Source organism: Stenella coeruleoalba, assembly GCF_951394435.1.
Source record: "Stenella coeruleoalba genome assembly, chromosome: 19".
Classification (NCBI taxonomy): Eukaryota; Metazoa; Chordata; class Mammalia; order Artiodactyla; family Delphinidae; genus Stenella; species Stenella coeruleoalba.
In genome coordinates, this window is record NC_137165.1 from 11,123,186 (window position 1) to 11,184,133 (window position 60,948).

Sequence of the window (60,948 nt, forward strand, 5' to 3'; positions counted from 1 at the left end):
AGGAGGGAGGAGATGGGGTTAGAGGTGGCAAATGGTGATGATAATGAGTATCCTCCAAGACCCCTCTCTTCGAAACCCCTGCCCAGGGGCAGGGAGGTCACATCTCCAGCACCCAAGGCCAGAGGAGGAAGTTCTCCTGAGTGTGCTCCTCGGTGGACCAGGAACTAGCGGGGATGGGGAAGCCCGTCCCTTGTGCCCCTTCTGTCCATCCCCACTGCCACCCCCTTGGCCCACAGCCTTGACCCCTCCTTTAGACAGCTGTCTTCGCCTCCTGCCTCTTCTCCTGCAGTCCTCTCCCCATACTCCCAGAGAGATGGAACTGGCCCACTGATCAGATGGGGTCAGTCCTAGCTTAGAAAACTGAGGGGCTCTGCCTTGACTGTCAGAGACACCCCTAGTCCCTCTGCCTGGCCGTCGCCGTCCTCCACGGCTCAACTCTATTACCAGTTCTATTGCCCCTGTGCCCTTGCACGCCTGACCTCTCCCTCCTAAGCCAGACTCCAGCCCCTACCTTCTCAGGATTTCTTGAAGTCACCTCATCGAGGCTCTCCTCTCCCATCTCCACCCCACCCCCCAGATCCTACCCACCCCTCAGAGGCCACCTCCTCTTAGAAGCCTGCCTAGATTCTGTCCCTAGATGAGCTGGAGTAACCTCCTCCCTCTTGTAGAGGACCTATCACATTTTCCTCTTGTACTGCAGTGGTCTATACACGGGATTTCTCTTTCTCCTTGGATTCCTTGATATTGTTTACACTCCACACCTCATACAGGGACATGGTATATAAATTCTTGTTAATTAAATAAACCTTTTTTTGTAGTTGTTGCTTTGCCTGTGATGCTACTGGTGCAAGCTGAATTCTCTGGGCTTCATCTTCCCTGAGAAGTGACCTGGTCTGAAAGCCATCCTGTTGCATTTTGGGAAAAGGACCCAGGAGTGCGTGACAGCAGCAGGCCGGAGTCCCACAGGGCAGGCTGCCCCTCCCCTTCCAGGCAGCATCCTCTTCCCGTCTCTCCTCCAGGGCCAGAGCCCCGGAGGGAGGTGCATCGTCTTGGATGGAGCCAGAGTTCCCAAACCCAGTGACACACAGTCTACACCCCTCAAGTCCTCCATGGCCAGCTCTGCCCTCAAAGACCTCCTGTTGGCTCCTTGATCGTCCATGTCTCTCTGACCTCTCCCTCTCAGGCCAGGGGTCAGCACTCCTGTGCTGCAGCCCAGATCACATCACGTGGTTTGCTGTTCCGTTGGCAGATGGTTCCGTGAGTGAGTCTGGTTTTCTCCATTAGCTCCATAAGGCCAGGACCGGCCTGTCTCTGGTGTTCGTTACTTCCTCCTGAGTACTTGGGGTTGGGGGGGCGGTGTGTGGCTTAAAAATAGCTTTCCAGCTTTCAGGGACCACATTCGATTTTATTTTTGTTAATTATGGCCAGCTAAGAAGAAGAGGACAGAAGTGTGCGTGCTCTATAGAGGATGCATTTGGGACAAGGCCAAAGATGTCCTTTCCATGGAGCTGTAACAGAGGAGAGTGGGAAACATCTCCCGCAAGCCTGCCAGGCTCCCAAGAGCTGCACCACCCACTCAGGCCCCTGCTCGCAGGGAGCGCAGTGATTTAGCTTTGATGAAACTACATCCCATTAAATTAACGTCGTTAATTAGAATTTTACTGATTTCATAGTTTGCTGTTCTATAATTTGCCCATTTGTTTTGTTTTTATAGTCATACGAGAGCCATAAGCAGAAGGCTTGTACTCCTGCCTTCATGGTGGTACATATTTAAGTAACATGATAGAAATCGCTTGAGTCAACAAAAGTGCGGGAGGGTTCTTTGAAAATATTTTTATTTTAAAAGGGGATCCAGGGGACTTCCCTGGTGGCACAGTGGTTAAGAATCCGCCTGCCAGTGCAGGGGACACGGGTTGGAGCCCTGGCCCGGAAGGATCCCACATGCTACAGAGCAACTAAGCCCGCGAGCCGCAACTACTAGAGCCCGCGGGCCTGGAGTCAGTGCTCCGCAGCAATGACCAGCAAACCGCCGCAATGGGAAGCCCGCGCACCACAGCGAGGAGCGGCTCCTGCTCGCCGCAACTACGGACAGCCCGCGTGCAGCAACGAAGACCCAATGCAGCCAAAAATAAATAAATAAATAAATTTATTTTTAAAAAATAGGGGGATCCAAGCATTGCTTGGGTGTGAGAAATATTTTATTTGACATCTCTAGATTCCTCCCAAGCCCAGGTGATTTCTTCATGGGAAATCTGGGGCGGGGACGGATTTTCTCGGGAGGCAGCTCTGCCCCCACGTACAATTCAGAGATTACAAAGGAGCATGTAGTGGGTTGTAGGGGGCAGAGAATGTTGCTCTCTGAATTGTCCAACCAGAAATATCTGCGCCCCAGTTACAAATCTGAGAGAGAGAAACACTTTGAGGCGATCTTTATGTTCATCACTCTGGGAAAAGAAGAGATGTGAAATATCACAGGACAGACCCCTTCACGCAGAGAAGCCGCCCCTAAATGATTGATCCTGGAGGGTACCTGATGGTAACAAATGCAACCATGCCAAGAGATGGTTTTTTCTTTCTTTTACCCCCAGAAGATATTGAGACGCTGTGAATTTATTAAATCTCTTAAGCAAAGCAGCCAGTTCATAAGCAAATACCCCACATCACATTTATTGTGCACTCTGCTAGATTTTTCATATTCTAATTGGCATACAGGGCGGAGTGTAAAGCCGACAGGAAAATCACAGCAAATCATACACACTACTGTAAGCTGCGAGCCTAGAAAGTCAGGTAACCTTGAGCCACAATGCATACCCGATCATCTGTTTCCCACACCTCCCTCTGCAGCCTCATCTCTGGCTTCTCCCAGCTCACATCCTACATCCCAGCCCCAATCTCGAGCTCACTGTGAGCCTTCTGTGCTGCTGCCCTTTCTGCCCAGAACTTTCGCCACCTGCTGTGGACTGGGTGAATTAAGCTTGTCCTCTCGTGCCCAGCTGAGAAGTTGCTTCCTCCAGGAAGCCTTCCCTGACCCACGCCAAGACGGGAGTTAATAACACCCCTCCTCCATGCCCCACTGCACCCTGCATGTGCCCCTACTCAGCAGTCACCACACCACAGTGCCCTGTGGCCTGAATGTCCGTCTCCCCACTAGACTGTGGGCTCCCGGGGGCAGGGCCTCAGGCCCTTCATATCCCCAGGGCCTGGCAAAATGGCAGTACATGGAGGCATTCCATTTGGGGTTTTGAATGGGCGGACGGATGAGGTTTCAGAGGAAACCCACTATCACTAGAGAAAGAAAACAACAGGGACCCTATGGTGGCAGCTGTCCCCTTCCCTCCCCACCTCTTCTCCCCGATTCCCAACTGCAGGGTGCTCTCAGCTTCCTGCTGTGGGTTTTGGCTTCTCATTCCCTGAGCAAGTGGGACCTTCAGGCAACAGGCACTAAAGCAGGTTCCCTCTCCCGACCTGTCAGACCCCCTATCACAGGCCCCAGACCCTCCCCGTTGACCTAACGCAAGATCCAGAGCCTCCACCTCTACCCACGGGCTCTCGAGGGATCTGGATGGGGGGGGGTTGTGGGGTGCTCGGGAGGAGGACCTGGGGCCCAGGTCCACTGCCGAGTGCCACCGAGTCTGCAGAGGTGGCCTTCTTGGTTCCTTCTCTGATCACTACCCATTTACACCCCAGTGCCTCAGGAATGGGGCCTAAACATGGTTTTGTCTGCCCCAGCTCTGCCAAGACCCACCTGGAGAACCTGGCAGCCTCACGGACAGCTACCAGGACGGCCGGGCCTTCCTGTCCCCAGATTCCATATCACCCTCCCCACTCCAGCTGCCACCTCCTACATCTCGGAATCTTATCTGGTGAAGTAAGAAATTCTCCCATCCTTCCGCTACCAGGCCCTCTGAGGCTAGCTGAACCCCAAAGATAAATCCTTAAGGCTATCAGTCAGCAAAACCCACACTGCCCAAGGGGCAGGTGGAGGCCAGGTCAGGGCCTCACTGGCTAGCCTTCTCCTCCCCGTTGTTTTTCCATGAATGCCCAGCCTTGCCTCCCAGGTCCCAATCTGTGATAGTGTAGATAACCTTCAATTCAAACTAGAAAAGTTGGTTTTCCTCTGCCTCTAACATTCTGCTAGAAAATGAACTATAATTTGAAACACACAGTAAAATGTAATCTTTCCTTTTTAGCACTCAAGCGCCTTCATTTTCAAAGAAAGCCAACGGCTGGTGGTGGATTGGATTTTGTTTTTTGCCAATTATACATTTTGCCCCCAAAGCTGCGTAAAGTACAAAAAAGAAGTGAGGGCGTTCACACTCTGAAGATGAATCATCTTCAAAGCTGGCATCAGAACCCCCCATGTTCATAACCCCAGCCTTGAGACAAAGGCTCTAGTCGTTAACAAGAGTGTATACGAGAGGCTAAAGTTATTATGACCAGCGTTTGCAAATTCACTGCAGTAAAGAATGTCTTCTATTAATGACAACAGCTGTCGGTTTAATAACCCCAGAAAAGATCATTAAATTCCTTCACATTTCCCAGAAACAGATGGAAGAATTGCAGAAAGGTTCAAACATATGGGAAAACATATTGGATTGCAGGAGCTCCACAGATCGGCCAGAAACCCGATACTCTGATGGACTGTTCCGCACGCTATTGCCTGTAGGTACCCATTGGGAGCAGGTGTGCTCCATGCCTTGTGGGGGGCATGGAAACATGGTGAGGAGTGGTGTTGAAACAGGCGAGCCCTTGGTGTGCTAGGCTGGACTGGAAAGATGGCTGCCTGAGTGGGCAGGTTCTTGTGAAGGCTAAGAGGGTAGCTAGTGTCAGCGGCCCTCATCCCCACTTTGCTGCCTCAGTGATTGCTGGAAGTACCATCCATTCGTAGAGTATGACACACTCAGTCTCCCATGCATGCTCCCTCTGATCACTGCACACTTCCTCCAACACACACAGATGTATCTTGGTCAGCAACAGCCAGGCCAGTGCCTTTGCAGGTGAACTCCTGATACCTTGCATCAACAAACTTATTCTGCTGAGGGAACTGCCCACATCAGGGCCCATCAGCTTGATCTCAAGTCCATTCTCTGAGTTCAGGGTCAGGGGTACCTGTGCACCTTTTGTGTATCCAGGTGCAGGAGGGCATTTTAAGAGTTCTGAGTCTGGTGTTCAAATGACTCAGATCTGAATCTGTCTACTTTGAGAGAAGGAGAAGTAGCCATGTAGGAATTGTAGAGTTGTCAAAAAATTATCTACCAAAAAAAAGGCCACAGGACCTGGTGGTTTTATTGGTGAATTCTTTCAGACTTTCCAGGAAGCATTAATTCCCATGCTATATAAACTGCTCTCACCATGTAGACAAATATGGAAAAAAAAGTTATTCATTCTATGGAGGAAGCGCAGTCTTGGTAACACTTAACATAGCATAAAAAGAAAGAAAACTAAAGACTGAGCTTGCTTAGGAAGGTAGATATAAATTCCTATGGAAATAGTGGCAAGACAAATTTAAAATTATATTGGTGGGCACAGCAAAGGAAACCATAAACAAGACGAAAAGACAACCTTCAGAATGGGAGAAAATATTTGCAAATGAAGCAACTGACAAAGGATTAATCTCCAAAATATACAAACAGCTCATGCAGCTCAATATCAAAAAAAAACAAACAACCCAATCAAAACGTGGGTGGAAGACCTGAATAGACATTTCTCCAAAGAAGACATACAGATGGCCAACAAACACATGAAAAGATGCTCAACATCATTAATTATTAGAGAAATGCAAATCAAAACTACAATGAGGGCTTCCCTGGTGGCTCAGTGGTTAAGAATCCACCTGCCAATGCAGGGGACACGGGTTCGAGCCCTGGTCTGGGAAGATCCCACATGCCGCATTGCAACTAAGCCCATGTGCCAGAACTACTGAGCCTGCGCTCTAGAGCCTGCATGCTAGAACTACTGAAGCCCACGCACCTAGAGCCCATGCTCTGCCACAAGAGAAGGCATCGCAATGAGAAGCCCGTGCACCGCAACAAAGAGTAGCCCCCGATCGCCACAATTAGAGAAAGCCCGCATGCAGCAACAAAGACCCAATGCAGCCAAAAATAAATAAATAAAAATAAATAAATAAATTTATTTTTTTAAAAAAACTACAATGAGGTATCAACTCACACCCGTCAGAATGGCCATCATTAAAAAATCTACAAACGATAAATGTTGGAGAGGGTGTGGAGAAAAGGGAACCCTCTTGCACTGTTGGTGGGAATGTAAATTGATACAGCCACTATGGAGAACAGTATGGAGGTTCCTTAAAAAAACAAAAATAGAGCTATCATATAACACAGCAATCCCACTACTGGGCATATACCCAGAGAAAACCATACTTCAAAAAGACACATGCACCCCAATGTTCACTGCAGCACTATTTACAATAGCCAGAACACAGAAGCAACCTAAATGTCCATCAACAGAGGAATGGATAAAGAAGATGTGGTACATATATACAATGGAATATTACTCAGCCATTAAAAGGAATGAAACTGGGTCATTTGTAGAGACATGGATGGACATAGAGACTGTCATACAGAGTGAAGTTAAGTCAGAAAGGGAAAAACAAATATTGTATATTAACACATATATGTGGAATCTAGAAAAATGGTATAGATGATCTTATTTGCAAAACAGAAATAGAGACATAGAGAACAAACATATGGACACCAAGGGGGGAAGGGGGGTGGGATGAATTGGGAGATTGGGATTGATATATATACACTACTGACACTGTGTATAAAATAGATAACTAATGAGAACCCACTGTATAGCTCAGGGAACTCTACTCGGTGCTCTGGGGTGACCTAAATGGGAAGGAAATCCAAAAAAGAGGGGATATATGTATATGTATAGCTGATTCACTTTGCTGTACAGTAGAAACTAACACAACATTGTAAAGTAACTATATTCCAATAAAAATTAAGTATAAGAAATTATATTGATGGATACAGAGGGATTAACCAGGTTTACAAGGATAATTTGATGTTACAAAATTAATATAGAACACATATATAATATTGTTGGATGGAAATATTCAATATTGAAAAGATTTCTATTTCTAGTCTGTTCAGTGCTCCCAGGTGGTCTAGCAGTTAGGATTTGGTGCTCTCTATTTCTAGTCTATTTAATTTGTACTCGTCTCAAATTTATTTGTGTCATGGGTTGAATTGTGTCCTGCCTGAAAAGACATGATAAAGTCCTAACCTCAGAACCTCAGAATGTGACCTTATTTGGAAAAAGGGATGTTGAAGATATAATTAGTTAAGATGAGGTCATATTGGTCACTAATCCAATCAGACTAGTGTCCTTATAAGAAGACAGCCGTGTGAAGACAAGAGACACACAGGAAAGGTGCCACGTGACAACAGAAGCAGAGATCGGAGTCATGCGGCTACAAGCTAAGGAACAGCAAAGATTGCCAGCAAAACACCAGAAGCCAGGAAGAGGCAAAGAACGATTGACTGACAAGTTGTGGAGGGAGCACAGGCCTGCCGACACACGAATTTCAGCCTTCTGTCATCTAGAACGGTAGGACAATAAATTTCTGTGGTTTTAAGCCACCCAGTTCATGATACTTTGTTACAGCAGCCGCAGCAAACTCATCCAATTGGTTTAAGTCAGGAGTCAGCAAACTATAGCGTACAGGCCAAATCCCGCCCACAACCTGTTTCTCTACAGGCCTTGAATTGTGGTTTTTGTATTTCACATCTGTAAAAAGAAATTAATTTAAAAAAAATATAAAGAGGAAGAAGAGGAACTATAGATTATATGTGGCCCACAAAGCCTAAAATATTTAGTATTTGGTCCATTACAAACAAAAACAAAAAAAGTGTGCTAACTCCTGGTTTAATGCAACCCTAATAAAAAAAATTCCCAGTGCATAAGCAAGCTTATCTGAAAGAAGAAACCAGTGAAATTTTTAGCTAAGAAAACTTTGGTTGAGAAAGAGTATGGAGAGATTGCACTCTGAGATATTTAAGTATCTTAAGTATATAAATCTACAATAACTAAAATAGGGAACATACTGGCATAGAGATCAATGAAATAGGATATGTCAACCTTAAATGGGCCTAGTTGATAATAAGAAGAGATTAATACATGCTATGGGAAATATCAGAAGCTTATTTATAGGCATACATATAATTTTTAAATATTGGGGATAACTGGGACATGGGGGAAATTAATTATTAGATCATCACATCACACTATTCATCAAAATACATTCAAGACTAAGTTTTAAATTAAATATAAAACAACCTTTTCAAACTTCTGTACCTCAAAAGAACCATAAACAAAACTGAAAAGCAAATGATAAGCTGAGAAAAATATTTGACATAATTACGACAGAAAAAGGATTAAAAATCTTCATATATGAAGAAAGATCAATACGAAAAATACGAACACCCCGATAGAAAAACGGGAATCAGGCCCTCACAGTTCACAGAGGACATACAACTGGCTAAGGAACATATGAAAATAGTCCATTTTTCTGGTCATTAAAAAATGCACATTTTAAAATGAGATCCCACGTTTAATCTATCAAATTGGCAAAACTTAAAAGGGTGCAAATCCTCAGTGTTGGGTAGACTCCCACTAAGGACTTTTACACAGTAACAGTGGATGTATATTGTACCACCTTTCTGGGCTGCAATCTTGCAATCCAGCCTGTTTGCTGCAGCATATACTTCTTTAATGAGAATAAGGTCAGATGCAATTGGCAGAAAAAGTAAGGATGTGAATAGAAGCCAGAGGTTGCATTGGTTCATATGCAATTCTTCCCAGAAGGTTATGTTTTAAGCCCCCAAGAACCAGCAGCTGAACCCAAAGGCCGCTATCACAGCTGAGCTCAGGAAGCCTGAGTGGGGTGTAGTTCATGCCCACTCACCCGTGCTCTTCCTTGTGGCTGGGTCTGGCTTCCTGTTCTGCCTTGAAAGAGCTTATTACGTGGTGCTGCTGCGTCTTTATGCATTTTGTCCTTGTCCCCTTAATTTATCATCTCATCTCCCATCCATCCTTACACCCCTTTCCAGCCAGCAACTTTTCAAGGTAACACCATTGTTGCTCTATTTATTGGAAACTTAATTAATTTTTAAAGAACATTTTTATTAAGATTGTTATTTTTTGTTAGTGTTGCAGTTACAATGTAACATAAATTTTGAGTGATCTGCCTTAGCCATGGTTTTCCCAGAAGTCATGTCATTTTTAGGGCACGATTTTGCAGAACACAATATTTTCTGGCATTTGATGTCACCTATGTACAAATAAATATCACGTTATTGTACAACAGCCTGCATGATTATCAAAGGCCTCAAAAAAATTAACTGGCAACTCCACTTACAGCAATATATGCATAGGAAAAAAATCAGAGACACACATAAAAATTTATGCATAAGGAGGTCCCTCAAGGAATTATTTACAACACTGAAAACTTAGAAAACATTCAAATGCAGAATACTTGATTAATGGGCCATTCAAAATAATCTTTTCGAAGAATGCTTGGAGTGATAACAATTTTTCATAATAGAGCACGTGGGGAAAAAAGCAGTCTATAAAATAATGCTGCAGAGTATCATCTAATTTTATAACATAAATTTAAATTTTATAAGTTTTTAAATTATGTATTTATTATTTATATGTGGTAAATATATACAGCAAAGTATAAATAACAGTTGGGGGGTAAACATTAATTACCTCCTTGTACTTTTCTACATTTTCTATAATGAACATATATTACTTTTTTTTTTTTTGGCTATGCCGTGCGGCATGCAGGATGATAGTTCACTGACCAGGGATCGAACCAGCAGAAGCATGGAGTACCAACCACTGGACCACTAGGGAATTCCCCATATATTAGTTTTATTTTTAAAAAAAATGAACATGATTTTTAAGTAAATAAAAATTTAATGGATGTTTTAAGATAAAGGAAGGTAGCAAGGAAAGGACAGAGAGAAGGGGAGGGAAGGGGAAAGAGGAACGAGGGCGAAGAGAATGAGGCCACCCAAAATTTAAATCCTGGGTCCATCTTTGAAGAGACCCAGAGAATGATAGAAGGAGCCTCCTCCCCACGCCTACAAACATCCTCAGTTACTGCAGACTCCACGATCACTTTCCTGCGCCAGCAACACCTGATTCTTCAGCACAGCCCGCCTCCGTTGCCCCAGGCCACAGGCTGGACTCTCTGATCCCCAGACTTGGCTCTCTCACCAGGTTCCTGGACCTTCACGTCAAGCCCTAAACCCTTCAAAGCCTGTCTCAGCTCAGCTGCAGGCCCACAGCAGACTGTCCCCCCATCCACGTCATCCCCTAGAATTCCCTGGTGGCGCAGTGGTTGAGAGTCTGCCTGCCGATGCAGGGGACACGGGTTCGTGCCCCGGTCCGGGAAGATCCCACACGCCACGGAGCGGCTGGGCCCGTGAGCCATGGCCGCTGAGCCTGCGCGTCCGGAGCCTGTGCTCCGCAACGGGAGAGGCCACAACAGTGAGAGGCCCGCGTACCACAAAAAAAAAAAAAAAGGTGATCAGTGCCGGGCCCTGTATCAGTCAGTAGACGAGCAACCCCAAACTGTACTCCTGCTGCCCACACTGCCACACCGGAATGTGTGCTTTTCTGTGACCCCGGGCCCTGGCAGGGTGCTGGTACAGACCCCTAGAGAGACACAAAACTACTGGCAAGAGTCACCAGACCTGAAATTGCCCCGTGGCCTGAGGGATGGCTCAGTGGTCATTCAGGTGGACTGTGTTCCCCTGTGTCTGTCTGGGGAAAGGAGACTGGGTTCAGGAACACCCTGCTCCATACCCACACGCTGGTGCTACAGAGCCCCTCCCTCCCAGCCAAGGGGGAAAAGAAAAAGGGAAACGTGAAGTGACAAAGTCGATGGTGGTTTTAATCAGAAATTAACTTGAGTTGAGAACGAATAACCTGGTGGCTTGTTTCCAACAGCAGTACAGATCTGATTTCCCTGAAGCACCCTCCCAAGTGAAACGACCAAATGGGTGGAAAAAAAAATTTAATCTATTTAAATGCCTTACTGAGCTGGCACAAAAGTAAGAAATCTGCAAAGCCCTAAAACAAACGGAAATAAGAAGTCGGGAAAGAAAATGAGTGTTAAAATCAGCTTTCTCCCTGAGGGTTTCTGCTAAACCCCGGAGACTTTGAAGTTTTTCACTGAAGACCACAGGAGGTTGGAGGGGAGAGGAGATAAAACCCAACCACAGGCCAAGGCAGGAGTTCTGATTTGAAACCCCTACTTAAAGCTGAGATCCCAAAGGGCTTACACACTCAGAAAGTGAGTAAGAAATACAGCAGGATCTCCACAAAGAGACAGCCAGGAAACTCATCTATCTTGACCCTGGCACTGGTTGAGGGGGAGAACTTATTAACACAAGCTACCTCTTCCACAACTTTGAGATCCAAAATTGCACTACCTGTGAGGTCCCAGAAACCTCAAGTAGTGCTCCCAGGTACTGTAAAAGCAAATAGAAATTCTCTCCAGAGAAACTTAAACTCAAATGAGGACTCAAGAATCCTCACAAATAAATGTTGATGGACAGTGGAGGTCCCTTGCCTGGTGGAGCTCATGTTGTATCAGGGACCCCTGATATAGCTATTAAACCTACGTACAAACAGCTACGTAAAAAGAACTGCAGGGTGTAGTAAGTGCCAAGAAGGAACTAAATATCAGAGAGAAAAAGGTGGAGATCCAATTAGAGAAGGTGGTCTGGAAAGTCACATATAAACTCAAACTCTAAGAGAGAGACCCCACTGCCACCAGCACCCACAGAGCAAATTCATGGGAGTAACGTTGCCAAACTTTTTTTTAATTACAGAATGCCCAATGAGTTGAATTTCTGATAAACAATAAGCTGTTTTCTAGTATAAATATGCCCCATGCACTATTGGTGACACACTTTTTTTAAAAGAAATATTTGTTTCCTGTGTGAAATTCAAAGTTCATTGGGCATATTGTATTTTATCTGGCCATCCCATAGAGGAGATATCTGATTGATCCTGCTTCAGTCACATGCCCTCTCTTTGGACCAATCCCTGTGGGCAGAGTTGTACAGGAAGCACTGGGATTGACAGTCCCACCAGAACTGCATGGGATGCAGGAAGAGCAGTTCCCCAGTGAAGATAAAAGTCTTTGGCAGATTAAAAACAAGAGACACCTACTCCAGTAAAGGATGGTGGTAGCGGTGGTGGTGGCGTCACACATTTATCATGATTTTATTTGCTTCCCTCTTTTGCTGCCACTAGATTCCTCCCAGGTACCTGGTCGGCCTGGTCATGCTAAGTCCATCCAGTACGATGAGTCTGAGAATAACACAACAGGTGAGGAACTTCACTGGCCAACAGGGCCAGCGTGGCAAGGAGTGTTTCAGTCTAACTTAGGGGGTCCCGTCCTTGGCTGCATTAGACTCACCTGGGGAACATCATTGATGCCTGGGTACCACCCAGAATTTCTGATTTAATCGGTATGAGTGGGTCCTGGATGTTTTAAAGCCTGCCAGGGGAGTGTACTCTGCAGCCTAGGATGAAACTTCCTGGTCTAAGGGAATGAATCATAAATAGAGGACTACCAGGCATTGAGGGCATCTCCTGAGGGCACATAATTGGAGAGAAAGTAGTTTAAATTATCAATAATATGGAAGAAGGTATGGGGCATTTGGGGCGAATTAAAAAAAAGGATATAAAATTGTGTATGAAATATGAATTCAAGAATGTGAAAAATCTACAGAAAAAAAGACAAAGGAAACAAGGCTAACAAAGTTGCTTCTGGATGGCAAAATAATGGGTTACTAATTTCTACTTTGTTTCTGAAGTTTCAAGATTTTCTATGATAGACATGTATTATCCTCATAATTCAAAAAATTAAAGTTAAAAAAACTGGGGGAAAGTTACAGATCCCTTAGATTACATCCAGGGCTTCTATGATGGGGCCCCTACCCGTACCTCGACTATTCCTTTGCCCCCCGCACGCAACGATCCTGCCCTTGACATTTCCAAACTTCACAATGGCTGATCCCGGTCCCTCCAGCTAGAATCTCCCCGTAGCTGCGGAAATGGTTTCTGATCTTCAAACTAGGTCATGCCTCCTCTCGCCTAAGCCCAGACAGAAGTCTCCTTATCATACCCTCCATCAGCTTACAGGCTGCTAAAAGTGATCCCCACAGAGAAGCGACACGCCCCCATCCCAGAGGCAAAGGTCTTGTCAAGGGCCCTGGGTGAAGCGCCATTGTCCATCCCCCACGCGGGGCTTTGTCACCATCCCCTCCTGAGCGGAGCACATGGGCACCTTCCGTACCTGCTGGACCTCACCCCGCCAGAGGCAGCAGGAAGTCTGAGCGTTTGCACCAGTCCATTTAGATCTTAGCAGAGCATAAAATGAACTCTCTGGGAAATTATAAAAACATGCATTCTGCAGATCTATCCATAATAAACAGTGTCTGCCTCTCAACACAGAAGCCCCTGAGTATCAGTGTGCAGGCAGTGGCTCCCAGACCTCTTCTCCTTGGTTTGTATAAGGGTCTCTGGAGCGACTCACAACCAGGGGAGCCTTTGAGACCAGCAGAAGTGAGGGGCACACCAGATTCAGGCAGGAACAACTCTTCCTCCAGAAATAATGCACCTTAATTAAAACAGGGAAAACAAGGAATGGCATCTCCAGACCCCGGCTAAGATGGGACCAGCTGCAGCTTTCCAGGGCCATCTTCAACCAGGTAACAGGAGCCTGCGTCTCCCTTCCACCTGGACACTCGCCTGCAGGTGCTCACCTCACGCTGGCATCACGGGGGCGCAGAGACAGACCCTGGTTCTTCTCCTCAGCTCAGACACAGCTCAATTTCCCGAGCACAGCAGCCATTATTCGCTTAAGGTGTGTTCCTCTGCTGGACTGTCAGCTCCATGAAGGCAGGGCCCATATCTGTCTCACTCATCTCAGTGTCCTAAATACCCAGCCTGCAGTCTAACGCCAAGTGTACACTCTAAATACTTGTTGGGTGGTTGGATAAAATGCTTCCAGCAGGACTGGCCAAAGCTCCCCGTCTAACTTCACCACTGTGTCCTGCTGCCACGCACGTGAAGCCTACCTACTCCTGTCTCACTCCGCTTTCTCCAAGACTGGGAGAGATGAAGACAAACAACAAGCTCAGCAGAACTGACTAGGTGCCGGGGCAGCTGGAAAGGATGGAGGCCTTCAAGATCTCGGAGACTCATTCCTTCCACCCACAGGGAGCACTTCCTCAAGAAGGCTCATTTGGGGTGAGCCTCAAGGGATGAATAGAGGTTCTCCAATCGCAAAAGGGGGGAGGGGAGGGACTTCCCTGGTGGGGCAGTGGTTGAGAGTCCGCCTGCCGATGCAGGGGACACGGGTTCGTGCACCGGTCTGGGAAGATCCCACATGCCGCGGAGTGGCTGGGCCCGTGAGCCATGGCCGCTGAGCCTGCGCGTCCGGAGCCTGTGCTCTGCAACGGGAGAGGCCACCAGTGAGAGGCCCGCATACCGCAAAAAAAAAAAAAAAAGCTCCTACCATGATGCCTGGTGTTCAATAAGCAGTATCCTTGCTTGGGATTATCCACAAGTTTCTCATTTCCCTGTAGGCCCCCTCCTCCAGGAAGCATTCCCTGACCACCCAGCCCAGCACATCAATTCTCCCTCTCTTGGTTCTGACAGTCCTTGCCATCTGCTCCCACCAATCTAACACCAGACTCCTTACTCTCTTGTGAGGGCACCGATTCTGCTCCGTAAGCTGCTCTTGTCTCCCTTAATGCCCAGAAAATTCTCTGAGAGCAGAGGTACCTCCCCTCCCTCTCCTGCCTCCCCCACAGTGCAGGGCTAGGCACACAGTAGGTGCTCCAGGTAGGCCGGCAGGATGGAGCCAGTTCACTGCGAGGTGGAAGTTTGGCTTTCATGACAAAGGCAATAGGGAGCTAGTGAAGGCTCTGGAGGAAGGGAGATGATGGAAGGGGTCACTTGGGTGAGGCGCTGAGCAGCAGATCCACAATATTCCCAATCTGTTGCCTTCCTTCCTTCCTGCGCATTATTAATCGCGTTAAAAGCAAACATTCATCTTGGGGCAGGATTTTTACTTTTCTCCTCTAATAACGGAGTAAAGCACCCAAACGTTAATGGGCCCGATAATTTACGTTTTGCTTAAGCAGAAAAAACAAACCGTCAGGCCCTCACGGCAACACCGCTTTCTGACAGATTGAGAGAGAGGCTGAATAAACTGCTGGAACTAAAACATGCACGTACACACGCTCACTGCCGATACATGACAGCTCGCAAATATTTTGCAACAAGAACAATATGATTTCTGTACACAGACAACTACCCATTCCCCCTAAAGGATTTTCCTCTCCTCCTTGCCTTCTCAGTCACCTGAGGCAATTAAGCCAAAAATCTCTGGGTAGCATTCCCCTCAGCTCCTGTTCCCAAACTGTGACCTCAGCCCTGAATAAATCAGTCCTGAGAGGAAACAATTCATGGGAGTTCTAGCACCACCAAGAGACAGCAAGATGATCACTGCCATTCCCCCCTCTTCCCACCTGCTCTCCTAATGGGGATCTTGGAAGAAAAGAGAGAACGTTTCCTGAAAAGAGAAGCCAGAGGAAAACTGTATCTTGATCCCCTTTGTTCAAACACCCACAGAAAATCAGCCATGGTGGATTGTCTCAGGTTCCAGCCCATGGCCGAAACACTGCAGTAGGCCGTGCCCTGGAGAGGAGACAAGAAATCTGAATACTTATTCCTGCATTGGCACCAACTTACGGTGTGACCTTCACCAATTCCCCGTCATTCTTTGGTCTTCAGGTTCCCCATCTGAACAACGAATGCTTGGTGTTGATAACTCTAAACTCTGCCATTTTGTGGCAACAAAATTTTAACAACTCCTGAACTCCAACAATCACACAGGACAAGAACATCAAGTATTAGAGCCTAACAGGTTTTTAAAAAGGCATGCACGTTCACTGCCCACTGAGCATGCTCAGTCCCCGGGTGAACTGCCCACTGGGCATGCTCAGTGCCAAGGCGATCGAGTCCCTCATCTAAGAGCAGATCCTGCCTCACTGAGCATGCTCAGTTCTAAAAGAAGGGGACACTGGGTTGCTTAATCAAAGGGCAGTCTTGACTCTTGATGAAAGCTTACCCTCTCTCCCTGAGCTCCCCAAAGATAGGATAGACGTACAATGTAGCAAGTAGTTGAATTAAACAAATCAAGCACTCTCAGTCCAGGCTCACTCTGGTCATCTGCTGGTTTAGATTAACTCTGATTGTGACATACATGAGTTTTGAGTACGAGTGTTACACCAAAACTCAATTCCTTGCAAATAAATCCCTACCAGCTAATCCCACCAAAACAGCATGTCCTCCTAATCCATTCTCACACTCATCATACCTGTAAGAATACAGATCTGAACAATAACCAACTCGACCTCATTGACATTTAGAGATCACTCCAGCTAACAACACGATTCACATTCTTTTCAAGTATACAAGAAATATCCAGAGATGGGCCACATACTTGGCCATAAAGCATGTCTCAAAATTTTTTTAAAGGTTGAAAGCCTGAAAGTTTATTCTATGATGTGATGAAGTTGAATTTAAAAGTAGTAACAGTAAGCCATCCAGAAAACCACCAAATATTGGTAAATTAAACGAAACACTTTTAAATAGCCTTAGGTCAGTGAAGAAATAACAATTTCAAACTGAATGATAATGAAAGCAAACTCTTCAAAATTGGGGGGATACAGCTAAGGCAGAGGTTAAACAGAGCAGAAGAAAAGTTAGACCTTGAAATGCCTATATTAATAGAGAAAAAAGGCACAAACTCAGTGATCTAAGCTTCTATAGATGCAAACAAAGAAGAGCAAATGAAACCCAACGTAAGCAGAATACAGGAAACAAGAAGAGAGAAAATCAATGATACAAAAATTGGACAATAGTGAAAATAAGCAGAGTCAAACCTCCCAGAGAAGACTAATAAAAAAAAAAAAAGAGGAGAGAAAACACGTATTACCAGTATCAGGAATTAAAGAGGGGATACCACCACAGATGCTCTTGAATCTGTGATCTGTAAAAGAACCATAGGGAATATTATGAACAACTTTATGACAGTAAATTTACAGGTGAAATAGACAAACTTCTTGAAAAAGATACTCACCAAAACTAACATAACATGAAAGCATAAATCTAAAAAACCCTATATATACTAAGTAAGTTTAACTTATATCAAAAACTTTCCCACAAAGAAACTCCAAGTCCAAATACATTTACCAGTGAACTTTATCAAACAGTTAAGGAAGGAATAATAACAATATTAAGCAAACTCCTTCAGAAAATCAAGGAGAAGAGAATATTTTCAACTCATTTAAGGAAGGCAGAATAGTCCTAACACCAAAAATTGGCAAAGATATTATTTTAAAAAAGAATTGCTATAGATGACCAGTATTTCTCATGATTAGGGAGAGTAAAACCCCTATAAAGCTATTAAATATATATATAAACTATATATATATAAATATACATCAAACTATTAAAGGAACTTCCCTGGTGGCGCAGTGGTTAACAATCTGCTGCCGATGCAGGGGACACAGGTTCAATCCCTGGTCCGGGAAGATCCCACATGCCTCAGAGCAACTGAGCCCGTGCGCCACAACTACTGAGCCTGCGCTCTAGAGCCAGCAAGCCACAACTACTGACCCTGCGTGCCACAACTACTGAAGCCCACGTGCCTAGAGCCTGTGCTCTGCAACAAGAGAAGCAACCACAGTGAGAAGCCCACGCACTGCAAGGAGAAGTAGCCCCCGCTCGCCGCAACTAGAGAAAGCCTGCACAGCAAGGAAGACCCAACGCGGCCAAAAAAAAAAAAGAAAGAAAAAAAAAGAAGTAATCTTTAAAAAAAACTATTAAAAAAAATATATATATATGTAGTGTGTGCGTGTAACACATCACAACCAAGTAGTGTTTATCACAGGAATGCAAGGTTAATTTAACATGTGGAAAACGTCTGAAAAAAATCAAGTTGAAAAAACTCAGTGAAATTCACAAAATTAACAGAATAAAGGAGAAAAATATAATTCACAGCATTGATCACATAAAGGGGGAAAATCATATGCTATATGGTTCACATAAAGTATTAGACAAAATTTAACACCCATTACGTTATTTTTTTAAAGGAAACAATGAAAGAATTTCCTTAATCTGAGAAAGGCATCTTTTAAATTAAAGCTAACTACATTCTACCTAATAGCGAAACACTGAATGTTCTTCCTGTAAGATCAATAGCAAAGGTATTAGATAATTATCGTCAACATTGTACTGGAAACTTTAGATAGTGTAATAGGAAAGGAAAATAAACAAAACCCATAAATATTGGAAATTAAGAAGTAAAACTAGCATTATTCAGAAAGGCTGTGTGTATACATAGAATACACTACAGAATCTACCAAAAAATACTAGAATAATTGAGTTTCTTGACATTGCAGCACATAATGTCACTATATAAAAAGTCAATTATTGTTCTATGTACGAGCAACAAAAAATGGAAAATGAGAACATTTTAAAATACCATTTGCAATAGAATTAATAAAAGCAAATACCTAGGAACGAATCTAATGATCAAGGTGCAACCACTATACTGAAAACCACAAAACATTGCTGAGAGAAATTAAAGATCTAAATACATGTAAAGATATGCCATGTTCATGGACTGGACAATTTGATGTTATTAAGGTGTCAGCTCTCCCCAGACTGATCGATAGATCACAATCCTAAATTCCAAGAGGAGTTTTTGAAGAAACTGACAAGTTGATCCTAAAATTTATATGACAATTCAAGGTACCTAGAATAACCAAAATAGTACTGAAAAAGAACAAAGTTGGAGAATATAAACGTATTTCAAGACTTTCTATTAAGCAACAGTGATCAATTCAGTATGGTTTTGGTTTAAGGACAAACGAATAGGTGAATAGAACAGGGTAGGAAGCCCAAAACAACAGACCCACATTTACGGTCAGTTAATAAGGGAACGGAAACTCGTTATTGAATGGTGTGAGAATAACTGACTATCCATATTAAAAAAAAAAACGGGGCTTCCCCGGTGGCGCAGTGGTTGAGAGGCCGCCTGCCGACGCAGGGGACGCGGGTTCGTGCCCCGGTCCAGGAAGATCCCACATGCCGCGGAGCGGCTGGGCCCGTGAGCCATGGCCGCTGAGCCTGCGCGTCCGGAGCCTGTGCTCCGCAGCGGGAGAGGCCACAACAGTGAGAGGCCCGCGTACCGCAAAAAAAAATAAAAATTAAAATAACACACTGTCCAGTGGGGAGTAAGATGCAACCCCACCTAAGAAACTTGATAATAGCACAGCAGGCAGAGCTGGAAGACAGCCTCCAGAGATGAGAGCCAATGGGTATCCACACGGACTCCAGGGAGAGCTGCTGGGAATGGGGGACCAGACAGTGAGGAAGAGGATAACGGGTTGGGTGAAGGCCACGGCATCTCCACTTTGGGTGTACAAGACAGTGAAGCAACACCACACCCGATCTGTCCCCACCTCGCTCAGCTCAATACCATCTAGGTACCACACCTTAACGCTTCAGTGAAGATGTGTGCAAATCTTCCTTTGAGCTCATCATCTGGCCTGTTTGGAGAGGTAAATGAGGACATTTAGGAACAGAGAGGAGTGTTGAGTGGTGGTGGCCCTTTCATCATTGGCAGTACCTTCACTGGGGATTACTTGGCTAAGCACCGTATCTGCACAGCTGGAGAAATACAAGTTCCTGGCAGGCCGACGTACCATAGCAAACAGATTCACAATGTTAACGGTGCAAACACAACAGGCATTGCTTCCTGCCTTCTGTGCCGAGTCCGAGGAAGGTGGTCCCACTGGGGACTCTCCTTCATGCAGTGATTAGATCCCAAACTCTTTTCATCTCACGGCTTCTCCATCTTCCTAGGTCCTTGTCATCTGCTTCCAGGAAAGGGAAGAGGAGGAAGGAGGCAGGAAAGACACATCTATTTTTTTTAAGTTTTTGGTCCAGCGACCTTGGGACAAAGATTTCTTAGCTAGGATAGTAAAGAACAAACCATCAAAGAGAAAAACTGACAAACCAATTAATTGGTCTGCATTAAAATGCAAATTTTCTCCTTTTCAAAAGACGCTATTAACAAAACGAAGAGACAAGCCACAAAGAGATCATTTTTGTAGTCCATATATGTGACAAAGGGCTTGCATCGAGACTATACAAAGGACGCTTATAATTCAATAAGAAGACATTTTTAAATGGGGAAAAGTTTTCAAAACATTCACAAAAGGAGATATACAAATGACCAAGAAGTACATCAAAAGAATGCTTGATAGCTGTAGTCAAGGAAATGCAAATTAAAACTACAGTGAGATACCATGACACACCCACCAGAATGTTTAAAATTAATGGGACTGGGCTTCCCTGGCAGCGCAGTGGTTAAGAATCGGCCTGCCAATGCAGGGGACACAGGTTCAAGCCCTGGTCCAGGAAGATCCCACATGCCGCGGAGCAACTAAGCCCGTGCGCCGCAACTACCAAGCCTGCGCTCTAGAGCCCGTGAGCCACAACTACTGAGCCCACATGCCACAACTACTGAAGCCCACGCACCTAGAGCCCGTGCTCTCCAACAAGAGAAGCCACCGCAATGAGAAGCCCACGCACCGCAACTAGAGAGGAAGCCCGTGCACAGCAACGAAAATGCAGCTAAAAATAAATAAATGTTTTAAATAAAATTAACGGGACTGACCGTATCAAGTGTTGGTGAGGGTGTGGAATAGCAGCTCTCATATACAGTATTGCCGAATGTAGAGTGGTACAACCACAGCGGAAAACAGTTCGGCGGTCTCTGGTAGTTAAACAAGTAGTCATATGACTCAGCAATTCCACTACGAGTCATGTAGCCAAGAGAACAGAAAACACGTTTACCTGGAGACTGATACAAATGTGCATAGCAGCCTGATCCACCACAGCCCTAAACTACCAACAACCCAAATGCCCACAAGCAGGTGAACGTGGGTAAACAAACTGTGGCAGCTTCATACAGTGCAAACCTACTCGGCATAAAAACAACAAACAAACCAACCACACACACACACTATTGCTACACGCAACACGGATGGATTTCAAAGCAAAAGGAGCCCGCCCGGACGATTTCATGTTGTGTGATTCCATTTATATGAAATCTTAGACTAGGCAACCAATCTAGGGTAACGTAAAGCAGATCTGTGGTCGGGCAGGGGCTGGGGGGGGGGGGAGGGGAGGGAGGGGCATCCTACCACCAAGGCGCACGAGAAAACCTTTGGGATGATGGAAATGTTCTATAACTTGATTGTGGTGACGGTGGCCTACATCAATCTGGGAGCGGGGACATCCATAAAATGGCATACTTTTAAAGGGTGCATTTCATTGTATGTGAACTATGCCTTCATAACATTGATTAAAAAAAAGAAAGTCTTAGTCGAGAAAATGCACACACATCTCCTGTCACATTCCAGGGGTCAGAACCATTGATCACAAGGGCAATGCAGCCTCAAGGGAAGCGGGGAAATGTAGTCCAGCTGTGTGGCCAGGAGAAAGAGGAAAATTAGTTTGGGTGAACAGCAACACATCCCACTGTCTGTGGCCCAGAAGGTTCCTAGACACCTCTTCCAAGGCAGATAAGGCAGGGCTGGCCAAAGTTCACAGCAAGACAGTAGATGAGGCCTGGGACAGGGACCTGAGCATGGAGCTACGGGGGCAAAGAGAAAAAGGCTGTCTTCCCAGAGAAGAGGGGTTGGTCAACAGGCTGATCCCAGAAGAATCAAGCAAGAGGAAAAGGAATCAACGACAGCATGGGAACAGGGAAGCAGATGCTGGAGAACTGGTGAGAAGTTCTGCGCAGCTGGGCAGCGTGCCTGGGGAAGAGGAGTGGGTGGTGGGGCTTCCTGGGTCTATGGTGAGGGGCTAAGCAGTACGGGTTCCATCGTGCACACGCTGAAAAGCCTGGAAGGGTCTGAGGGAAGCTCTGGCTCTGACAGCCCCCAGGCTGTTCCCATCCTTCATCCCGGAGCTGCTGTGCTCAGAACACCCGGCAGCTGCACTGCCCTCTCCCACGCAGTCCCAGCACCTAGGAGTGGGGGCAGGTCCCCGCGTGGGACACAGGCCCCAAGCAAGACGGGCTGGAGGCAGCCCCCTCCGCTGGAGGAGAAGCTCCAGCTGTGACTCAGGCTGCTCGCCTCAAATCCGGAGTCAGCGTCACAGGCAGGAAGTCCTGCGTGGCCGGAGCCCACTCGCAAGGCCCACACCCATCTGAGTCACGGCACACGGAGAAGGCACCCGTTGCTCAGGCAACCGAGGCCCCAGCTCTGGGCATGGATTCCGGCCTGGTTAACCCCTCACCTGCCAAGTAGGGGGCATCTGGCCCCCAGCTTCTATAAGTCAAAACTCCAGACTCACCTGGATTGGCTCTACCTGCCATCCAGCCTGTCCCCCAAAAGGCGTCTCAGAATGGAGGATGCAGAATCTGCTTCACTCTGCTCCTCGCTGTTCCACTGAGGAAAAGAAGGCTCAGAAGGGGCCAGGTCCTCACCCAAGGTGACCAGCTAACCAGCGGCAGAACTGAGGTGGGAACCCCAAGTGTCCCGGCTTCTGCCTACGAGGTCATCTCATCCACCAGGTGTGATGGGGGAGAGCCTAGAGCCTATGAAAATACTTAAGGCCTAGAGAAGAATGATTGGTTCCAAAATACAAAAAGAAAACTGCGGAATCAAATTTAATAAAATGTTTAATGTTTATAGAACAGAACTTGGAGGTCGGCTTCATTAATGGCTACATTTAGAATGTGTAAAATGTTTCCTTACATTTGAAAACAATGTCTAGATTAGCTTCCGTCACCTTGCAAGAATTCCCAAGTATCCAAGACGATGTCTGAAGAAGCTTGACCAACACTGAATTAGTTACCTGTGACCCGATAATTTCAAAAGCAAAATGTAAATGTCTTTTCAATTTATTTACAGTAAGAAAAAAATCTATATTTCATATGTGATCTGTGTTATTTATGAGGAGAGAAGCTTCCAGAAATAAGGAGGCAAAAGCCCAGTGGAACCTCTATGTGCCTCTGACTGTACCACCTTCCCTACCTAAGGCTAAAAGTGGGGAAGAAAGAGGGCCCAGCCTGGGGATGCAGCTCCCGCCCTCACCTCAGTGCAGCAGGATGGGAAGGTGCCCTGCCTCAGAGTGAAATGGACCTGGAGGATTTTCCCCTCCTGAACAGCGACGCTTCTCCTCTTCCGGCGGGACTGGCAGCTGGCTGAGCTGCAGCCGCAGTCACAGCATCCTCCCAGCCACGCTGAGTGTGCACACTGCGGCCTCCCGCACCCACCGAAAGGACCGATCCTATTAGATAAGGTGCTTCCCGCACCCACTGAAAGGAGCGATCCCATTAGATAAGGTGCCGGGGAGAAGTCTGATTTCATGTTCCACGTAGGTTATGCTGATGGAAACAAGATAAAGGCTTCGTGCCTGGATCTTAGTTGTATCAGGAGTCCTGGGAAATGCTTTCCTCCAGTAAATGGTACATTATTTGCTCTCTGGGGTAATTAGACATTCACAGACCTGCAGTCTCTCCTGCGAGGATCCACAGATGATTCTAAAGTGGCTGGCCAGGGAGTCAGCCCTCCCAGGGCATGGGAGGTAGGCATGGGGAAGAGAGCAGAGCTCAGGACCTGAACACATGGGCTCAAATCGTGAATACAGTTACTAACTAGCCAATCCTTCGCCATTCCCGGTGGTTCACCATTGCTGGCCTCAGTTTCTTCATCTGTAGGATGTAAGGAGGGGACGAGATTTTCATCTCAGTTTCCCTTCAGCTCCAAAAGTTCAAGAGCTTTAGCTGTTCTCTGTGGCCATGTGGCTCCTGCCCTGAGTCTTTTAGTCCTAGTGACCCCAAAGGTCTACCCTAAGCCCAAGGACCACCTCGGTCCCAGGCAGAACATCTGCTATAGGGGCCTCCTGGCCCCCTGCCCTGTCTTCCCGTTCCCTCCACAGATGGGGCTGCCTGCCCTGTGCTGGTGCCCATCACTCAGACTGGGACACCAGCAAACCTGGGGTACCCAAAGTATCTTTGTAACGTAAGCACCTTACAACAATAAAATTACATTTGCCCACCCCATCTTTTGCGCGGTTGTCATTTTTTTCCATTTTCATACATTACAAACCCTATGATACAATGCTATACTCTTTCCTTGAAGCAGTCATTTGTCCTTTAAAAACAACAAAAGAGGGCTTCCCTGGTGGCGCAGTGGTTGAGAGTCCGCCTGCCGATGCAGGGGACACGGGTTCGTGCCCCAGTCCGGGAGGATCCCACATGCCGCGGAGCGGCTGGGCCCGTGAGCCACGGCCGCTGAGCCTGCGCGTCCGGAGCCTGTGCTCCGCAACGGGAGAGACCACAACAGTGAGAGGCCCGCGTACCACAAAAAACAAACAAACAAGCAAACAAAAACAACAAAAGAAGGGAAAATGGTTTTTTTATATTTACTGACACTTCGCCATTATCAGTGCTTTTCATTCTTTCTTTTATATCTGAGTTTCCATATGGTGCCGTTTCCCTACATTTGAAAAACCTCCTCTAGCATTTTGTGAAATGCAGGTCTGCTCATCTTTGGTTTAGCTGAAAATGACTTTCTATTGCCGTCATGTTTTTGAAAAGGATAGTTTTCACTGGATATAGAATTTTCAGTTGACTTTAAAGATGCATTCCATCGTCATATGATCCCCATTGTTTTTGATGAGAAGTTTGTTCTCATTTGTATCATTGTTCCCCAGGATGTAAAGTAGTTTTTGTCTCTGATTTCAAGTTTTTTCCCTTTCTTTGGTTCTCAGTAGTTGGATGATAACATGCCTAGGTAGCAGTTTTCTTTGTATTTATCCAGCTGTGGGGTTAGCTGAGTTTCCTCGATCTGTAAGTTTATGTTTTCGTAAAATTTGTGGAAATCTACATTGTTTTTTCCATATGTTATTTTCTGCCCGATCTTCTCTTTCTCCTCCTTCTAGGACTCCAATCACACATGAAATAGGCCACTCAATATTGTCTCACAGGCCAAGGAGACCATGTTCAATCTTACTTCAGTTAATTTTTTTCCTCTATTCTTCAGATTGGGTCATTTCTTTTGATCTGTCTTCAGTTTCACTCACCCTTTCTTCTGGCATCTCCAATTTGCTATTAAGTCCATTAATAAATTTTTCGTTTCAGATATTTTAGTTCCCAATTCTGGAATTTCCATTTCATTCTTGCTTTTATCTTCTTTCTCCCATCTGCTCATCATTATGATCGAGTCTTTGTATATTTTAATAGCTTCTTTTTTAAAGACCTGTCAGCTACTTCCAACATCTGGGTCATTTTGAGGTCCATTTCTATTGACTGTTTTTCTTTTGACTGTTGATCATGTTTTATGTTTCTCTGTGTCTAGCAAATTTTAAGTGTCTACCGGTCATCGCATACAATATGTTGTAGAGACTCTGGGTTCTGAATTTTTTTTCCATGATGGCTTTGCTCACACGTCTGGCAATTGGACTGGCTGTCAGCTAGGACACCTCAGTTCACCTCCATCCTCCTGTAGGCTACACCAGCTTCGTGGCCTAGTGGTCTCAGGATGGTATTCCAAGAGGCTGACACCAGAAACTGCAAAGCAGCTTAAGGTCTAGCCTTGAAAGTCATATAATATCCCTTCTACATAGTCTGTTGATCAAAGCAAGTCCCAAGGCCAGCCCAGATTCCAGGAAATGGGGAAATAGACTTCTTCTGTGAAGAGTGGCAGAGTCTCATTGCAAAGGGACATACATACTTGGATGCAGGAGTTTTGTGGCCATAAACAGTCTACCATAGCACCCTTTACTATCCTTAGAATGAAAGCATAGAAAATAGAACCAACCTCAAATTTTTTAAAACTCAAAATAATTCAGTAACCATAGTATAAGGGAGGTATGAGAGGAAAATAAATTATAATAAAACAATGTATATTTCAATATGTAAAAGTGGGGAATAATTGCCCTAGAAGACATAATGAAGTAATCAGCTTCTAATATTTATATGCAGATCTACACATGCAGAGGCGCACAGGAGTATTATATTGGTGACTCAGCTATCATGAGCATCATTACCATCACTAATGATTTCCAAAATGGTGAACAACTGTTGGTCATGTTCAGAACAAAACAAAATTCCCTTGATTTACACCCCAGTTGCATTCCTGGACTATTCGGTGTAGATTAAAAGCCGTGCAAAGAAGTACTTATGTTCTAGGTTCAGATACATGTGAACAAGTCTGGCCCCTACAGGAATGTCTACAGGACATTCAAAGTCCAACAGGACAAGAGACAATTTGTTGAGAACATTCCAGGATAACTAGGTACCTCCTTCATCTTTGGTCCAACCAAAACCGCACTCTAGGGTTTGAGGTGTCCCAGGGGAGTGGTACTGCTGGTTGAAAACCATCAGATTGGGGGCTATTAAAACAGGGCTATGGACCAGAAATGCACACTATGGAAAGTCTCCTGGTGCACTGTCAGAGGCAAAGCAATGCCCAAGAGGACTACCAGTGAGGCTCTGGAGAGAAAAGGAAGAAAACAGAAGAGGTGCCCAAGAGGGTGTGATCAAAGCAGGTACGGCTCCCAGCAGATCATGAAGTAAGTAGCTCCGCGTTTCCCACCCACATCAGAATCAGGAAAGACCCAGTGATGCAGCCCCTTTGGGGGAGGGCAGGCCGAGCAGCCCACCATACCCGTCTGGCTCGTAGCCTCCATCCTGAGCACAGGAAGGCAGCGGACCGGCAGTCGTCTGCCCTGCTCCAACATCTGAAGCTGACCCTACGGACTTACTTCTGTTGAACTTTAAGGAGGAACAGGGACTTCCCTGGTGGTCCAGTGGTTAAGACTCCGTGCTCCCAATGCAGAGGGCCCGGGTTCGATCCCTGGTCTGAGAACTAGATCCTGCACGTCACAACTAAGCGTTCGCATGCTGCAACGAAGATGCCGCGTGCTGCAACTAAGACCCAGCACAGCCACATAAATAAATAAATATTTTTTAAAAAATAAAGAGGAACAACTTCAGTGCCTCTGGGCGTGGATTCTGGCGGAGGGGGATACCTCGAGATTTTGTGTTTAAGGCTGTGCCCACACCCTGCCAAAGTTTTTCTTGAGGAATGAGAGAAGATCACAGCTTGATTTGATAGCAGTGGGCGAGTCCCCAGAGGCAAAGGGAGCCAGCCAAGAGCTTCCGTGTGTCTGCATGTGGCACAGGCGTTGAGAGTGTGATCTACGGGTTATGGAGTCATTTCTGTTAATTAAACTCCTTAATGTAATTTTGAGGTAAGAGTGCTTGGCCTGTATTTCCGACAGTCCCTGGAGGACCAGGAAAGTGGGAGAATATGCCATCTGGCAGAGCACCATGAAACTTAATCACCGGGGGGAATTCGTGGAAAACTGTACTGATGGGGGAGAGGTACACAGATGGACAAATTGACACACAGAATCTGTACTCCTTTACCAATGATCAAGGTTGACAGCAGGGTTTTGTTTCCCCTCCATGGCCAACCCCCCACCCACCCAGCCTCCAGTAACATCTGCATCCCCCCAGAGGCCAGCCCACTCCCTCCTCCAAAGTCCTGTGGTGGCTGTTCTCACTCCTGTGTCGTGACAGGCCCTCCCCTCCCCACCTCAGAGTCCGGATCCTCTGATTTCCCCCCAAAATCGAACCCTCTTGCTCCTCAGGTTGTGTTTATGTAGGGCCATAAAAGTGCCGTGTTAACTCAAGGCCGTGCGTCTTTGGAAGGAAATCAATACGTAATTATGTGTTCTGTCTGGGCAGCAATGGCCCAGAACCAGGCTGACTGGGAATTAGATAAAGTAGAAAACAGAGTGGTCAAGGCTGGCCAAGCTGACCGGCGATGCACGTTGGCTGGGAAGGGTGTGGAGGCTCTGGCCACCTCTTGGGTCTCAGAGCCTTTACTCGTGAAGCTGCCATGTCCTGGGATGAGTTCAGACCAGCAGGTGGAGGGGTGGGGTGGGGGGGTGACTGGCTCCTTGGCTTCTCCCTGTGGAGGATTCACTGCTGTGTCTACGGAGGGCAGGACTCTGGGGCAGCCTCCAGGCCTCCACACTCTCCCTCTCAAATCCATCCCACATGGGTGCCCGCAGCCCAGATGATCTTCCTAAGTGTAGATATGACCACTTCATTTCTCTGCTTAAAGCCGTTCTTGGGAAGCAGCATGGGGGTTAAATCATCCTCCATGAAATCAGAAAGGCCTAAGTTTGCATCTTTCCTGGGCCCCCGTAAGTCACGGAACCCCTCTGTCAAACAGACAAGGAGGTGGAGCCTACAGAGTTGTAAGGGTTCTATGAAATCACACGGGCAAAACATGTAACCCAGTGCCCAGCACATAGTAAGTACTGGCCTTCATCACCATCATCATCATCATCATCGTTGTCATCACTTTTTTATGGCTTCCCAGAGGCAGTGCCTGATGATCTAAGCCAAATGAAGAGCCTGTAGCCAAGAACGGGTGGGGGAGGGGTCTTAGTCCGTTAGGGCTGCTGCAATAAGGTGCCATAGATACCAGTGGCTGAAACAACAAACATTGATTTCTCCCAGTTCTGGAGGCTGCGTAGTCCCAGATCCAGGTCCCTGCAGGTTAAGGGTCTGGTGAGAGCCCTCTTTCTGGTTTGCAGATGGCTGTCTGCTTGCTGTGTCCTCATGTGGTGAAGAGAGAGAGAGCTCTGTGTCTTGTCCTTTTTTCAGAAGGGAACTAATCCCATCCTTAGGGCCCCACCCTCATGACCTCATCTAACTCTAATCACCTCCCAAAGGTCCCACCTCCAAATACCATCACACTGAGGATGAGAATTTCAACATATGAACTTGGGGTGGGGGATACACATTAGGTCCACAGCAGTGGGGGAGGTGAGAGGAAGCTGTGGCATCTTCAAAGGGACAGTTGCTGAGCAGATGGTGGGTCCAGCTGGTGTTTGGGTAAAATGCTCACTTTCTTCATCTTCCCCAGGCCTCCTTCCACATGTTTGAGCAACAGCACTTATGATTTGGAAGAGCTTCAGTCATCTTTCCTCCACTTGTGGGAGGCTCCGAGCCTCGTGGGTGCAGGACCTGGATGAAAGTCACGTCCCAACGGGCTTCCCTGTGATGCTGGCATGTGCTTGTGACAATGGAGGGGCTGGGCTTGGCTATGGCCGGCTCACAGCACTGACCACGCAAAGATCCAAGCTCATTCTGGGACTAGTGTTCAGACCTCAGTCTTGGGCTGGGGCCAGAGCTCAGTCTGGAATTGGGGTCAGAGCTCAGCCCAGGGCTGGCATCAGTCCTCAGCTTGTAGCCAGAATCAGGGCTCACATGAGCTACAGGTGAGACTCAGCCTGAGGACAAGGAACAGAATTTCTTGCTGTGAAGCTTGAAGATTTCTATGAACATAACCCACGGCCAAAGCTTTGCGGGCATCAGGCTCTAACCACACCACTGATGTTCCAGGGGCTGAAATGCATCATTTCCCTCCATGGCTTTAATGCATCTTCCGGCCCACAGGCAACATTAATGCAGACATTTTTAAAGACAAAAATATGAACATTAGTGATTTATCTTCTGCAGCCAACACGCCTGCCATAACCATTCTGCCTCTTGATACCAAAAAGGACCCTCAACAGGCAGAAGAAAAGCAAAAGTAAACCTCCCTTGAATATTTCCAAAGACCCAGGTATTCGGGCCCTCTGTAGCCAATACCCCTCCCATGGCAAGAAGGGAGCCCACCGGGCCAGAAGGACAGAGTGTACGGTGCTAGTGGCCGCAGTGCATGGGCTGGAGAGCGTCCACCAGGAGAAGAGGGGAGTTGGACATAGACCAGAGAGCACAGAAGAGGATCCGGGGATCCCTGAGTGAGAACAGGCCTGAGGACAAGGAGATGGGAAGGGACTTAGCAGGGGGGGCCAGCGTCTCTGCCTTGGATTCCATACTGCCCTTCACCAGCAACAGAAGCCCCTGAGGGGAGCCCGTCCTCTCTCCCTCAGGATAAGGAGCACGTGGGTGCAGCACCCATGGTCCCCGCTCCATGTGGCCCAAATGCCACGTCCTCCCTCCAAGCTCTTTCCCTATGGGGACAGCAGACCTGCCCACGTCCAGCCTTCTCTGTGTCTCCCTCCCCGGCCTTGATGTCCCCCAGCCCTCTGTAGACTCAAATCTCTATTTCATCCCCCAATTCCTCAACTGAGATGACTCCAGAGGGCAAACTCTTCCACAGCATTAAAAAATAATTTACAGAAATAATGTTCCTTTAATAAAAGCCGCCTAGAATGATACAATTTTTATAGCGCGTGCCAGAATAAGAAAGGTCCGAGCTCTCGGAGAAAAATGAATCTCTCCCGCTCCAGTATACTCCAAACGATACAACCTCCTTGGGTGAATATAATATATGGACTTGGAAAGTTTAACTTGTAAGGTAATTGGGCCAAGATGGCCACTTATTCTACACCAGAGTCCTCCAAAGACAAGCTCTTTCAGCCCGGCTCATAAATATAAGGACAGGAAGAACAAGCTCGCTTCTGCTGCTTCTTTGTCTTTTTTTTTAATATAATTAAACAGTTAGTGGCTAAATTGCATTGTAATTGATCGCAAAATTGCTTTTTTAATGAGATTTAGACACTAGGAAATAGCTTTTTTTTCTTCAATACGCCCAAAGTGAACTTGGTCATTTTGACAACAAACTGTGTCCTTGGCTGTCTCCTCGGCTGGTGTGACCCTGAGATTTAGCACAGAGGAAGGTACGGGGCCAAGCCAGCAGACCCTCCTGCCTCCAGCAAGGACAGTACTTTTATAACACCCTCCTCCCAGGACGCTCAGAGCAACTTCACGCCCTTCCCCGCTCCACCCAATATGCCTGGAGTGTCAGAGCTGGAGTCCCGAGATTATCCTGTCCGCCCTCCTCATTTTCCAGTGCCTTTTTTTTTTTTTTTTCTTGCGTGCTGTCAGTAGAAGGAGCAGGGTGTGCAGGGACCCTGGAGGAAGGCGGGGGAGGGGGTCACGGCAACCCCACAGAACTGAGGGAATTCAGGCATCAGGAGGATGGAGACAGAGGACGGCGGAGCCGGCGGCCATCGGGAAGCAGCTTTGTCTGCCTTAAGATGGCAATAACATGAACAGGTCTGCACCTAGAAGAGACCTCACTCTGGCTTTTGTCAAGAGAAGAGATCTGAGGGAGGCCATGGGATGTCGTGAAGACAGGCAGGAGGGTTTACCAAGCGTCCAGACAGGAAGAGAGAGCAGCTGCGACCAGGTGGAGGTGATGGAGGCGCCAGAGAGAAATGGACAGATCTGAGAGATATTTTGGAGGTAAAACGGACAGGACACAATGTGATTAGATAAGGGCGGGTGACGAACAGGAGGGAGTGAAGCATGGATCTGCCTCGGGCCACTGGAGGAGCAGTTGCACCACCGGCTGGGCAGTGGCCCCCCCTGCTCCAGACTCCGCGTCCCCTCTGCGCACCTAGGGCCCACCCCCAGCACTAGCACCCTAACCATGCCAAGCTCCTTAGCAGCAGAAGTCATTTATTCCTCATAACAACTTAGGTCTGTTATTACTCCCATTTAAGAGACGGGGATACAGGCTCAGAGACACGAAGGAACTTGCCAAGGTCACCCAGCCAGTAAGTGGCAGGCGCAGGGTTCAAACCCGGGCCATCTCAATCCACAGCCCATGTTGTCACCCACCTCACACACTGTCCTGGGTTCAGTTCCAGGTCCCAGGAGGCCTCCCCCTTCTGCCCGTCTCGTCCCTGGGTTGCTGTACGATCCCTGTCTCTCCTGTGCGCGTGGGCGTCCTTTCAATGACCCTCCCCACAACAGTTGAGGCACGTTAGTTTTGTCTCTGTCCCTTGCCACTCTGTGGCTGCGTCAGTGACCTTGGGAAATCAATCCTGCACAGATTCAAATACAAATTCATCAAGAAGTCTGGAAGCAGTCGCCCACCCAGCACACTTCTGATATGGCCTGCGGATCAATTAGAATAATGCTAGCTCCTGCTGGATAAACATCAGAAATTTAAGATCTTGACACAATGAAAGATCACCTCTCACTCACCTAAGAGTCCAGGGTGAGTGGGTGTTCCTGGCTGGCAAACAAATTTCCTCCCCTTAAGGATTCAGAGACGCTGGTTCTCTCCATCTTGTGTCTACAGCATCCTCCAGGGCAAGGCTCTGCAAACTTTTTCTGTAAAGGGCCAGAGTGTAAATATTTTAGGCTTTGTGGGCCAGACCACATCTGTCACAACTACTGAACTCTGCCATTGTAGGGAGAAAGTGGGCATTGATGATATTAAACGAATGGGCATGGCTGTGTTCTAATAAAACTTTATTTACAAAAACAAGTAGCAAATTTCAATAAAACTTTATTTACAAGAACATGCAGCAGGCCAGATTTGGCCCATGGGCTATAGTTTGACTCCTACTTCCAACTGGCAAAGGGGATAAGGGGCTGATAAAGGAATACCTACTTCCTAAGTTCCTTCAGCCAGAAATGTCACACATCACTTTCACGTACATCCATGTGTCCCTACTTAGATGGAAATGTAGTCCCTGGCTGGGCAATCACTTCCCAGCAACAATGCTACACTGCGGGACGGAAAGCACGTATGGGTCTTCAGCAACTGGCTAGCCAGCCATCTCTGGGAATTTAGTTACATTCTACTAATACCCAGCCTCTACTATGTGGCAGGCTCTGTGCTCCATCTGGGGACACAGAGGGGTCCACAAGACATGGCTCCGGCCCTAGAAGGATCAGAGTCTAGTTTAAACTGAAAATGCAGCTGTTTTTAAGATAAGACTTCACGTCTCTTTCTGAGGCTTTCTAAAAGGTACCCCAGGGCTTCCCTGGTGGGGCAGTGGTTAAGAATCCTCCTGCCAATGCAGGGGACACGGGTTTGAGCCCTGATCTGGGAAGGTCCCACATGCTGCGGAGCAACTAAGCCCGTGCACCACAACTACTGAGCCTGCGCTCTAGAGTCTGCGAGCCACAACTACTGAGCCCATGTGCCACAACTACTGAAGCCCACTCACCTAGAGCCCGTGCTCCGCAACAGGAGACGCCACCTCAATGAGAAGCCCACACGCCGCAACGAAGAGTAGGCCCCGCTCGCTGCAACTAGAGAAAGACCAGGCATAGCAATGAAGGCTCAACACAGCCAAAAATAAATATAAATAAAATAAATTAATTTAAAAAGAAAAGCCGGAAGAAACGCCAGGTCATTAAAAAAAAACAAGGTACCTCAAATACCAGGCTGAAAACCGTGGTCCTACCAGGGAGCTGATGGGAAAGGCAGAGAATTGATGGAAGCTTCACAAAGCAGGGACCATTGTATGTATTTACCATTGACTCCTGGAGCTCAGCACAGGGCCTGGCACATAGTACATGTTGAATGAATGAATGAATGAACACCTAGATCACCTGTAGAGTTAGACCCTGGAGGTTTGGAGGTGGGTGGGTAACCTGAACATGCTTGATTGGCTTATCATCTACACCAGAGAATCTTAGATTAATGCAATGTCAAAATATCAAAGGGGAGTAATTTTCATCCAAACAAAAAGAGTAAAAACTTAGATTCACCACGTAGACATTTGGCCTAGAAAAGAAATTCTAGTCCTAGTGAAACCAGGAGACCTAACTCTAAGAATCTGTAACAATAACAGCCATAGGGGATGTATGTATATGTATAGCTGATTCACTTTGTTATAAAGCAGAAACTAACACACCATTGTAAAGCAATTATACTCCAATAAAGATGTTAAAAAAATTAATTGTAAAAAAATAAATGAAATAACAGCCACAATTCAATACAATTCTTTACACCTGATAAAATGCATCCACAGCCATGAACTCATGGGAAGCCTCATAAATACTGTGAGGTCGACAAGGCAAGCTCCATTCTCCCCATTTTACAGAAAAGGATACAGAGGGCCCAAGAGGTGAAGTGGATCCCCCAAGGTCACACAGCTAGAAGATTCCCAGAACCAGGCCCAGAGGTCAAGGCTGATTTTGAAATCAGTGAGGGTCTATCCCTTCCCCTAGCCTGTGGCTCTGGGTTGAGAACATAATATCAACAAAGTACCAATTTCTAGAATTAAACTCATTTTTTTTTAAAATGTTATTCCAACTTGCATCTTACCTAAGAAAAGTGATCTAAAGTATGTATGTAGTTCAAATACAAAGTAGTTTTAATTTTGTAAAGTTTATGAAATAAAGTACCCTGGGTGCATGCCCCGCAAACGAGATTAGATTTACACAGAACCAAGAGACAGGAGCTGGGAGACCCTCTCTTATTACGTGACCTCTGGCAAGTCAATTCCTCACTCGGAGTTTATTCTCAGTTGTTACCACAGGGTGGGATCAGACATTCTCCGGAGTCTCCTTACTCAAAGAAAAATGCTATAATCAATTATCTCCAGGCATTAGGCCAACATTTTCACAATCTCCCAATAACCCATTCTGTAAGCATAAGGGGGAGACAAAGGCATCGGGGGTTCACTTGAAGGAGGCTAGGGTGATGTCCCTCCAGGCAGCCTCTGGATTTGAGCATCCGGCCAAAGAGATCTGGGGGATTGGGCAAGGCGGGTTGGGTGCAGCTGAGTCCCTGCAGGCACCCATGAGCCGGGACATGTCATAAACCTCTCAGATGCAGATGCAAGCGACCTGTTCTTCCCCACCCATCACTCTGCAAGGACTCTGACCTTGGACAACATCTCTCTCTTCATCTTCAGAAAGCGGTAAGTAAGGTGATTATGAGCCATTGACATAATAATAATGAGCTTGGAATGGAGTGCCACAGGCAGCAGTAAGGGAAGCCAGGTGGCAAATCTTCACCCAGACTCCTCTGGGCAGCGGGTGACGGTCCTCTGCACACAACCTCTGCAGATCCACCTGGCTGAGAGGGGCAGAAAGGAAGCAGGCCGGGAGCTGGGCTGCTGGGAATTTCCAAACCAGAGCCTGTGCACCGGGAAGGAAGCGTTTGACAGAACTTCTCAGGGGTTTGCTCTGAATAGTAATGAGTGGCATGCCGAAGTCAGGATTTGTATTTCTTATTTTTCAAAAGCCATATTGATGGGAGCGAGCTCACAATACAAACAGTGGTGATTGCAATCACTTGCCGTTCCCATGGCAACAGACCAGATTAAAAGGGCAAACAACGGAGCTGAAACTCTCTTCAGATTACTCTTCCGATTTTAATTGCCAGGCATCACGCTAACACATGGAGTCCCCGGCTCACTGTTTAACAGAATGAAAACCTCTCCTCAGTAACTGACTGGGGACCCTCCAGGCCAACCACCCTGGCCCTCATTACTCCCATCCAGGGCATAAAGCCCAACAAAAGTCATCTGGTTGGGGCTTCCCTGGTGGCGCAGCGGTTGAGAATCTGCCTGCTAATGCAGGGGACACGGGTTCAAGCCCTGGTCTGGGAGGATCCCACATGCCGCGGAGCAACTAGGTCTGTGAGCCACAACTACTGAGCCTGCACGTCTGGAGCCTGTGCTCCGCAACAAGAGAGGCCGTGATAGTGAGAGGCCTGCGCACTGCGATGAAGAGTGGCCCCCGCTTGCCACAACTAGAGAAAGCCCTTGCACAGAAACGAAGAACCAACACAGTAAAAATTAATTAATTAATTAATAAACTCCTACCCCCAACATCTAAAAAAAAAAGTCATCTGGTAGCTTCTTGATTACCTCCAGTGATGGGGAGCTCATTCCACCACTGGCTGGATATGGTGCCCTTTATTGGGCACCCTCTTAGCAGCCAAAGGCCTGGGCTCAGGCCATTGAAACAAGTATGAAAACAACAGTCGACAACAGCATCAATTTTAATCAAAGCCAACATTACACACTGTGCTCATCACTCCTTATTTGTGACCCCTCTAATCCTCACAGCGGTCTGCAATGAGCATTATTATCATCCCTACTTTGCGGATACGGAGACTATGGCTTGGGGAGATGAAGGCCAAGGTCACACAGCTAGAAGTAGCAAAGCCAAGACTGAAACTCAGACCCATCTGACCCCAGAGACCATGCCTTTACCCCCACTGTGCCCCGGAAGGAAGGAATCAGCTGGATTTGGAGACAGCTGCCTGGTAGGGGTAGGCAGGGCTGAGAAAGTGAGGACTCAGGGACAGCTGGGGTAGAAGGCACCAGCCCCACTTGCACTGCCAAGCTGCTGTCTCTGAGCCCCAGGCGCCCCCTGAGAGAGGAACGCGGTCCTGGGGCTGCGGGCTCAGCCGTCTCTCTGGCTGTGGTGTCGTGACTGTTGCATTCTTTGGGATTTGGTCTGTGGTTTCCAGGGCTCCACCTTTGCCTATCTCCAGCTTCCTTCTCCCCTGGCCCTGTGTTCCCTCCTCACACAGCTGGCCAGCATTTGATCGGCCTGGTTCAAAGCAATCTCTGCAGGCCCAGGGAGAAGCAGATTTTTGGGGAAAAAAACAACACTGAAATAAAACAATAATGAATTCACAAAGAAAATGACAATTAAATAAGCCACCCCGGGGCATCTGGTGTTGAGCCACAGATAAACAAGGTCTGTTCCCAAACTCAGGCATTCCATCATTGATTTACCTCTCAGCTGTTTATTGTGTACCTACTATGTGCCGGGCACTGCTCGAGGTGCTGGAGATTCAAAACGGTTGAGACCTAGGTCATCCAGAGAGAGATCAGGGTGGGGAGAGCTGGCAGGCATGGCCACAAACCACAGAGAGCAAGGTAAAAAGAGACAAATGCGGGCTTCCCTTGTGGCGCAGTGGTTAAGAATCCGCCTGCCAATGCAGGGGATACGGGTTCGAGCCCTGGTCTGGGAAGATCCCACATGCCGTGGAGCAATTAAGCCCGTGCACCACAACTACTGAGCCTGTGCTCTAGGGCCCACGAGTCACAACTACTGAAGCCCGCATGCCGCAACTACTGAAGCCCACGCGCCTAGAGCCCGTGCTTCACAACAAGAGGAGCCGTTGCAATGAGAAGCCCGCGCACCGCAACGAAGAGTAGCCCCCGCTCACCACAACTAGAGAAAGCCAGTGCGCAGCAACAAAGACCCAACACAGCCAAAAATAAATAAATAAAATTAATTAATTAACTAAAAGAGACAAACGCTACAAGATGGCATGGGCCATTGCCACTGATGCTGAGAGAGAAGAGAGGCTGCTCTCCTGGAAGACCCTGGAAGGCCTCTTGGAGGAGAGGGTCTTTTCAGTCATTCATTCGCTCCATCATTGAAGCAATGTTTCCTGGGTCCCCAAAGACCCTCTGCTAGGGTCTGGGGATAAGAGGATGGGCACTAGACCCATCCCTGAAGATGGAACCAGAGTTTAGCAAAAAAGAAGACAGCAGATGATTAAACTATCAAAAAGTACCCCGAAGGATGAAAAGAGGGCTCTAGGAATGAGTAAAACATTACACTGTTCAGGTGAAGCTTCCTAAAGGGAGTGACATTTGGGCTGAGGTCAGAATGATGAGTGGGCACTAGAAGGATGGGGTGAAGGAGGCTGATCAGTGGGGCCTCAGCTAGAAACACATGGTCCTCTCACTGGAACAATGCAGCAGCCTGTGATGAGAGCACCCATTTACAAAAGTGTGGGCAGGGTTAAGGGAAATCAAGAGGTAGAGAGAGAGTGGTACCCAGGGCTGGTAACAGTGAGAGGCCTATCTCTGGACCTGAAGGGGAGGAAACAGTCACCAGCATCTGGAGAGAATAACTGCAGAGAGGGCATCATGATAGGACCTGCCACCTTCAGCCACGACACAACCAACCCCCTGACCTCACTCTTTTCCTACCATTTGATCTCCTGCCAAGGCCTCCCACTGGCCAAACCCAAGCACAAGCCAGAAAGCAAGGGATCCTCTTGATTTGGCCCCTGTGGTCAACCTCCGAGGGCATGGAGAGAACTAGACAAGGGCCAGAGTGGATCCAAAGGGACAATGGGAACATCTTATCTTTTAAAAGAATCACTCCAAACGCTGTGTTGAAATAGATTGTCAGAGAACAACGGTGGAAGCAGAGAGACCAATTACGGGGCATACTGTAAGAATCTGACTGGGAGGAGCTAAAGGTGGCTCGGACAGGACACTGGCAGACAGAGGTGGTGAGAAACAGATTCTGCGTGTATTTTGCAGGTACAGGTGACAGAATTTGCTGAGATTGGATGTGGAGTTTGAGAGACAGAGGAGCATCAGAAGGGGTCCAAAGTTCTTAGCCTGAGCTATTGGAAGGATGGAGTGTCTGCTCACCAGGACAGGGGAGAATACAGGTGAATGTAGGGGGAAGGGAGCGGAGGAGGAGAGATAAGAGGTTGTGTTTTAGACACATTAAGGTTGAGAGTTTATTGGACGTCCAAGTGGAGATGTTGAGAAAGTGACTGGATATAGAGGTCTGAAGTTCAAGGTAGAGGTCTGGGCTAGGGACAGGAATGTGACAGTCATCAGTATATTCCTGATGGTCAAAGCCATGGGGACCAGATGAGATTCAACAAAATACAATGAAAGCAAAAAGCCAATCAAGGACGTGAAAGGAAGCATCATCAGGTCATACCTCTGGCTTGGCAGTGAAAACATTTATACAGTCATAATAATACAAACACAAAGCACTGACTTAGCCAAAATTGTGATTTAACTGTGTTGGGAAGCTGGAAGAAGTAAAGAAAGAGCTGGCAAGTGGGATCTACAAGCGCTTAAGCCTCGGACAAGGATAACGTCTGAAATCTAGAAATTCAGACTTGATCATAAAAGGTATCCCTGGTCCAGAGTAGTCTGGGAATTGCCCTAAAAGGAGTGCCATTCTCCCTCCCCACAGCAGCCCTGTTCAGACGCTTGTCTGGCCAGAGCCTGGGGAAGGAAGGGCAGGAGAGCTCCAACTGAATGAACGGCACATTTCTGGAAAAGGGACTGCGTATGCCCAGTAATCACTCAACAAAGGCAGCTTTCAGCATCCGTGTCAAGATGCTGTGTTTGTTCAATAACCTGATACCACTATTGGACACGTAGCTTAAGTAATTAAACTGGAATGAAGGTTTGAGTAGGCGTGATTGCCAGGAAGTTCATTCCTGAAAGCAGCACAGTTTCCGCCCCCCCCACCCCCACAGCTGGTAATTTGGTGCCTTTTTCAATGCTTGAGCCAACAAACAATGGGGGGAGGGGGGACTTCAGAACTATCTGATACAAAACGTTATTATGAACTGGACTCTCATGAAGATGAAAGGATGATGTGTGGTTTCAGGTTTTATTATTTTAAACCATTTGTTGGATGGTTCTTTTTTCCCTTGGAAGACAGGAGGCTGTGACTCAGTAAGCCCACAGCTATAATGAACAAGCGACAGATAACTCAATTCCTTCAGATCTGTCTTCCAGCTTCACGTGTCTCTTTAGATCGTTTGTGTTTTATTTAGTAATTTCACTTTTTCTTTACTCAAAACCAGGGTGGGTGTTTCTTTCCTGAGAAGATTTTAATGCAGCAGCTGAAGGTTGCAGGAAAAAAAAAACAAAAAAAAAAAACAACCCACTGGTGAAAGATGCTGCATTAAAGTAAGATTGAAGCCAAAATTGAAAATTGAGAGCTAATCTTTGCTTATCTTTCGAATGGAAGTATTTTTAAATTGGCAATTTTAAAAAGAATAGGGCTTCCCTGGTGGCGCAGTGGTTGAGAATCCGCCTGCCAGTGCAGGGGACACGGGTTCGAGCCCTGGTCCAGGAAGATGCCACAGAGTAACTAAGCCCGTGCGCCACCACTACTGAGCCTACACTCTAGAGCCCGCTACCCACAACTACCGAGCCCTCACACCACAACTACTGAAGCCCGCATGCCTAGAGCTCATTCTCTGCAACAAGAGAAGCCACAGCAATGAGAAGCCCGTGCACCGCAACAAAGAGTAGACCCCACTCACTGCAACTAGAGACAGCCTGCACGTAGCAACGAAGACCCAATGCAGCCAAAAAATAATAAATAAATAAATAAAATAAAAAAGAATAAAATTGGTTGGAATACTACAGTGCAAGTTGGGCAGTATCATTATAATTCTAATTAGATGCATTCCCCTGTTTGAGATTTACTCACAGAACCATCTCAGTTTTAGCGGGAAGAAATCCTTACTGACAAATCTGATTATGACCGTGGAATTTTACTTGCCTTGTGGTGGGCTACAACGACAAGCCCCATAAAATGTGGACTTGGAGACGAAGACATAGTCATCCTTCCTTGCTAGTGACTTGAACTCTTGTGCTCAGAACACAATGGAATTTACTGAGAGATATTAAGTATCTGTGCTTTCTGTTTCTTTATTTCAAAGATAACCAGGAATTAATTTTTCACAATATTGAGGAACCATCTGGATTTGCAGCTAGAGGCAGTGTTATCAGCTCTCCCATAACTTCATCTCCATCCTAGGAGAATGGGTCCTCCATTTGGAATTTTACTGGCTTTGCTGATCCCATTCTTGGCAGTGTGGGTAGGGATAGATGGATTCCCCAGAAAGTGTCAGTACTGAATAGTTTGAAAGTCAGGAATCTCATACCTAATGGGTAAAATATTTTACAGAAGGCAACTGAGAAGCGGAAGGCCAAGGATAAAGAAAGAGAAGGGAAGGATGTGAGGAAAAGGCAAAGAGACGGCAAGTGAGGAGAAGCATCCTGGTTACATGGTCCACGAAGCATGCGGCTTCAGTGACACCTGGGCACCATCATTCGGCAGATAGGAAGGCGATCATGCAAGGGTTTTAGGTGCCAAGCTCAGAAGCGGTGTGCATCACCTCCACCCCCATTCCGCTGGCCAGAGCTCAGGCGCATGGACCCATCTAACTGCAGGCGGAACTGGGAAGCAGGCCAGTCGTGTGTCCAGGGATAGAAGGAAAAGGCTTTGGTGACCACCCATCTGGTCTGTCACAAGACTCCTTCTATCATAGTTCTAGGCTCTCAAGCCGCTTCTAACTCTCCCCAGGAATAACCAAGTTACTCATCCTGAAAGATGGGGGCTCCTCACGAAGGGAAGAAAGCAGTGAAGTGGCACTCTGATGATCCCCGGCTCTAAATCCCCAGCTAACCTGCCGATCCCACGCCAGCAGCCTTCCTGGGAAGCTGGCTTCTGCACACCGCCAGAAATCGGTTCCCACTGAGGGCAGCTGTTCTTAAATTAACCAAAACAAGGCACAGAGGGGAAGGAGCATTTGGAGAGACAGCTGATGGCTTCACTGAATCAGAGGAAGCCTCTCTGCTGCCACTACCCCATTGCCAAGCTTCCCCTCCAGGTGGGCCAAAGAATGTTTTTCATGTTCCTTCCCCACATCTGAACTCAGGGCCATTGACAAGCCCCGGACGGAGATGAGGCCTTCTGATGCCAGCCCCAGGAGCTGACAGGGCAGCCGTGAGGGGCCAGCCAGAGATGCAAAGTCCCAGGAAAGGAAAAGGCATTTCTAAGAGACACATGCAACGCAGTCAGCAGGATGAATACAAAGTTTTGAGATTGGTGTCACTCTTCTTCCGAAGAATTCCCCAGAGGGGTCCTGAAAAGTAGCTGTGAAAGAACTGAAGATTCAGTGTTGGCCGTCTGCAATATTTATTACAAAAAAGGGATGTCCGTGAAAGGCTGCACCATTCACATTGGCACAAAACATGCAGCAGTCTCCCCGAGGCTGGGTATCCCTCACTACCACACTGGCAGGAGCTGTCAGGGCTACAGGATGGCTGTGAAAATTCACTCTCACCTAGAGCCAGGCAGTGGGGGTCCTGCCAAAATACAGAGGGCACCTGAACAAAGGGCTTTCTGAAGGCAAACGTAAGGCTGGGACTGCTAGGGTGCGGCCGCAGTGCGTGTAGGGGTGACCCTGAGGTGACAGCATGCAGAGTGATCGTAATAATAAAAGCCGCCGACATGGTCACTCACTGTCATGGCCAACGAGTACATTTCTAAGTAATTCAGAATGCTCATTAACAAATTCAGGCCTCCCAACTACCATATAAGGTAGCCACAATCATCACCTCCATTGTACAAGTGAGGAAACTACGGCTCAGAGAGGTTAAGTAACTTGCACAACATCACACAGCTGGTAAATGGTCACACCGGGTTAGGAATCCAAGCCTGTCCAATTCCAGAGCCCTTGCTCTTAACCGTCATTCTATGCTGACCTCTGATGTGGCCCTGGAGATAGCAGGACGGGTGTCACTGAGATGATCTCTGAAGGACCCCAGGGAATCATTACAGCAAGTGGACAGTAATGGTCAGCTTTACTTGGACAACCAAACTGAGAGCAGCAATGTCCCAATGTTCCAATGCAAGGGGACAGCCAAGAGGACCACCGAGGAACAGCCACTTGTATTTTACGAAAATCACTACCATGTCAGCAGTCAGAGAGTGAATGCCTAATGGATGGAAAAATTCCAGTCCAGGCTATAAGAGTCAGTGACAGCAGGAGGGAGAGCTCTGCTCTGGGGTCAGAGTTAGTTCCGGTTCAAATCCCAGTTCTGCCGTGACCTACCCATGCAACCTTGGACAAGTTACGTAACCCCCCTCCAGCCCCCAAATTCCTCAAAGATAAAATGGGCCTTTGGGGAGGAAGGGGGAGAGTGAAAAATCCACCTCAAAGATTGTTGGAAAGACTACATTAACTGGGTAGGTGTAACAGCCAAGCTTCAGCAGGAATCTGAATAGCAGGGGTCCAATAGCACCGTCGCTTTGGGTAATTTGAGGGAAGTTTTGAAAGGGGTCTTTATAAAAGCGAGGGCAGGATACAGTGAAACCACGTGTAACAGTGCAGTGCCCCAGACCAGGAAAAGCCACGCCCCATTAGTACTCTAGGAAGCAGGGGAGGGTGTGGCAACCAGAACTCTGACATAAAGTATGGTCAGCAGAATAACAGTCCCCCAAAGATGTCCAGGTCCTAATAAATCCCAAAGCCTGGGAATGAGTTACCCTACACGGAAAAAGGGGACTTTGCAAATGTGATCTTGAGGTGGGGAGATGATCCAGAGTGATTGGGGTGGGCCCAGTGTAATCACAAAGGTCCTTATAAGAGAGAGAAGAGAATCGGAGAAGATGTGATGACGGAAGCAGGGATGGAGGGCTGTGGAGCCACGAGCCAAGGAAGGCAGGCAGGCGGAGAAGCCGGAAGACGGAAGGAAGGAATTCTGCCCCCAGAGCTTCCGGAAGGCACACAATCCTGCTGACACCTTGCCTTTAGTTCCCTGAGACTCATTTCAGACCTCTGACCTCGAGAACTGTAAGATTTGTGTCGTTTTAAGCCACCAGATGTGTGGCGATTTCCTACAGCAGCCGTGGGCGACTAATACAGTGGGGGATGGGTGCAGAGGCCGTGGGCGACTAATACAGTGGGGGATGAGTGCAGAGGGCTGCCCTGAAGAAGGTGCGACCTTTAATCAGCCAGGCCAGGAGATCCCCGCAGAAAGCAGAGGAAACAAAACCCTGACCTCACTCTCCTCTGGAGAAGAAGTTGCCAAGAACCCAACTGAAGCCAGAGGGAGCCACGTCCATACAGATCAGCTTCTGGGGCGGAGCGCAGGCAGCAGAGGTGGGGACAGACCGGAAAAGACAGAGAGGTTCTGCGGCGCCACAGGGAGACCTGGAGAAAATCGATGTCGGCTCACACACTGTACAAGAGGCGGGGGCCGCGCCTGAGTCCTGAGATAGAGCAGGACGCCTGCAGTGCGGTGGGAAAATGAGACTCACCCTTAACCCTCAGATCAGAACCCCAGCAAGACAGACTCGGATCTGGGGCATGGAGGTTGGAAATCCTTCCAGAGCTTGCTGCGGGGGGTGGGGGGGTGGGGGGGATGCCTTGAATGATCTAATAGGAGCCAGTCTGCAGAGGCGATCAACTCAGAGGCCACCACCCCTCCTCCTGTCTTAACCACCAATCCCAGCCCTGGCTATGCACCCCACACACACCACACCCTTCAAGGATGAGATTGTGCTGGTTGGAGAAGAAAGCCCAAGGTCCCAGGCATCGGCTGCCCCTCCTAGCTTGGCTCTGGCCAACTGCTACTGCCCATAGTACCAGCTGGGGACATGCTCAGGCCCTGCCCTCAGAAACTAACATTCACAGGCCAACTTAGCTGAAACATGCAGCCTGGCCCTGGCCAAGAAGGCAACTGTGCAGATTAAGAAAAGCTACACTTTCCTTAAGACATTTTCCTGCCATCTACTGGGGATCTCCAATAACTGCACATAGCCAAGATGACAGTGAGGAAAACAGGGGCCCCCTGGAATTGTGCAATGCACAACCTGCACAACTGTAAGTGGCAGCCCCTCAGCCTGTCATAGAGCCCTCCCAGCCCCCACCGAAATTACCATCGGTGCCCCCGGCCAAAACCTCCCGGAACACGCCTCTAGATGAAGGCACTGGGCTGTGCACTGTTGCAGTGAGAGAACGCAGGGGAGAATATACTGTTGGGTCATGTTTCTATGAAGCTCAAGAATGGGTAAAATGAATTTACGGTGTCCAGGGTCAGAACAGGAGGGGGTGTATATTCACTGTCAATACAGTAGCCACTATGCCCTGTGATGACTGAGCACCTGGAGTTCAGCTGGTCTGAACTGGGACGTGCTGGACGCATCAACTATACTTCAAAGACTTAGTGTGAGAATCAGAGTGCAAAGTGTCTCATGAATGGTAATATGATAACATCCTTGACAGACTGGGTTAAAATTAACGCCACCTATTTCCTTTTTTATTTTTTTTAAGATGGCTACTAGAAAATCCTAAGCTACCTTTGTGACCGGTACTATCTTCCTATTGGACAGAGCTACCCTCACCCCTTCCTGCCTGCGCCCAGAGGGGAAGGGAAGCCTGTGCCTCGGACTCAAGGTCATTCTGCACCAGACCTCAGTGAACTGGGCATTTGTCTGCCGGCTGATCCCATCCAACTCTTCCTTTAGGAGGGCCTAGTTAAGGCGTTTTGACAGCTTCTGCAGAAGGTCTGACTTATTATTAGGGTGCATGGGTGTTGCACACGGGGAATCAGATCTTAAAAATTCTCTCTTCTTCCTCCTTTTTTCTCCCTCTTCCTCTCCCTCTTATCTTCCTACTCTTCCTTTCTCCCCCTCTCTCTCCTCTCTATACATCTGTCTCATGCCTCTCTCCCTCACCAACTTGCTTCCCTACTTCTCAGGCCACAAGGGGGGCAACAGGCTGCCAACTGGTCCCCAGTTATACTGCTTACCTGTAACCACCTGGAGAGAGATCCCTCTGCCTCTGTCTCTGGGTGTCTCTCTCCTAACTCATCAAGGAGCTGGCAGTCTGGTTGTGGTCGCAGCCCGCCCTGGGCAACCAGCTCTGCAGAACGTAGGTCTCCGTCCTTCCTTCCTAATGCAGGCTGGGGAGGTGAGACCCACGGGCAGCCCCAGCTGGGGGCTGGGATAGCTGAGCCTGTCAGCCAGGAGGCAGGCAAACCAGGGGCCTCGTAAGACATTCAGAAGAACAGAGCGTGGGTGGAGGTTTAAAAAGGGGCGGGGGGGGGGATCCCATCATGCCACCAAAGAGTAGAGAAAAAAAAAATTGGTGACACAGAAGGAAAATGCTGGCATGCAAACAGAGCCACAGATTGTAAGTGGACTGGTGGAGAAAACGCTGGCCACACATTTCATCCCAGCCCTGGATCTGTCATAAGCTCACTGTTGTGACTTTGGACGTGTCCCTTCTCATCTCTGGCCCTCAGTTTCTCCATCTGCAAAATAGGCTGTTGGATACTTTCTGAGGGTCCTCACACATGTAGGAATCAAGACGTGTTTTTCATAAAGAAATGGACTATGTTGGGTCATGACCAGCAGGTATTTCTGAACCCGTGGTATGGGGCAGGCATTATTCTAGCTACGGGGGCCGTGGCAGAGAACGAAGCGGAAGAAATTCTCTGCCCTCCAGAGACTGTCACACTCAGTAAAAGCTTCCAGCCTCAAGACTGCTGAGGAGAGACAAATGCTCCATTACATCTTCAAATGATATTTTTATTGGAGGCAGGAGGAAAGGCGAGATTCTTCGTTCGTCGGATTCTCACGCTAATGAGAATACCTGAAGTAATGGAGCCATTGTAATTAGGCCAGGAACTCTGCACACGTGAAATGGCCATACAGAAGCATGGGGCCGTACCTAACCTGTCCTTGAAAGCCCTGAGAGGGAGGGATGGGGGAGAAGGCTGTGCGGGGGTGGGGCAGCCTCCCCAAAAACAGCAGGTACTTGGAGGCCGCCACGGTGGTCCCTCATTCGCAGGCCAATCAATCAAGGTGAAGTTCAAGACAGAGTCTCTGGTACAAGACATGGGAAACCCAGGGAGGAGGAGGGAAAAGCAGGCAACCAGAGGGTGGCTATCCGAGGACTCAAACCTGGGCTGCCTGGCCGTCATCACGCAGACAGTGGTCGCGGGGAAGCCAGGGCTCCAGCACTTTCCATGAAGCATCTATTATTCAGGGGAAATCAGGAGCCAGGGAACGCCCAGGTGGCCCCTCACTCCCCAGCTCTCTCTACTCTCACCTGCTGCCCGGACCCCCTAGGAGCAATAGCCTTGCAGGAAATTAAAAGAAATGCCAGCCCCGCTCTTTAGTCTGGGTTATCCTCACCACTGCCACTTACTGAGTCCAGCTGTGTGACCCGGGCAAGCAGCATCCTCCCCAGAGCTGAGGCTCGTCTGCCACGTGGCACCTACGCTGCCCAACGTGAAGCAAGGGAAAAGGCACTCAAAGAGGGGCGCTGATTCGTCCCCGGGCTCACGCCAAGCCTCCAGCGGAGCCCGCGCTAGTGAAGGTTGAACTGTTGGCTAAACGCATCTGACTGAGGTTGCCTGGCCATGTCTCATGGACGAGGAGGTGGTTTGGCCTGGGACAAGCAGTAACTGGGCACGCGCTATAGCCCTCTGCCATGCCATCAGCTTCGGGACACGCACCAAACCCTTAGGTGCCCCTTCTAGCTGAGCCCCTCTCATGGCGAGGGTTCTGCCACTGAAGGGGTCCTCACCTCCTGAGAGGGGGCCCTGCCCGGTGGGGCAGTAAAATGCTGACTCTAGTCCCCATTCATCTGGGTCGGAATTCAAATCCCACCCCTGCCCCTGACTAGCTGGGTGACACTGCACAGGCTTCTCTACCTCTCAGCTTCCCTCCTCTCCTTCCATTCTGGAGGAGACGTGACGCCTGTTCAGCAGCATCTGGGCAGAGAACAGGGGGCCCAGTTGAAGGTGCCACTGCAGAGAGCTGCATGAAGGTGCAGGTGGGGTTGGGGGAACCAGCAAAGAATGAGGGGCACCTTAGGGGACGGGTGGGGCTGAAGGACCAGGGGAGGGGCTGCTGCTCTAGGGAGCAGTGAGAGCTGTGGCCTAGAAGGGCTCCCTGACCCCAGCTGTGACCACAGAACAAAGAGCATAGACACAGCAAAACCACAACCCAGCCAGAAGGGAGTGGGAGAAACAGAGACCCAGCCTCACTCTCCTCCCACACAGATCTCCTGCTGGTACCTCCTGTTGGCCAAACCCAACTGGAAGCTGGAGGGCCAGGGAGCTTGGACACATCACCATGTTGAGCCTCTCAGGGGACAGAGCAGGCCAGAGAACAGATCTGGGGACAAAAAGAAACCAGCTGGCTGTGGTAGGCTCTATAATGGCCCCCAAAGGTGCCCACATTCTAATCTCCAGAACCTGTGAATAGGTTACCTTTGTGGTAGCAGGGACTTTGCACGTGTGCTTAAGGGTCTGGAGATGGGGAGATCATCTTGCATTATCCAGGTGGGCCCAATGTATCCACAAGGGTGCTTGTAAGAGGGAGGCAAGGGGGTCACCACAGAGGGGATGTGATGACGGAAGGAGAGGAACACAGACGCAGTGGAAGATGCTGCTCCGCTGGCTTTGGAGACAGAGGATGGGGCCACAAGCCAAGGCATGCAAGGGCTTCTAGAAGCTGGAATAAGTAAGGAAACAGATTCTCTCCTGGAGCCTCCAAAAAGAAAACAAGCCTAGTGACCCATTTGGGGACTTCTGACCTCCAGAATTGTAATGGAATAAATTTGTGCTGTTTTAAGCCATTACGTTTGTGGTAATTAGCTACAGCAACACTAGAAGCCTAATGCACCTGCACAGTACCCAAGGGGGTCCCTCTGCCTGGTCCCCAGCCCCCTGCCACCCTCCCAAATCACTCTCTGGTGTTGCGTCATGTAAACCCCACTAGACAGAGGTCAGGAGGGTGACTCAGACGTGGGAACAAATGCCTTGGTTAAGCAGTAATGATTCTCAGAGGGGGCAGGCCAGAGAGGGAGTCATAGGGAAGAACAATTGGTACTAGATGTTTCTTTCACTTTAACCTTTGTGTTCTATTGCCTTTGCTCCCAGCTAAGAATGTTGCCTATAGCCTGAAATATACAGGATAGCCCATTCTCAAGGCTCTGACCCTTAAGGGTATAACACTTTTCCATTCATATAGAAATAAAAAGTTGCAGAACAGAGAATAACACTCATCTGGTTGGAGGTTTACAGGAACACGGCAACCTGACCTAAGGAGACAGCTGGAACAACAGAGGGTTCTGGCAGCAAGAAGTTTGCAGCGAGCAAGTACACCCCTCCGTCACCTTGCCTTTAAAAATGCTTTGCTGAAACCCTTTGGGGAGTTTGGGGTTTTTTGGGAGGATGAGCCACCCGACTCCTTCCACGGCTCTGCAATAAATCTTTCTCTGCTCCAAACTCCAACGTTTCGGTTTGTTTGGCCTCCCTGTGTGTCGGGCACAAGAACTCATCCAGTAACGGGCTGTGAGGCCCACACGAGCCCCGCTCACGTTTACCCCTCCAACTGCTCCCAAACTAAGCCTATAACATGCTCTGGGTTGCTCTCTAATAGAAGTTTCATATTTTTCTCCTTTCGTTTTTTCAAAAAACATCATACCCGTGTATGGACTGTCTGGTGAGAAAGGCCCAGCCCAGAATCCTGGAAACCTGGATGCTAATCTCCGTCTACACCAGCTTTGGAGTGGCATCTAGAAGGTTACTGGCATTCTCTGAGCCTCAGTTTCCCCATCTGTACAAGGGGATGAGACTGAGGCCCTAGTCGGCTGGCATGCTGATTCCAGGGTTCTAAACACCTCCCGCCTGTTGCCAGTCAGCCTGACCCTGTAGGAGTAGGGGCGGTCAGGGCCCCTGGGGAGCCGCCACCTCCAGAGCCCCAAGTTTTCCCGGCCAAGTCCAGCTCCTGGACCGGGAACTACAATCTGCTTGTTCTCTGCTGCCCCCTGCTGGCCTCTCAAAAACAAAGGCTTCCAGCTAGATCCCTTGGAAACAGTCAAAAGGGACCCTCAGGAGTTGCCCCTGCTACTTCCTGCATGCACCGGCCTAGACATGGCCAGCCAAGACCTCCTTGGAGACACAAGGAAGCCAGTGCAAGGACCAGAGGCCTGGCTGGAGAGGCTGCCTGCTATGGGGCCCGGAGTCAGCTCTCCCCATCTCTGCATTCCACCTCCCCAGGCACTAGTGAGATGAAGTATGAGATGCCGTGAATTCTGAAAAGTGGTGATGTTGTCCCATTCGCTGCCTTTGGAGGACAGTAACAAGAGGATGGTGTGTCCCTGCTCTCTCTCTCTCTCTCTCTCTCTCACGCACACACACACACGAATTCACACAAGAGAAGCACACAAAAAGCGTGCTTGACAAGGCAAAAATTAGCAGGAGGGAGTCCACTGAGAAGACCAAGAGAGCTGGACCAGGAAAGCAAAGAGAGACCATGCAAAAACCATGATTAAGAAGCTGAGGGTATGTCAAAGGCACGTTATGATTTGTGTCCCCCATTTAAAAAGAAAAGACAGGCAATTAGAAATGCTGGGTGCAGACGAGGCTGGGGGAAAGCTGGCCTAGAAAGTCATGAACCAAAATGTGGCTTGATTTTAATCCACTGTTTGCCATGTGAGAAAGAATTCCCAGGGCTTTTGTAACAGAAATGTCTCAAATGGCTGCTGCAGTTTGGTGGGGCGGGGGGGGGGGGGGTGTCTCCAGTTGTTTGAGTTCAACACCTCAACTACTAATGCCAGGGTGTCTCCCGCCACACTTCACGGGGGTCCTGGCCCCTACCCCTCTTTGTTCTTGGGTTTGCAAATGTCCTGGGGCATCAGGAGGGGAGCCTTCCACCCAGGATGCACTGGACAGGACCACACAGGGTCCTGGGATACAGTCAGGCATCAATCCCGCTGTGGGGACCACAAATGAAGTGAGATATTCACTGTCCCCAGGAAAAGGGGAAGTAGTGGGGACGCTGCACACACAATATGGACAGGGCAGTGGAGGCTGGGAAGCTTGCAGACCACAGTTCCTGTCCTCAAATAATGCCATTTGCCGGGCTCTTCATCTGATTCTGAGCTGCCCCTGAGACTCTGCCTGTCCAGACACCACCCAGGCCTTTCTTCAGGGCAGCCGGGAGCAGGTGAAGGTCCCCTCCACTCTCATCCCACAGCCTCCACCCTGCTCCTTCTCTAGCTCAGAGCCTTCTTTCCGGCCTCAGGACATTCCTCCCTTCCGTCTTCTGCAGGTCATAATGACCCCTTCCTTGGACTTCCTTTAAAATCTCCACCTGGTTCTCTGACAGCATACCTGGCAGCCCATCAGACACCGAGCCTGATTCAACCAAAAATTAACCCTCTTTCCTCCACGGTCGGAGGACTTAAACCTCAAATCTCCTAGTGCCACAAAAGGGAAGAAGAAGGCGGCGGGGGGGGGGGGGGGGGGGTGGGAATCCCATGTTAAAATAGACGCTGCCACTCCAGTCGCCAGGAACATCCTCATTCTGGTGGTCCAGGGGTCATGAATTTGGAACCACAGAAAATTGCAATCATACTACCCGGCCATATTCAGGTAAATGATGTCTATTGATTTTTTCAGATTTTAGAGTCAACCGATGAACAAAGCATAGAAGACTTCATTTTGGCGACAGACAGAACACAGACGTTAACAGCCAGGATGATGGGAGAGTAAAGGTACATCAAACCGGTTAGGGAGGAAGAAGTGGGAGACGAGAGGGGAGGTCCCAATGCTGCCACCCTCATCCTACACAAAAGAGAGTCCCTGCGGCCCAGCAGAGAGTTTTGGGTGAAGAATAAATACCAAGTTACAAAAATAACCAAGCAAAGAACCAGCAATGTAACTATCCGAAATTAGGAGAAGGGGAGGGAAGGAAGGGATCAGAAAGCATCAAAGCATTCAATTCTCACTTTTCATTGACGTGGGGTAAAAAGCAGAGTCCGCCTGCCGATGCAGGGGACACGGGTTCGTGCCCCGGTCCGGGAAGATCCCACATGCCGCGGAGCGGCTGGGCCCGTGAGCCATGGCCGCTGAACCTGCGCGTCCGGAGCCTGTGCTCCGCAACAGGAGAGGCCACAACAGTGAGAGGCCCGCGTACCGCAAAAAAAAAAACAAAAAAAACCCACACACGTGGGGAAGCTGATTTAAACATATGGAGATAGAGAAAACTACCAAAAGAGTAAAACACAGGGTCCATTAAAACTGCTAGCTCGGGGCTTCCCTGGTGGCGCAGTGGTAGAGTCCGCCTGCCGATGCAGGGGACACGGGTTCGTGCCCCGGTCCGGGAAGCTCCCACATGCCGCGGAGCGGCTGGGCCCGTGAGCCATGGCCGCTGAGCCTGCGCGTTGGGAGCCTGTGCTCCGCAGCGGAAGAGGCCGCGGCGGTGAGAGGCCTGCGTACCTCAAAAAAACAAAACAAGAAAAAAACCCGGCTACCTCTAGGCTAAGGGATGGGAGAGATAGGGCAGGAAACTTCATTTTTATCCATAAGCTCTTCTGTGCCCTTTGGGGTTTTGGGGGGTTTTTTTTGTTAACCCTGGCATGTATCGATAAAAAATGTTGCTTGCCACGTTAGCAAACAAAGGATGTTGCAGCCACCCACAATGTGCACCCTGAGAGGATTCAGGATGGAGAAAAGGAGGATGCTGAGTCTACATATAATAATTAAGGTGTATCTCAAAGGAATGTTTTCAAGGAGCCCAGACTCTCGCATCTTCCCGGACCGAGAAAAGTGCTAACCTCATTAACTTGAGATGTCTGATTTTCTTTCATTAATGGTAATCTTTTGAAGTTCCGACTATCTGGTCTTTGTTGCAAAAACTCCTATACATCCTGGCTCCTCCCTTACCTCTTCGGAGCAGTCCCTCAGGGCTATCTGAGAGGCTGTCTTCTGGGGCGGGAGTCCTCAGAAAGTCCGCTGAATAAAACATAATTCTCAACCTCTAGGTTGTGCATTACTTTTTCAGTCGACACATGAATTATTTTGACTTTTAAAATTAAAAGTTTAAAAAGTGACACTGCTGTCCGGCTCGGGCGGAAGGGTCAGTGTGCGGCGAAGGGGCGGCGGGCTGGGGCGGGTTGAGGGAGGGGCCAATGGAGGCGGGAGCCGGAGGCGGGAGGTCTGGCGCCTGCGCACTAGCGCAGCATGTTCCTGCAGCGCAGCCGCTCCTCCTCGCGTTTCTCCTCCATGCGGTTCTCCAGCAGACTCAGCTCCCTGCGCACCACCTTCCGCATGGACGGCTCCAGCTCCAGCACTTTCTCCAGGTCAGCCTTGGCCTCTGCCTCATTCCACACCTCGGCGTGAGCCCGGGCCCGCACGTAGTAGGCCTTCGCGATGCCTGCGGGGAAGACCCAGCTGGACCCGCCACCCAGACCCAGAGGCAGCACCGACCCCGCGCCCGGCGGGGCTTGACCAGCTTACACAACCCTTAACCTTGACCCTGAGCCTTAACCTCTCTGTACCTCCAGAGCCCGTCTCCTCCACTATAAAGTACGGACGATAATAATCGCAGTACCTACTTCCCGCCCTTCCGCGGACCCTTCCAAGGCCCTGCAACTTAATTTACATTCACAACTTTCTATTCTTTTCTTACAGAAGAGCCCCAAATGGTGCAAGCTCCAGGCCCAATCCCTGCACCTGTCCCTTATGGTCACTATAAGGATTAATTGAAATGATAGATGCAGAGAATTTAGCGTGTGACGCAGAGTAAGTGATCTTGTAACATTCCTCAAACATCGTCTTCACAAGTATCGCCATATCCGCGCATCACGGATGCTAGAATTTACTTAATATTGTTCTCTGTATTGATTGCCCCCGTTTTTAAAACCCGTTTACTGCTCCAGACAGGTTTGGTGAGCTGCTTATATTTTGCCCCAATGCACCTTAAAATAAAATACCTCCCACAATAAGCACAGCTCATCCATCATCTGTGATATCGTTATAGGCTTGGGAAAACCCTGCTGCGTGGAGGCGAGTTTTGATGCCCTGACAGGGTCAGAAGAGGCCACCCGAGGTCTGTGCACGTGACTCTGGGCCCCTGGGCGGGATTGGACACCCTCCCCCCCCCCAACCCCGGACCCGCTTCACGCCACCCACCTGGGTGGTGCCGGAGGATGTCACTGGTGTGCTCCAGCACCTCATAGTATTCCTCCTTCTTCAGCAGACACTGGCAGTAGTTCAGGATCAGGGTGTTGATCATCTTCTCCAGCTTCAGCCACTGCACCTCCCAGGGTTTCTCCTGCCCGGTGAAGAAAGGTCTGCTGCTGCCCTGCCCCCACCCCTCTCCCCCGCGGCCAGGGCCAGTGCAGGGCTGCTCCCCCTACATGCGCCCCACTTCCCAACCCCCTGGCGGGCAGCCTCCCACCTTGATCTGCAGGTTCCTCAGGCAGACGATGGCTTCCTGGTACTTGGTAGAAGCGTCCTCGTAGCGGCCCAGCTTGAAGAGCCGGTTTCCTTCTCCATGGAGAATGGGCACCGCCTGCATCTTCTCATCTTTACTCAGGTTCCAGGTCTCCCTCTGGTACTCGCTGGGGGCCTCCACCTGCCCCAAGAGCTGCAGGTCAGTAAGGCAGGGACCCCGAGTGCTCGAAGCCCAGCAGGGCAGTCCCTTTCCCTTGCAGGGTACCAGAGAAAGTGGACCCAGCACATCTTGCTGAAATCAGCTCTTCATTTTCCACAGTGAAGATTGTGGGCAGAATCATGCTTGCTGGCCAAACACATACAAACAGGGGAAGGAAGCAACAAGCCCCCCACCCAGGGCCTTACCCTAGATCAGAGCCTTTGTGCAAATTAAGAAAAGGTACTCCTTTGTCAACACACTTTACTTCTAATATTCAGAAAATTGCCATGATACTCGTTTCATTAGAACAGGACACTTTATTGCCATCTGTTGGAAAAACATTATTATAAAAGCACAAGTATATAATGTCTCTAATGAGCACCTTAGAGGGGATGCCCTCTTGCAGTGCACGAGCCGCACGGCTGTTCAAGCAGACCCCTTGGTGACACAGTTCTTATTTATTTGCACTCAGCCTTGTAACCCTCAGGCTGAGCCTCAGCCTTGGCCATTAGCTGAGTCCTGCCCTGGTTTGAGCCTCTCCCACCGCCCCCCAGACAAGGGCCATCAATCATTCTGGGGTCTGGGGGAGAGACTGTGGAAGGTTCCATGCAGCCTCTCCCACTATTGGAGAATGAGATCGGAACCCACAAACCATAGGGACTGGGGCTGAGGATGTAATTCTAGACTTTTGGGAAAAAATGGAAGTAGATAACCAATAGAAATAAAGAAGAAAATAAGAAAGAAGAAAATAACATTTTTAAAAATTAGTCCCAAAAGGGCTTTTCCCTTGGAAAAGGCAAAGTACCGTTTTTTGGGGGGGGAGGGGTCCAATTCCAGTTCCCTGTGGTGTATGAACCCTTTATCATTCTCTGAAGAGGAACTGGGTGATGTCCAGTGACCCGTGGGGCTGGGCTCCCCTTGATGCCCACTGACCCCTGTTGCTCTTTGATGCTGGGACAGTACCTACCCCACCTCCCATGCCCCAGGGTCACACCTGCAGCAGCTCTATTACGAAAATCAGTGGCTGCGGCTCCTTCTGCAGCTCATCCAGGTCCTCGTAGCCCAGCGTGTGGTAGGCGAACATGTTGGCCAACCCGCACGTGTGCACGTGCCACTCAGTGGGGTCCTTGCCCTCCGCCATCTGCCGCAGGCTCCGGGACAGGATGGGGTAGACCCCTGTGTGCTGTGGGGAAAATGGGGCGGATGGCATCAGGCTGCCTGCTCAGAGCCAGCTGGGCCACAGAGAGCCCCACTCTGGGGCCCCCCAGAGCAGGACTTCTGCTCTCTCCCTACCCCTGCCCCATGGCTGTTACTACTCGTCACCCCAGCGTACCCCCACTAATCACTGTGGTTACCTGTGTGCCAGGGAGAGCGCGCTACACCTGTTAGCTCCTTTAATCCTTAAGGTGACCCTACGAGGGAGGCCCTACTATTCTCCCCATTTTAGAGATGTGGGAACTAGAGCCCAGAGAGGTCAAGTGATTTGCTTAAGGTCACACAGCTAGGAAATGAGAGTCAGCATTCAAACCCAGCTCCGGGGACCATGCTTTAGCCGCAATGCTATGCTGCCTCTTGCTGGCCCTTGTGGTCGACTCAAACGGGTTTCTCTCCCAAGGAGACCCCTCAGTCCGTGAAGCCTGTGACCCGCAGGGATGGGAGCATGGAGAGCTGTGGAAGGAGCAGGGCTCTGGGCCCAAGAGGGCCAGGTTGGTGTCCTGATGGTGCAGCTGACTGACAGTGAGTCCAGGTCACTGCAGCTCCCTGAGCTCCCATCCCCTGGATTGCAGCTATCTGATAGTGAGGCTGGTGTAGGGGTTAAATAAATGAGATGGCACGGATATAGGCCAGCTCATCACAGCTTCACCCAGCACCAGGAGCTGGGGTGGCCACCCTCGGGGTGGAAGAAGGCTAGGAAAATCAGCTGCTGGCCTCAGCTGAAAGGCCTGTGGCATTTTAGGCCATCTTGGCCTCAGCTGCCCCATCTGTGAGCTGGGATGCCCCACAGACGAGCTCCGAGAACCGCTCTCCAGGGGCTGGGTCCTGAGATGGCCCATCTCAGGCTCCTGCACCGCAACTCCAGTAAAGACACACCACTGGGAAAGTGAAGGGGCAGGAATGGTCCAGCTTGGTCTCCAAGTCACCAGCAAGGGGATGAAGGTCACCCCCTCCCTACCTCCACCAGCCAGGATTAGCCCGGAGTACCTTCAGCTGCTCTGTGAGCTGGGTGACCAGATGGCCGTTAAGCCTGTTGAGATTAAAGCTGGATGAAGGGAGGGAGGGGCCCCCCGGGAACAGCTTGCCGCGGGGAGGGCGCACTCCTGGCCCTCACACAGCAGCCCCAGCTCGCAGCCCCCTGCCTCCCAGAAAGTCAGTGCTCAGCTGCTGACCCCAGGAACGGGAGGCTGCTTGGACATGACCTCAGACCAAGGCCTTGTCCCATTAGCCACCTGCCACCCTAGCACAACCAGGGATGCTGGTTGGCACAGTGGACTGTAGGATGCCACCGGGAGTGGGCAGACATCCCAAGAAGAAGAATACAGGCCAGAAGAAGGAGCAGAACTCCAGGGCCCTGCAGCCACCTCTGCAGCATCTCCGCTGAGACTGGGCAGGGGGACCCCGGGACCACTGCCCCTCTCTGGGGCTTCAAGGCCACAGCCTGTTTCTGTCTGAGGGGCTCTATCTATCTGGAAATTGCAAACTGGCATCCTGGAGGCCACCATTCAGCTCCCAGATTCGTTTTGTTTTATCCTTCACGTAATTAGTTGCCAACACTTAAGCACTGAGAGAATTCATGGACTAATGAAAATCTCTGGTTTGTCTATAAAACTCAGACTATCCAGCCACACCAGACCTGCCCCTTTCACACAGCAGCCATCCCGTTGGAGCTCAGGAGCAGCTGCCCACTGTGAATGGAGCAGATGACCTTCAGTCACCCAGGGGCCCTGGCCCTTGTGGTATTTGAGTTTGCAACCCCTGGCATCACCAGACTGGGCACCAGCAGAAAATTCCTCATAGAGACCAGTGTGCTCCCTGGGTAGAGGGGGTGGTAGTACATTTCAGGGCAGAAGCTCCCAGAGCCCCTGACGGCCCCTGCCTCTTCACACTCCCTGGCCTGGATGCTAACTCTCTTCCCACTTCTAGGCCTGGTGAACTCCTATTCATCCTTCAATACCCAGCTCAATGTCATCTTCCTGAAAAAATTCCTCCTATGATCCTCAAGCAGTTAGTTGCTCCCCTTCTGTGGCTGTAAACCACTCTGTCCTCACTCATGTATATCGTGGTGCTACCTGCCCTGCATTGTAATTGCTTAGGTGTCTGCTCCTCCCCCAGAATTCAAGTTCCTTGAGGGATGGGGACTTTGCCTGTTTAGTCTCTAACACCTAGCACAGGCCAAACCTGGTGCACTGAATGTTTTTAGATAGACCTACAGATAGATGATGGGTGGATGCAGAGTGATGGAAGAATGGATTATGAATAATTCTGGTTGAAGGGAAGGATGGGTGAATTGATGCCTAAGTGTGTGGATAGAAGGATGGATAAAACATGGATGTATAGATGGGTAAATGACTCTGGAAAGAAGTGTGTGTATGTGTGTCTGTCTGTGTGTGTGTGTGTGTGTCTGTGTGTGTGTGTGTGTGTGTGTGTGTGCATGTGCAATCACAGCAGCTGTGAGCTGAGGGGAGATGAGGGGGACTATTGGAAAAACCAGTAATCGTCGTGGCATAAAAATTACCAGCCTGGGCTTCCCTGGTGGCGCAGTGGTTGAGAGTCTGCCTGCCGATGCAGGGGACACGGGTTCGTGCCCCGGTCCGGGAAGATCCCACATGCCGCGGAGCGGCTGGGCCCGTGAGCCATGGCCGCTGAGCCTGCACATCTGGAGCCTGTGCTCCGCAATGGGAGAGGCCACAACAGTGAGAGGCCCGTGTACCGCAAAAAAAAAAAAAAAAAAATGTCAGTGGCCCCTGGTGAAATAATGGATCTGGCCGTCCACCAATGGCTGCTAAAGCCACTGCTTGATATCAAGAGGGAGCTTGGCTATTCACAATCACCAGGACATGGAAGCAACCTAAGTGTCCATCATCGGATGAATGGATAAAGAAGATGTGGCACATATACACAATGGAATATTACTCAGCCATAAAAAGAAACGAAATTGAGCTATTTGTAATGAGGTGGATGGACCTAGAGTCTGTCATACAGAGTGAAGTAAGTCAGAAAGAGAAAGACAAATACCGTATGCTAACACATATATATGGAATCTAAAAAAAAAAGGTCATGAAGAACCTAGGGGTAAGACGGGAATAAAGACACAGACCTACTAGAGAATGGACTTGAGGACATGGGGAGGGGGAAGGGTAAGCTGAGACAAAGTGAGAAAGTGGCATGGACATATATACACTACCAAACGTAAAATAGATAGCTAGTGGGAAGCAGCTGCATAGCACAGGGAGATCAGCTCAGTGCTTTGTGACCGCCTGGAGGGGTGTGATAGGGAGGGTGGGAGGGAGGGAGACGCAAGAGGGAAGAGATATGGGAACATATGTATATGTATAACTGATTCATTTTGTTATAAAGCAGAAACTAACACACCATTGTAAAGCAATTATACTCCAATAAAGATAAAATTAAAAAAAAAAAAAAAAGAAGGAGCTTGGTAATGGCTGGGTCAGGCTGTCAACACCTGAGCCCACCAACCAATCTTAACATCACAGTAAGAGAGGTAAGCAGATGTGGAGGTACACAGGTTATAGAAAATACTGGGGATCGAGGAATGTGTTTGACAAGTCCACGGCAAAGCAACCAGCAAAATCAGAACATGGGAACTTCAAGACAAGTTACCCAGTTTCTTCAACAAATCCACGTCCAGGGAAAAAAAGAGAGAGGAGAACCCATAAACGAAAGGAGACTTAAGAGATGTATTAACAAAGCTCTGGGCATGGACTTTGTTTTGATCCTGATTTCAGCAAACCAACCAGCAGGAGTGAATGAGGAGACAACTGGAGAAATTTGAGCAGTGACCGGATACTAGCTGGCATTAAGGAATTATAGGGGTTTTTTTTAATGTAATAAGGATATTGAGGTCATGTTTTTTAATATCCTTTTTAGAGATACAAATTGCAGTATTTACAGATGAAATGCTACGGCGTCTGGAATGTGCTTTAACCACAGGGGATGAGGAAGGAAAGTGGATGGGTTTAGATGAAACAAGACTGGCCGTGGAGTGATGGCGCCTGGCATAGGGTGATGGGTATTTGGAAGTTGATTATGCCTTTTTGCCGACTTTTGTATAAGTTTGAAAGTTTCCATAAGAAATGTTTGTTTAAAGGTCAGTGAGTTTTGCCCTTTCTATCTGGACCACCCAGGAGAATGCCTTGTCTGGATGACTGCTAAGGGTGCTATAAATGAGAAGACAATTTTGCAGTGTTGGTAGGAGTGGGGAGAAGGGCAGAAGATGACCAGCGGCCAAAAGTCTCCAGGATCCAATAATCCTGCCCAAAAGTGAGGGCTGTGAGGTGGGCCCTGCACCCACATCCCACCAGCCAGCCTTGACACCAATTGTCACTCTAGCAGCTCCTATTCTTTTGGGGGAATCCCTCTTCGCCGCTACCGTAGCTGAGAAGGAGCGGGCAGGGTTCTCTCTCCAGAGTTTTGTTTTACCCTCACTTTCCTGAAACACAGCAGCCCTGCAAAGCAGATGGGCGGGGCCTACTCACGATGGTGTCACACCAGAACTCGGCCACCTCGCTGAACCGCATGGACGTCAGCAGGATCTCCCAGACCTCCAGCTTGAACATGTTCCCGATGATGATGTGCATGGGATGGCCCACCTGCTTGCTATCATCTATCACCGTCCGCTCATCATCACATTTCAGGGTTCGGAAATGAAAGGTCACCTGGTCACCAAGAGAGCAGACCCTGGTCTAGACATAGCTCCCGAGGCCCAGCAGAAGCCATCCCTATCACCGACTCCCTGGGCTGTCCTCTCCCAACCCCCATCAGACCTTAGAGCATCCCCGCCCACCAGCCTGCCCTCCCCAACTCCCTCCTAAAGGACCCCATCCCACGCTCGACAGCTCTGCAGGTCAGGAAGTCCTGCCTTAAACACGCCCTAGATCTGAGGCCGCAGACCCAGACACATCCGTCGTCCGTCTAGGAGCCCACCAGAGATCCCCGGACAAACACCCCGAGCCCTGAAGGCCCCTCCTTCTCCCTCAGCATTTGGGACTTCAGAAAATTCCCAAAGCCCCACCCGCATTCCACGCTGAAGTTTAATTTGCAAAGTATCAAAAAAAAACCCGTGAATGGGCACCACTTCAGAGCTACCCAGATGCCTGGGGCAGAGGCAAGGGGAGGGGCGGTTGATAATTCCAGCAAGGACCTCCTGGCCATTTGTTGGCAAAGCTGACGAAGGCTGTTTGCAGTGCCCTGTGGCCAAGCTGGAATGCAGAAGGCTGCCATGGGGGCTTTTCACTGGTCTGGGGGGCGGGCCGCACTCACTCGGGCTCCGGTGATGAAGTTTGGGAGCTCCCCCGTGCCCCCATGCAGAATGGTTTTCTTGATCCCTTCCACGTTGAGGAGCAGAGCGGCATCCATGGCTCCAGGTGCAGGGTGATGTCCAGCCCAGCTGAGATAATCTGCCTAGAGGAAGGCACTTAGGTGGCTGAGCGGGGGAAGGGCGGGGGGGGGGGGGGGGCGGGGGTTGGGTATGAATGAAAGGAATAGGGTGGAGCCACTCCCGGCAGCCTGGCCGCCGTCCCATCCTCTGCTTCTAGCAGTGACGCAGGGACCCTGCCTGACATCCACTGTTACTGCCTCAGCTTCTGTTCCATCCCACCCTAAGAAGGAGGGAAGACAGCTGGAGCTTTCTTAAAGAAGACAGGAGGGGACTTCCCTGGTGGTCCGGTGGTTAAGACTCCACGCTCCCAATGCAGGGGGCCCGGGTTCGATCCCTGGTCTGGGAACTAGGTCATGCACACCGCAGAGAACATCCCACACGCGGCAACAAAGTTCCG

The 60,948-nt window shown here is 48.8% G+C and overlaps 1 protein-coding gene and 1 long non-coding RNA gene across 2 annotated transcripts; both read right to left on the reverse strand.

Annotated features, from left to right (window-relative positions):
* Nucleotides 1–31,816: 31,816 nt before the first annotated feature.
* Nucleotides 31,817–52,400, reverse strand: LOC307178094. Its single transcript, XR_013825130.1, has 4 exons — nt 52,225–52,400; nt 45,289–45,494; nt 33,154–33,238; nt 31,817–32,308 (listed from the first exon to the last, which is right to left on the reverse strand). It is a non-coding gene; the product is annotated as an uncharacterized lncRNA (long non-coding RNA).
* Nucleotides 52,401–52,511: 111 nt separating this feature from the next.
* AIPL1 (AIP like 1 HSP90 co-chaperone) lies at nt 52,512–60,529 on the reverse strand (the record flags this gene model as incomplete). Its single annotated transcript, XM_079904496.1, has 6 exons — nt 52,512–52,714; nt 53,473–53,614; nt 53,741–53,917; nt 54,930–55,118; nt 59,650–59,829; nt 60,434–60,529. The coding sequence occupies 6 exons, from the start codon at nt 60,527–60,529 to the stop codon at nt 52,512–52,514; spliced, it is 987 nt and encodes a 328-aa protein (XP_079760622.1).
* Between the last annotated feature and the right edge of the window lie 419 nt (nt 60,530–60,948).